Raw genomic sequence first — 72,089 nt, forward strand, 5'->3', positions numbered from 1 at the left:
GTAATAATGCATATTTTAATGAAACTCCATTCCTTCGGGCTCTTTGGGGAAAGGGAGAATTGCGTGTTTTCTTCAAATTGTCACGAGTATTTTAATCATTTTTTTTTTTTTTTTTGTATTCCGAGGCGGGGGATTTTTACTTTACTCTACTTGTTATACATATTTTTTGAATCAATATACATAAATATACATTGAAAATTTCAGTTTGTTCTACTATTTGCAATGCATAGTTCAATTAAATTCTTTTTTTCTTCGGGGAGAGGGGATATTTCTTCTTGCTGCGCGTAATTTTAAGTAATTGCTCTTTGGGGGGGGGGGGGGGGACAAGGATATACATATTAGCTTTTTTCTAGGATCAATGGGAATTTTGTCAATTTCTTCAAGCTAGTTTTTATTCCTATTCGGAATAGAGCTCAATTGGAGTTTAACTTAAATTACGTGTGTGTTCTCGCAGAAGAAAAACTTTTAAACTAAAATATCCCAATCAAACTCGCATTAGAATAAGGACAATGTAACCTAACATCCCCCCTCCCATTCGAAAAAAAAAAAAATAATTTCAATGCAAACAAGCATCACAATCGAGAAAACTGAAAATTTCTCCTTCCCCAAACAAAAAATTACTTATACCATTAAAAAAAAAAAAATCCCGCCCAAAGAAAATAATTATAATCAAATTCTTAGAAAACTTTAAACAGGATTCAAAAAAAAATATCGTGATTTCAAATTTTTCTGCAAAGGGGGGGGGGGGTTAAATCATATACAGTAAATGCATATTGCATCGAAAGACAAAAAATCGCGCAAAATTTATAGAAATACAGCAAGTTTCCGAAAGCGGGGGATGGGGGCAATGTCTTTCCAGACCCTCTCAAATGGCGGAGCTGTTCCCCTCCACCCAAAGAAAAAGAAATAACAATAAGAAGAGTGTATAACTCTAGAAAACACACTTGTATTCCACATAAGTCTATGTTTTGTCGAATTTTAACCCGATTCACATGTAAAAACTATCGATATTCGTCAAATGATGTCTACAGGTGGCTTATATGTAACTTGAAACCACTAAAAAAATTATTTAAGCATTTAATTGGCAAGAAACCATCAATTAAACATCGCTCTAACCCTATCCGTACGAAGATCCTATGTTGTTTCTTCCTTAGCAACGGCATGATTGGAAATTTCCCCGAGTTTCTGGCAACCCCTGACGTCACCACTAAACGTGTCTATAGAGGATAGCGCGAACTTCAGCGTTGCTTGGACTTGTCTCATGTTGGATCGTGTGATAAGCGCTTTAGCAAAACATAGCCTTTGCGGAGTCAGTTCCCAAACACCACATTCAGAAATACTGAAGGAGAAAACATGTCAGCATTTCTGTCCTCAAGTTAAGCATATGACTCATGCATAAATTTTGAGGTTATTTATCACTTTTTTAAAATACCCAGACTTAACAAATAGGAGTGTATTGGAGTTTTAAACAACTATTAATTAATAATAAGCAGATATAAAAAATTAGCATAATCTATAATGAAACCAATTTAGCAATTCAATGAAAAATAATTAATGTGATAATCTCCTTGAGGTAAGAACCTAAGAACCTGGGCCTCTTCCGAAACAGAATCTTTGCTACACCACAGGATTTAAGAAAGGAGGATGGGAGTGTTTCCCCAAGCGTTTTTTGAATTGTAGTTCTAAACATATAGTTTTAAACGTTAAACGACTATTGGTGATGTTAGGAGAAGGTGATGCGAAGTGATTTCGCTCGAAATTTTTTTGTAAATTGAGGTCTTAAAAGTGCTATTGTAGGCCATTTGTGGTAAACGAGGTTCAGTGTCTCTCTCTCTCGACAACTTTCTGAAATTGAATAAAAAAAAGACGTTTCAGACGATCTTCGCTGATGTCATAGGGTCCTCCTGCAGTAAGTTTTTAAAAACGCAACTTAGATTACATTTCATCACCATAAGATAAAAGAAAATGGTTAGGTTCTGCCATTCCTCCGTCCCTCTCTCCTAAGCTACTTCCCTAAATCATTTTATTTATTAAAAGAAAAAAAGGTAGGAGATCCTCCTCCAGATTTTCTCTTTAAAAAACATTTTAGCTGTTTTAGTTTTTCACGACGAAATTTTCAATTTTAACTCTAATGTTTTTAATTGTTTAAAGTACAAAATTATGCAATCTTAAAACAATCTGTTAACATTTTGAACTTACAGACTAAGATAATTTAAAGCTTTTATATTTTAAATTGAGGTAGGGTTAAATGTTTAACGTTTTGAATACAGGTGGTATTTTTTAGTGATACCTAATAAGATAACTTTTTTTGCTTTATTTAAATATCAGGAATCCTGAATCTCTTGATAACTTTCATTGTACGTAAATTTTTTATAACTCATTTTTTAAACACTCATTAGAGTTACTGGTGTGACTTTTCTATACAAGAGTTTAAATCTTTTCCTCTATTTGAAACATATTTTCTTTATTTTTGTACGGGTGTGTCCTAGGAAGCTATCATGTTTATTTTTTAATTGAAACTTGTTATGTAACTCCATAACGCTTTGGCTATTCATTTTCTCTATTGGTTAAAAAAATATTTGAAACGTATTTCAGCTGTCTTTGGTTTGGTAAATGGTAATTTTAATAATGGACATGTTCGAATGTTCCTAAATAATATTTTAAGATTGCATTTTCTTCTGAAATTTTACAGCAAAAAAAAAAAAAAAAACATTCATTTGTCCCCCCCCCCTCCTTCTTTTCTTTTTTGAAACTTTTCACACCAATTTTTTCATCCCAGCAACATACTTAGAACTCTTAGGTTTCAATATTTAACGGAAGATATATATATATATATATATATATATATATACTTATATAAATGGGGAAAGGTTAAAATAATGCTTTGAAAATATTAGTTAAAATAATCATACGTTTTCTGCTGCATTTCAATAAGCGTTTTTTTTTTCCTCAAATTCAAGTAAAATGCTGTTTTAGATTTTTCCTTACTTGCCACAATGACAATTATTGTTCATCCAAATGCGAATGAAGTTCAAAACTTTAACTAGTCTTTTTTTTTTTTTTTTTTTTGGAATTCATAATGAATAAAATAACTATGCAGAGTAGTCACTCAAGTCTTCTGCCAGACTCGGGAGTCGGACAAACTCAATGCACTTGTATCTCTTCTTCGAGGCTCCAATGCCAATAACCTTCATTTTCCTTCTTCAAGCAGAAAGTTCACACAGCAGGGGTCGGACAGACCGTCCTAAGCCCCTGAGCACACAACAACAGTTGATCCAACTCTTCTCTAATTTTCCCTCGAGCTCCTAGTTCCAGATTCCAGAGAAAGGTTTTTAACAGAAAAGACCCCTGAAGATCTGACGTTTCTAATGTCACCCCTACACGCGATTACGCCACGCCGTCTCCACGACGGCATTTCTAAGTGTTACAATTGGCGGACAAATGTCTTGCTTTAGTCACACAATAAACTTGTGTGGTCGACAAATCGGCATAACCCCTGCGAGTAGAATACTATTTTAGTTTTTATCCGTTAGCCTAGAAAAAGGGGAAATGGTGCTAAATGTGTATTCAGAAGTTTGTTTCAAAATCAAACACTTAAAATACATACCAATGGGACTTTATGTTGTAATAAAACCTTTCTCTCTATTTTAATTTTTTTTTTATCATTTCGGCACCCTTGTATTTCTCCACTTTGCTGTGAATTTTTTATTGATGATTCAATTTTATAAATGTGTCCACTGTGCACTGTCCAAAGCTATCATGTTTATTAATGTAGTTGTGTTTTTAAACTGAGACTTTCCGTGGGTTTCTATAGTTTCTATTTTGAAAAAAAATATTTGAATCTTACATCTCGGCTGCTCACAGGTAATCTTAATGTGTGATACAGCTTCCCAGGTATTTCTAAATAATATTTTAAGATTGAATAATCTTTTTAAAATTTACACCATAAACACTCATTAGAACTCATGATTTGCATTGTAAGTTTGTTAAAATGAGAAAATGTAAAAATACACTTCCATTTAACTTTTATCAAAGATATAGTGAACTTTGAATTCTCTCTAAAAGTAAAAATTGCTGATTGTAGCTGAAATTGCCGACTGAGTACAGGAAGGCGGCGCCCATTGGGAGGTCCCAGTGGCCTCCATAAAAGTCCTTATTCGGCCAAATTTTAAGACATTGTTGCATTTTTAAAAATTCCTGAATGTCCCTTCTCATGTGTGCAATGTGCATTGCATATCCGTATTTTATTATTCGGAAAATTGAGGATTTTCCCCAAGAATTTAAGTTTGGGGTGTCCCTGGATATATAGTGTCGGCAAAATAATACTTTGTTCAAGTAAATGTCGGTAAATTGAGAATACTGTGCAATTAGCAGTCGGCGAATTGATTATGTCTTTCAAGTGGGCTTTCAGATGAATAGTCGTCAGTACGCAAAATATACATGTGTTTTGGTTTTTCCTTTTTCAATAAAAGGTGAAAACGTGCACATGGTCAAGCTACATACTACTTTGCTAAAAGATTTAGAATACAGAATCAACTGAAAAAGAAAAAATGCCGACTCTAGCTGAATTTTCTGAGTGGACGCTTTTTGTCTCGGCAAAATGAGCATTCGCAAACTAAGCAATCGGCATAGTGTGAGCAATGTAAAACTGAATGTAAACGGAGACACCATTCATTATCTTCTCTTGCGCTAAGTATGAAAAGGTTAGATGTATAACTTTGTATGAATATGATAACTTTTTTTTTTAATTTCTGTCAATTTAAGCTTTGAAATTCCGAAACATTGAAAATGCCGACTTATGAACTGATTTTGCCGACTGGATGAAATCACTGGGAGGGTGAGACACCCCCTCACCCCCCCTATGGCGACGGTCCTGCAAGGCCACCGAGAACAAGCCGCCGAGAGCCAAAACGAGCCTCTTGTCAGTTAGGTCACCGGGCCCTGTCAAGGGGCTGTCAGAGTTTCCCACTAGGCTGACATGGACTCGCGTCCTCATTGTTTGAAGATGAACAATCTTGCATATATGTTTAAACTAGTGCAGTAACGCACATTCTTTCTGGAATGTTTTTGAATTAATTTATGTATTACTTCATTAAATGAGAGTGCGTAGTGCAGTTTTTAGTGAGAGAGAAATGTTTTAGCCCCTTATAATTTGCATCATATAATGTGGGAACAGTCGTGAATGTCTGCTCGATAAAAACTTTGGACTCGTGACTGGAGGTTCGCGGATTCGATAGCTGCCGTTGCTGGTCAAAGACCTTCGTGTACGCAATAGTGACGAGTGCGCGTTAAATTTACAGTGGTCACAAAGTTCTCCTAGTTCTCGTTCCAAATCAGTACCTCGTTCTGGGTGTGCTGGATCAGGTGCCGTGCGGCTCCTAGTCTTGAAGTCAAGAAACAGAGTCGTCTTCCATATCTAACCTCTAAGCCACGTTATAGTATAATAGTTAGCGGGTACGGGGGGGGGGCACACGGAAGGGCACTTTGGTGCATTGTAAGTAATTGTTTATAAACATTTATACAAAAGCAATTTATCTTATCATTTTGCGACGCGCGCGTGTATGTGCGTTTTCTCTCTGCATTACTAGTAGCACAAGTGTATACAAGTATGTATCATCTTTTTGCAGATTAATTTTTCATCTTGAATTGACAGACAATCATTCAGGGCAGTTATTTCCAAGTTTTTCAGGAAGGTGGCAAAAAGTGCAAACCCAATACAAACTACAAGGGAAAAACACAATAACACAGGTGTTCTCAAACTGGATGCTATAGGAAGAGGTGCGGGGGACCGCGAACTGTCCATGGTATTAATATATATGTATGGTAGGTGTGGCCAAATGCCACATGAATCAGTTCGGTCATCCCCCCCCCCTCCTAATTGAGCGGAGAAAAAGTCGCCAGATCGTGATTCATTGTAATCAGAAGTCTAACTGATGATATAGCGTTATTAACAAGCAGATTGCCACAGAATAATTTAGCGAAAGTTATTGGAAGATCAGTATGCCAAAAAAATAAATTAATAAAAAGAAAGACTAAGAACATTAATTTGAGATTGATGTCTTGAATTAAAATTATGTTTTTTGCAATCACAAATTTCAACAAGACCCAACTGGTAGGGTTTCTTGTTTTTTACAAATGGAATAGAATGGAAATGGCCAAGAACTTTGCACCCGACATATTGTGACTGCTGATTTTCTAGAATAAGTAATGTGGAGTATATGCATTAAAAAAAAACGGTGATTAGGAAATAGAAATTTCAGGGAAAGCAGAAAACTTTTCTTATTATCGATAATATATTTCTTTATTTTTCCAAAAATATTATCAATTTCTCAGCGCAAAAGGCCCCCTATGCTTGAATAACTTTTCTTTGTGTCATGGAATTTTTAAAGGTTTTTTTTTTTTTAAATGCATATTTATTTACTTTATGGTACAGTCGATCCTCGTTTTACGCGGATTTATTTTACGCGGTTTAAGATTTGACATCTTTATTTTATTTTACGCGGATGAGTTTCGGTTTTACGCTGATGGGACAATGCAAACAGATACCCCCCCCCCTTTTAAAATTAAAACTCCTAAAGATTTCAGATTTCATGTAATCAATTTTGAATTTTGGAGTGCTAATAATCGAGCTTGGGCTACTGGAGACATTTTATATGGAATTGGTTCCAGAGCTCCTTCCAGAAGTAAAGTTATTAAACTCACACAGTTCAGAACTCACTGGAAGAAAAGCTTTTAGGAGTGACAAAGAAGGACAAGAGCAACGAGGATACCGGCATCGATGACACAGAACCAAGAACGTTAACATTGAAAATTTTCAGTCATTCCTTTACAATAGAAATAATCTTTCTGATTTGTTACTGAAGGAAGATTCTATCATGGAAATAATCATGGTGCGTCAATGCTATGCAAAGAACTGCAGAGTAAAATTCTTGACTGCTAAAAGTCTATCATAGTTAGATCCTTTTCATTAACACCAAATTAATTTGTTTTCTTTATGCATGTTGTGCACAGAAATTGATTAAGTACACATTAAACTTGTTATACAACATTAGTCATCACTAGAATGAAGTTTTTTTTTTTTTAAATCTACGGAACCTAACCCCAATTTTAACATATATTAAGTCTTAATTTACGCGGTTTTGATTTACGCAGCCTTTCCGAGGAACGTAACCCCCGCGTAAAACGAGGATCTACAGTATTTGATAAAATTATCTTCAATTGTTTACATGGGCCAGGGGGAGGGACAGTTGTGCACAAGCCTGGGGTACATATGAACAGGATAAATAAATGAAATACAAGCAGGTCCGGATCTACGTACTCGCAGACTACGCGGTGAAGGGGGCCCATAGCCCAAGAAACTGAGAAAAAAAATTACAAAACACAAAATAAATTTTTAAAAACTTTACTCAAGTTTTAACATTAACAGTTTAAGAATACATTTTTGTAATGTTTTTAGTAAAAATGTGAGGAAAATTAAAACTCAACAAATATTACTAAAGCACATAAGCAGGGGGGGGGGGGGCTGTAAAGTTATGGGAGACTTGCTTTCGTGCTGACGTAACTTACAAATGAAATGAGTTTTCAAAAATCAGTATAAAACCCACACAGCTACCCAGAAACGTAAAACACGTAAACAACTTTAAAACAATAATAATAATAAATAAATAAAACATGCAAACAAATGAATTCAAAATTGAGCCGTTAGGGGCCCTGCGGATTTTTTGCGGGGAGAAAACATCATATTTCAAGGAAAAAACTCCTTAAAATCAAACCTTCACTATGTATCTAACAATTACGTATTGAATGGTTTTTAACCTATACTGTGTCAGTTTCAATTGCACAGCAATGGCACTGTCAAATTTTTAAGTCTCGTAGCCAAACCCAAATCTACGTACCCGAAAAACCTCACGGTGCGGGGTGGGGGGGGGGGGGAGGCTCGCCTTTTAGGGGTCCCAAGGCCAAGGAAGCAAAATAAATTTTGAATATATGTACTAAAGTTTTAACAGTTGAAAATATTTTTTCAGTGAAATATTTTGCCCTATGTTCACATGACCCCCCCCCCCTCTTTCCGCTTCAAATTTGTAAAAATTTTCAATATTGTAAAATAGGTTTCATGAAAAAGAAAATTTGGAGGCAGGGCCGGATACGTGGGGAGGGACATGGGGGCCATGAACGCCCCTCCCCCACCTAAACCGTCGACAATATTACCATCCGTCGATTGTATGTGGTCATAATTTAATAACTGCATACGAAATGGATGGATGCAGAATATCATGCAAATGTAATATTACACAAATTACACATTACGTTCAAATAGTACTTTATGAATAAAGTGCAAGTATTTTTCATAATCTTTTGGATTTATTAATTATTTTTTCAAGTAAATATTTTAAAAAATTGGTTCCTTTTATTGCTTCTGATATTAATTAAGAAAGTTTGTACCATGCTAAGCTCCTTATTCCTCCCCGATTTGGTACTTTCAGAAATTTTTCGTACTTACAGCTCCATACTTTTCAGCCCCCCCCCCCCCTTTACATTCTAGTCTGTGTCCGCCCTTGTTTGCGGGAACGCATCCTTTTTCGAGGTAAATGTGAAATTTTTGTTTGAACAAAAAAAGCTCAGATTAAATTACTTACAGTCAAGTGCCCATACTTGGGACAGTACCCCAACTTGGCACTTGGGACATTTTGTCGAAATTAGTTTAGTGGGCTGGTACACCTGTTAGCATTTTATCAGTAAGAAATAAATGGTGTTACAGAATAAATGAATAGTTATCTTTTGAGGCTATGAGAGCTAAACTCTAATGTTTTAGCTTTATGGGTTGGTTTAATGATTTTGAAAATTTAAAAAAAAAAAAAAATCCATTTTTAAGGATGGAAATAACTTTGGTTACCTACGCTAACTTAGCAGCATTAGTTTTAATTTGTTTCACCTTTCATCTCGGCTAATGTACCTGAGCCTTATTTGGGTAAATTCATTTCCACTTAACTAATTCGGTTTAACTAATTTATTCATAAATTTAAGAAATTACAAATACGCTCCAAACTTGGGACACTGTTCCAGGTACTAAGGCATAAAGTGTCTATAAGAAATATTGTGAAAATAAAGTATATAATTGCATTAAAAAAAGCATAGATACAAAATTTTAAAAAACGAAGATTTTTCTGATGACAATAAATGGGTCATACAGTAACAGGACAGAAAAGTATCATTGTTTAAAAAAAAATGGAATTAATTAATGAGCAAAAGACGTTTTTCCAAAATATTGCTTATGTTAGTTCTACTAATGAAAATGAGTCTCAAAGTATTGATTACACTAATTTATTTGTTGTGAACTTTACGTGTTATGAAGTAATGAAAATGAATATGAAAAGATGGGAAATGAGGAACATGGAGAGCTAAAAATCAGCTGCATTAAGTATTAATTGGATTCACAATTGCTTTTATGCTTCCAGATATAGAGGAAACAGGAAAACGTTTATTCAGAAGCATTAAGATGACTAGGGAGGCTTGCAATATTTTCAGGGGTAAGTATATATTCTAAAATCTTTGAGCGTCTACAAGATTTTATTATTTCTATCTAATTATTTTTTTTCTTTATTGAGTTGTAAAAATAATTTCTGAAAAGTGATAGTTGGGGCCCCAAACGATTATCTTTTGCTGCATACATTAAAGAAAGATCAAAATATTAAGTGTCCCAAGTTAGGAAGTGGGTTCCCTAACTTGGGACAATGAAAATTTTTTTGCTGTATTTTTAAAGGAAACTATCAACAAATCAATGCCTTGTCCTTAAGGGAAGTACTAAGGCACATTCTAAAAAAATAATACTTCTTTCAAATGGAAAACAAATGATTAATGTGCTACTAAAGGTAAAATTTCAAAACTGTCCCAAGTATGGGCAATTGACTGTATGCCTTCATTTTGTCAAAACTAGTTTGTTTATTTTGAAAGAGGTGATTTTTCATAAATTTACGATGTATTTGCATTATTTTTACAATAATAAAGCACATTTCGGGGAACCGAACCGATACAATATATATAAAATACAGCTTATGTTCAGATCTTTAAATTATTAGTTGAAAATACAATGTAATAAAATTTGGAAGTATAAAGTATGTGTTAAGCTTGCAAAAAAATCTTTCTTAAGCCGTTCTCTTTTTTACAATTTACACCTATTTCATTTCTTGTCTCTTGAGAACGTTCCCACGTGTCTGTTGAAAGACGGGGTGTCGGCAACTATGAGCAGTGGCGGATACACCCGACGGGCAATGGGCCGGTCATGTTTCGGGCCGATCCGTTGCCCTGTCTACAAACAGTAAAATGTAAATAACGCTGCGTAAATTCTCTAACTTCAATCCCTCTTCATGCATGGGCTCAAGCCCGCGGATGGAGGGTGCAAGGCCGTCGCTAAGGGTGCCGTGGGGGTGCTACACCAGCCCAGTTTTTCAGAAATAGGGCCGCCAATTTCATTTTAGTAATGCAATAAAAAACAAGGGCAAGTATTTAAAGTTAAAATACTTTTGTCCATTTTTCAAATTCATCTATGAATTGCAAGTCTCATTTACTTTACTTATGAATGGCAATTCACAATTGTTATGAATTGTAGTTCATAAAAATTGTGATAAAAGTGAAGAAAAGTATTTTTTCAACAAAGCTGTAACAGAAAATGCAGTCTTAAAACACAATTTGGAGCATCCAAAATTCTGTATTATAAAGATTATTAAAGTAAAGACCTCCTAAACGTGCGTTTCTAACATTGTTTTTGCGAAAAATAAAATATTCAGTTTCTCTCACTCAATATCCCTCGAAGGGTTTAAACCCACGGTTAAAGACCCTTGAATTTAAAAAATGATTATGTAAAAAACTATGACTCTCAAGGGCCGCCGATACACCGACATTTTCTACCATTTATCTCTCTTATTTTTTTAAAATGAAAAATATCATCCTGAAAATCATAGTTATGTATATAGAAAAATACACAGGCCCCAGAAATATGGTTTAACTAGAAGAAAAATTAAAATGTAGCGAGAGAGATAAAATATTGAAATTAATAGTCACACCAGTAGTTCTAAGTGTTTGAACGTAAAAATCGTGTATAAATTAAAAATTGAAACAAAACTTTATCAAGAGGTGAAGAAGGAATGATATTTAAAATAAAATAGAGTGAAAAAAAAGACCAAAGATCGTTAAGGTTATTTAAGGTCACCAAAGCACCAGATCAGTTCAAGAAAAGTTTTTTTTTACCTGGGGCCGCAGATAGCTTGCATTTCAAGCAAATAAAAATACTAGGCTGGAAATGGAAAATTTTATTGTGGAAAATCTAAATGTAAATGATTTTGAAAGAGAACACTGTTGGAGGGTGTTTCATATTTTTTATCAATAAAATAAATAAAAGAAGATTGGGACGTAGCCCCCCCCCTCCCCCTTCGTCATCATCAGTAAAGCACGTCAGAAATCTCGTTTTTAATGCTTCAATTTCGAAAAAATTCCAAGGAGAGCCTCGCCATAGCTCCTCCTCTTAAAATTATCAAAGATCGGTAAAAGTTTCGTTTTTGGAACTTAACTTTTGAATAACTGTCGATGTCCTAGTTTTTATCAAAAAAAAAAAAAAAAAAAAAAAGCTTACACAATTACCTTTTTAACCGACTTCAAAAAGGAGGCGGTTATCAGTTCATACCGTATGTATGTTTTTTTTTTTGTTTGTCCACTCATAGCGTCTCACCTAGTGAACCGATTTTGATGATTCTTTTTTTAATGGATAGAGGATGGCTCAACTTAGGTCCCATTACTTTGTTTGACCATATTTGTTCTTTAGAAAAAACGTTATGGGCAAAAAACAGTAAATTTCCCTATTAAATGATTAAAATGATATTGTAGCAAAGTTCGCACTTGTCATCCGTGGATAACGGTGGCTCAGTGGTAGAATTCTCGTCTCCCACACGAGCAACCTGGGTTCAAATCCCGACCAGGACAAAGTGAATTTTACTAAAATTTCGTTTCTACTGTTTTCCGTATTTTCTCGAATGTTCTATTAATTTCTGTATCTTTTCAAGTTCGGAACGTTCCAGCACTTTTTCAAGTTGTATATAAGGAGATGTAACGTTCATTCGTGGTTCTGAATTAAGATCTCGAGTTGAGACTAACGAGTATTCGCTTCATTTGGCTTTCACATTGTCTTCGCTATCTTCACCTACGCGACAATATGAAACTCATTGTTATAAAAGTTTGGTGCCATGTAACTGTAACATTAATAGTAATTGTAATGATAATTTTGAATAAAGGCTTTTCTAAAGCAATATAGTGATATAGAGCCGCACTTCTTACTAGGTAACTTCTTACTTTTACTGAAATATCTACATTTACACTAAAAAGAATGAAATAAAAAAATTTTGAAAAAAAAAAATAGAACCGACTTCAAAATTGCTCTAAAAAGTGAAAAATAATTTTATTCTTTAAACACCATCGATAATACTTTTAAACATAATTTTTGAAGTTGGCGCAAAAACAAAAAGTAAAATCCATTGTAACCATGCTTCGTTCATATTTTTATCAAAAAATCATCCAAACTTAGGAACGAAACATTTATATCGTTACTCAAATATGCTGTCGTCAATGCGTAATGCATGTGGTAGTGAAGAAACTGGACGTGGTTAAATTTATACTTGTAGTTGAGTTATGGCTGTGAATGGTTTTATCGATCGTTTTTGCGCCAACTTCAAAAATTATGTTGAAAAGTATTATCGATGGTGTTTAAAGAATAAAATTATTTTTCACTTTTTAGAGCAATTTTGAAGTCGGTTCTATTTTTTTTCAAATTTTTTTTTTAAGATTTCAATTTCAAAAAACAAAAAAAAATCTTGGAGGATATTGCTGGAATCTCTCCTTTCCCACCCAAAATTGTTTAAAACTGCGTTTTCAGAGCTAATATTTTGAAATTTTCCCGAACCCCATCTTCCTAACATAATTGAAGGTAATATATAAATGCAAGTTCAGTTTCATTTCAAAAAAATTGCCGGAAGAGAAGAGGGCCTTCGAGCCTCCGAAGAGAAGAGGGCCTTCGAGCCTCCGCTTTCCCTAACATCACCAGAGATCATTTAAAATTGCGTTTTTAGGATTACAGTTTGAAAAATTTTCGGGGGACAGACCCCAGGATCTCATATTTCTGGCTCAATGTTAAACTTACAATTAAGTTTCTAATGCTAATATTTAATAACTCCCATATGCAAGAAAATCAATTTACTCCCTATCTCTCTCTGTATTGATACATGTGTTTGAAAAAATTAAGGGTCGCACCCCCCCCCCCCCTCACATCCCTGATAACCTCCCTATTCTAACTGAAGTAATGTTAGAAGGTATCATTACGAAAATAATCAATACAGCACCAGGCAACTTAAAAATACGTAAATAGATTATTACCATCACTTTTTTTTTCAAAGGTTTAGCTTATCTTGTATCAATTGTTCACCATTAAAACACAGAAAAGAATCCCATCTGTTAAATTTTGTTTAAAAGAAAGTATTTAATTTTTTTGATTAGTTTTCTCATATTTAATTGATATTGTTTCCCAATCATTTTTGCAAAAAATAGTATCTATAGAAGCTATGGGGCCGCGACATCCCTTTATGCCAGGGCCAATTTCTTTAACCAATCCGCCACTGACTATGAGGACAAAAGCTTTCTTCTGAAACTCTCCACACGTGTGGATGATCTGCCCCTACCCCCTGCATTCTTTGCGTTTGTGGTATAAAACGAATACGGGGTCACTCAAGGTCACTGTCCGGTCTTAGATGTTGAAGAATGAGAGAGATGACTTCCAGTGCTGTGATGGCTGAATTAGAATAATTTTTGAGAGTTTTTTTTTTTTTTTTTTTTCAATTTTGGTCCTTATTTTCTGCTTTTTAGCATTTGAATTGATAAGCAACAAGATGCTGTAGAAATTTGAATTTTTAGTGAAAATGAAAAATAAAATTCAAATCAAGGACCTTCGATTTTTTTCATTTTTTTTTCCTAAAAAAGGAAAGAGCGCGGTTTTATTTAAAACAAAAAAGTATTAGTTTTTCGTATGGAGTATGGAGTCGTTTTTCAATGGTTTCAAGACGAACTTAAATGTAATTTGGTGAAATCAAACCAATTTATACAAAAATGTTTGATTAAAGGGTTGAATAAGGGGGAAATTATGAAAACAAGGTTTTCTTTAAAACGCTTAACATATAATTTTAAAAATGCAGTAAAAAGTTACGTTAGTACACTAGCGCAGCCAGAGTTTACCTTCGGGGAAGGTCATATCAAGTCTTTACACAAAGTACTAGGATTGAGATTTGAGAATATATCTGAAAATTTTTAGTTCTGCATGGTCACAGAACCTATCCTTTCTTAACCCCTTCTTTACCCTAAAATGAATGTGACTCTACGACTTCTATTCCGACTCAGCATCCGTGACTGTATGCAGAATTGTAGAATACATTAGTACATAGCAAAAATATAATAACCAAACAAATCAATTAATTCACAATGTTAATTGCATTACCTAATCTCCTTAACAATTAAGAGCGGCTCGTTGTCGTAAGGGGGAAGGAGTAAGAGGGGCAGATTTTCAAAAGAAAAGGGGCAATGCCACTTGCAACAGATACTGAAATAGGAAAAAAAATGTTTAAACTTTTCCACAGGTCAGAAAAAATATCCTTCAAATTAGTGTTAGAAATGAGAATTTAAATTTAGGCGTCATGTTGGATGCCTAAGTGGGCGCTGTTTTCAATGAGTCAATTACATATCACATCCAAACATAAAATTTGTTATTAAACACGCTGCCGATAGGACATTTGTATAATAATCAAATGGAAATGATTTTCAAAGACAAAATTGATTTGCATTTGAAAATTACTTTTACAAATTCATCAATTGAGTCAATCACGGGTCTTTTTATCTTAATCACAATAAGACAAGAAATAAAAGCTTCAACGTGATCGAAAATGCTCTGCCCTGGTACCTATAGTTAGAAATCTCTAGGCATCAAATCAAAGTTTTTGATCTAAAAATGAGACTAACAACCGCTTATTTCAAAAACTGCTTCAAATTGATTTCATCAACGAACTTTAAGACATTGATCAGACATACATTTTCTTAGGATAAAAATGTCTAATTTACAAAATATCTTTAAAGCTAGGGCACAGAATGCAGTTTAAATTTCCACTATAGGTGCCGTTTTAAAAGAGTTTGCACCAACCAATAATAATAATTTAATAATTAAATAAATAAATGCAATAATAATAAATAAATAAATAAATAAAGTCCAGCTATAATTTTATTCATAACTCTTATGTAAATTTTTATTCACCCCTATATGTCTACTCTCTCTTTCATTTAGTAGAAGTGACCCTTTCCTGATCATTAACGTTTCTAAAGTAAAAATTGGTCACCAAATTTTTATTTTAAAAAATGAAATTTTAAGGAAATATGAACTAACAAAATTCTCACCACCATGTCTTTTTTCAGAAAGAGTTGAACTCATTCACTTATACCAAAGTTTAACTTTTTTTTCCCTTATATAAGAATTTTTATTTATAGAGCTTTACCCATCAAAAATGCAAACAAGAATAATAGAAAAATATCAAAATGTATTTTTCAAACAAAATATTTCTAAACAATATAACGTGCAGCCATACGCGGCTCATACGGGGGAGAAAGGGGCGACTGCCCCGTTACTTTTTTCAACAACAAAGGGCCCTTGCTCCTCCACTTTTAAATTAAAAATTATCGATCGATCAATTAATGCTAGCATTGGTGAATTCACGCGTTGAAATAAAGAATTGCCTTATAAGTACGCGTCAGTGGCGCAGAGCGGAAAGGGGGGGGGGGGAGCACCCACCAGTGTTTTACACGCATGCATTGTTTTGAGTTTTTATCAAAAAAAAAAAAAAAAAAAAAAAAACAAGAAAGAAATTCTGGCTGCGCTAGTGGTGTGCGTTTTATATTTTTCTCACGGTTATTATTTTCACAAAAATTGCCAACTTCTCCCAATAGAACTTTGAATTGGGAGGAGGAAGTCTACTGTGGCCATCTGTTCGATTTTTAAAAGATCATTTTAGTGAATAATTGCGTTGAAACTGGCCGTCTATGCATCCAGCATTTGTTTGAATTTAACACCTTGAGTTCAAATTATGTTTTACGCAATCACGAATTGCGATAGCACCCTACTCGTTGTGTTTCTTTTTCTACAAATAGAATGAAACGGGAAAAAAAATTTGCACCCTTCTTCTTATGATTGGTGATTTTCTAGAATAGGGCATACGAGGCATATCCATAAAAAAAGAAATAGTGATTAGGATGCGGGGAAAAAAGATAGAGATTTTATGGCGATATCGACGAGTACACTTATCATAATGATTATTTACAGGGTATACCGTGTGTATTTTTATTTCTTATCAATCATAAATGATGGGAATAAGTCATTTGGAAATTTTGTATTTAGATGAAATTTAACTGTTTAAAGTTCATCTATGTGCTTTTCCCTAAAACGAAAAAACGAAATTTTACACAAAGAATCCTTTTTTTTAATGTAAAGTCTGCTTGAGTTAAGCCCCCCAAAAAATATGAATAAAATCAAATCGCAGGTGATTTGAATCTCTAACAACGAAAATTGCGCTCCCTAAATAGATAATAAAAACAACCGGTTTCAAGGTAATCTGAAAAATCAGAGCAACATCAACTTTGGTCAAGTCAGTATAATAAGCAATTTCTGATTTTTCAAAACAGTTGTGAGTTTTTTTTTTTTTTTTTGATGTTTTGTTTCAATGGATCTTGAAAATTATATGAAGGGTAAATTTTTCTCCCCAATAAATCTTTGCTGCTCTGGCAGAAATTTGACTCTGCCTTTATAGCCGAGTGGGATCTCAAAGTGTGTAACATCATCGTCAGTTCATTTCATCTCTGTCCCAACATTAAAAGTTTTACATGTTTTTGGAAAGCATAAAGATCCTAAAGTTATATTTGCTCAAATATAGTTGGTGATGTAAATCATATCGATAATGAAATACAATTTTTCGAAATAAACATACGCCTCTGTGTTGAATTTTAGATGTAGATTTTTTGAAACGAAATTGAATCTTTTACATTACATTTGAAATTAAAATAAAATTTAAAAAAAAATGAATAAATAAATAAAATAAAATCTTGAAAGAAAAAAAAAGCGTGAAATGAAAGCATATGTCAAGTTTTTTAGAGATTTTATTCAGAAAGCCCAGGACAAAGCTATGACAATAAATCAGGTGAAAATAAATACTCATAAAAAATAAATTAATAACTGTTAAAACTGATTACTCTGGAGCGTGAGTCCTGAAACTTCGTGCGCCCTCCCGCATCTCGGGTGTTGCGGGGGCGCTATTTACGCCACTGGAGAGTTATAAGTTTTATGCGGGATGAGGAAAGGAAGTAAACGACCAAACTGACTAGTGGCCGGGTCCGGGCTCCTAGGCAGAGTTGAAATTGCTCCTCACCCCCTCAAAATAATAGGAGCAAAATTTCCTGGATTTAAAAAACGCAAAAATATCCCCCCCCCCCAAAAAAAACAGAGAAAACCTAATTCGGCTATTTTTGTTGACGATTCCGCGAATTTGGAGACAAAATTGTCGCATTAATATTTTTTCTTTTTAAAAATTCTTTGTGTTTAATTTTTTTTTTGTTATGCCTAATTTTCTTTTTCGTTAGATGTTATTGTAAGATATGCACGCACGGTCGTATTTTATCATTTTCTGAAATAGGAACATGATTCGGTAAAATGAGGTTTGGCGAGCGAAGCGAACAGGAGGCGGCGCTCCCTAGTAGTTTCATAACACTTGTTCTCTTTTATCCTTTGAAGTTTAAAACATTCCATTCTTTGACAGCGCAGATGAATTATTGTAAAATGGTTTAAACATGAGTTAGACCTATAAGGGAAAGTATAATAACAGAAAATGGGGGAATAAACATTAATCGAGATTTGTCTAAGCCTGGTTTATTCGAGACAGCATTTTTACTTTCAGAAGAAATTAACTTCCTTTGAGTTGTTTCATTATTCCTTATCTTTTGCTCAAAAAGACATTAAAAAAAAAAAAAAAAAAAAAAAAAAAAAAAACGAGTACATTCCAAATAATTTTTGGAATTTTTTTCAAAATCAGGCATTAGTGCTGTTTTGATTAAAACCTGTGTTTTAAGATCGAATATCTAATCAAGCTATTTTATGCCTATGAAGCTGAATCCAAGCTCTGAACTTCAATAGTTTGTGCGTTCCGGGCCTAATTACCGCATAGGCCAAGTAGGCCTGCTCATCTTCTTACGGGGTCCGAAATTCTTGAAAAAGTAATGCGTAGCATTTAAGAATCATGTATTTTTAAGAAAATAATAAAAAATTAGTGATATATTAATTGAAAAAAAGAAACTGTTTTGATACTTTGTTAGTATTTCTCTTAGTTTGTAATTCTGTAAGAGAAAGACTTAAATATGGTTCCTAGTTTTTTTTTTCTTAAAGTAAACTGACTAATTAAGCTCAGAAGACTGAAAAAAAGAATTATTTGGCAAGTAATCATTTTTTTTTAATGTTTGAGTGGGAGTGGGGGGGGGGGGAGCAATATCCTCTTCTCTATTTAATTGAGTTATAAAAGTTTTAACTTATAAAATGAATAATTAATATAAAAAAGCAGTGGGCAAACTGACTGCACAGGGCCCCGCTAGGGCCAGTACCGATACTGCGGTAGAGTTAAACAATATTTTGGTTTAACTTAAAGTGATAGTAAAGAGACAGAGAGTTTCTCTAAATTATTGTTTGTCGGTTTTCTTTTTGTTAGTCGGACCCAATGTGCGTTTACCATTTTACCATAGCTGTCATCTTTATTTATAATAGCAACATTAACTTGTTATTGAACAATTGCGAATTGTTTCTATTTCTATCATCACTTGACCAAAGTTGATGTTGTTCGGATTTTCCAGATTACCATGTTAACTGTTGTTTTTATATTTATTTAGAGAGCGAAATTTTAATTGTCGTGTTTACAAATCGTCTACGATTTGATTTTATCAATATTTTTTTCGGTGCTTAACTCAACAGACAAAAAATAGAAAAGGGGAAGGGGAAAGGGGTGTAAAATTAGGTTTTTCAAAAAAAAAAAAAACACCATATAGATGAATTTAAAATGCAGAACTTCATATAAACCTAATTATACATTCCCATCATTTAATACTGATAAAGGTACATAACGTTATACGCGGAAAATCAAATCTGCAAAATTATACACATTTCTCCAGGGCCCGACTAAATAATGTGAGGCCCAAGGCCCACAATGCTTTGGAGATCCCCCTCTCTATTCTGTTACATTAAGTCAATGCAAAATAATGTTTAGCGATATTTTAGAGGTATGTTTTCAATAAATAAATCATTAATTTTCATTATTTTCACAAAAATGCATGATTTTTGAATGCTATGTATAAGTTTTTAAAAAATCGGGGCCCCTGAGGAAGCTGGGGCCCCAGGCCCAGGCCTAGTTGGCATGTGCGGTAATCAGGCCCTGCATTTCTCTCATTTAAAACACTTTACATATAATTTTTAAAAATGTCCTTCGATGCTTTTTTTTTTTTTTTTTTTGCGCTCGCCGTTGGGTAGGAGAGGGGCATAAAAGTAATACAATGAATCAAATCCACAAAATATTATATAGTTCTTTCATTAAAAATGCTATGGGTTAAAAAAAAATTGATATCCTTTCATTTGCACGGTTGGAGCGTAAGCCCCCCCCCCCTCCGCGCAATATAATACCATCATAACGCAACATAATAACATCAAATCCTCAAAAAAAAAAAAAAAAGAGAAAGAAAAAAAAAACGCACACACAATTCTATCATTTAAAATGTTCTGCGCGTATAATTAAAAAAAAAAATCCATATCCTTTTTTTTTTTTTGCCCGCGCTCAAAGGCAAATAATAATAATATTAATAAAATAAATCCGCAAAACGGTGGGGGGAGGGGGCAGGGGAATACGTAATTCCATCACAATACGCAAAAAATCAAGTGGTAATTACGAATACGGTGATCGCCGCTTATATGAATCACGTTTCATCTAAACAGTCGGCTAATTCAATAAAGTTGGATTTTATTCTGTTTTTGACGATTTGATTCATTAAAAGGGCTGTGATTTGATTAACCACTAAGCGTACACTGTATCTCAAATTTCATTCATGAGAAGCGAGGAATGAAAAAAATCCATTGCTTCAAAGCGATTTAATAAATTTACTGGTCATTTTCCGATTAGTAAACTTTGTCATCTGTAAAATAGCACAACTTATTCAATAATGCCTTTAAATAACTTAATATATAATATACGGTCCCCTCATTTTCCTTTTAAACGCTTGATTAGTCACGGGATGAGAAGGAGAATACTTGCGCAGCGCAATGCCACAGCCGCTGTCACAGACTATTCCTGGATGTACTTCCGGTCTTCTGTGGCAGTAGCTGTTTTTGTTGTTTAGCGTCACGGGCTTTCCGTGGCAATAGCCAAAGCGAAAACAAATATCAAAGCAAGTGTACTAAATTAAAATTTGAAGGGGTAAGAAAAGAACTGAAATTTATGGGGGGGGGGGGGGGGGAATGCTACCTCAATTTTTAAAAGCTGGAAAATAAAAATAACATGGAATAAGATCAACTAAAGAAAAACACATTCCAAATACTCAACTCACAATAGGAAGAAATAGCGTTGTAAATAATACAAAATCAGCCAAAAACTACAGAATCATAACATTTTATATTTTGTAACTTTGCTTGTAATGTTACATACTTAAATTGTAGTTCATTATGATGTTTCAATATGCTGAATCCAATTTATCAATGGCGATGTTTCTTTCCCAAAGTTGCCATGCCGTGATGCCGTTTGCCGCCATACAAATACAAAATGGAAGTAGCGACAAGTCATCATGATCACGTGACATCCGGTTCCGGAATTGGTCTTGTTATACAGAAGTTATACAGATTCACGTCGAATTTGGTCAAAAAACGTTTTTCGATGTTTGCAATTTTTTCTATTTACTACTGATTTCTATACAAATAAGAATATAGCTATATTTTCGTATAGTAAAATGACACATTGATTTCTTAATGACACATTGATTGATTAAATGACACATTGATGAAAATAAGCAGTAAAAACTTCGAGGTATTTCTTTTAAAGATTGTTTCGATATCTGCAGCTTCAGAGTTTTTTTTTTTTTTTTTAATAATCTGCCAATGAAAATATGCCAAAGAAAAAGTATATTTATTTTCCTCATTTGATTTAAAACAGCTTAAATATGAAATTTTAAAAAATGTCGAAAAAAAAACATATTTTGGCACAGATCTATGTTTAGAAAACCATTTGGGGATTTTTTTATAGATTGACGTCGAAGTATGTCGGTGTCACAATATTTTCTTTCGACATTAAACGACTTTTTTTGACGTTCGCGAAATTTTTCTACTTTTCTCGTAAATTGCATATTTATAAGAAAGTTACGAAATAAACGCTTTTAATTATGGCTAACTATTTTTAAAAAATCGAAACAAGAAGTAAAAACCACTTTTTATATAAAGCCAGTGAAAAAAATATACTTCGACATAGTTCTATATTTTAAAAACTGTATCCGTTATGAATCGGCATTCAAAACGTCGACCTGTGTCGGTCCTATGTCGTTCTATATTTTTGTGCTGCTAGGGAATAGCTTAAGAAGATCAATAACAATCGCATACAAATAAACTATAGCAGAAACAACAACAGTGTATGTAAAAGCTAAGAACGGATTGGTCATTATTGCAAATGAATTGCATACATACTCGAGCAAATACAAATGTGACGACCAGCAACAGGCTCTGGGCCCAGCTAGACTGGTCCTAGTCAATTTACAATCCCCAGTGAAGATCAATGGCCCTCTTAAAACTATCTACTCCCTTGCTCATTACCACCTCTTCCGGTAAACTGTTCCAAGGTTCCACTACCCTGCTATAATAATAATTTTTCCTAATATCCATGTTAGCCTGGGATTTAAATAGCTTAAAACAATGACCCCTTGCCCTGTTTTCAGTGCTAAACTTCAGTCCCGTAACATCTTTCATTTTAATAAATTTAAAGAACTGAATCATGTCCCCTCGGTCTCTTCTTTGCTCAAGACTGTACATTTTTAACCTTCTAAGCCTGGAATCATAGTCTAAGTGAGATAGTCCATTTATTAGCCTTGTAGCTCGCCTTTGAACCCTTTCCAATACATTAATGTCTTTCTTAAGATAAGGAGACCAAAACTGAACAGCATACTCCAAATGAGGTCTTACCAAACTTCTATATAAGGGCAGAAGAACTTCTTTAGATTTGTTTGAAATAGATCTATTGATAAACCCAAGCATCTTATTGGCCTTGTTACTAGCAATGCTGCACTGTTGGCTTAACTTTAAATCCTGACTTATTAAGACCCCCAGATCAGTAACTTTGTCTGCCTGACTAATGACTGAACCTTGCAAATAATAACTTGTGCACTTATTTCCATGCCCTAAATGTAGCACTTGACATTTCCCGACATTAACAGCCATACCCCATTTATGAGCCCTCTCCGTAATATGATCTAGCGGCCGGATTCAAGTGAAACCAAAGAGTTCTATAATAGGGTAGAGACTGAATCTGGCAACAGTTCCATGTTCCAGTAAGGGGAAAAATTAGAGTGGCAGAATACAGAACATTGTATTGAGTTCGAGTCGACTAAATGATTTCAATTCTGCTTTTCGCCTTTGTTTATGTTTTTAAAATGGTGAAATCTTGTTCATCATATGGTTGTACAAACAGAGCAGCCGCACTCAATCAAAGTTTAAAAATTTTTAGATGAGTAATTAAAAAAAAAACTTTATTCATGCTTGTGAGTGCGTTTACAAAAATGAATAATTTTGCATTTGATAAAAATATATTTCAAACTATTATCGAACTCTATAATAACAGATGGCTTGTGAAATATGTACAATTAACTTTTTATTGGTGATGTGATTTAGTAAATCTGTCCAAAGTTTACTCAAAATTAACGTAGTATTCTAGTTGGATACAATATACAGAAGTAATAAATAGTGCAAATAAATTTGTTTCATGTTATTAAAATTAGTGGATCATCTTTCAAAATTTGTTTTGTTAAAAATAAATGTGACATTGTAAATAAAAAATGATGCATAAAAGTTTTATTTATTTTTTCTTATGAAGCAGGGTTGAGTGATTTAAATCAGTTGATTTAAAAATAATTCATTGATTCACAAAAATCATGATTTTTAAAGATAAAATTTTTAAAAGTTCAAAAGGCTGAGTTTGATTTACATGAAGTTCAGAATATTTTTATTAGAAAAACAATGAACAAACAAATATTAATTATAAGTAATCTTACTAAAAGAAACAAAAAAAATTCATATTGTTATTAAATTAATTTAATTGAAACTGAAGAAAAAAAAATCATAGTAGCAATTAACATTAAAAGAGAAAGAACTTGCGAAGCATATATATATATGAAACAAGATTACCTTTCAATGAAATTAAAAATAATAAATTAAATTGGTTATGTACCTATTAAGACTTAAGCTTAGAGTGGTCAAAAAAAAAAAAATCTTTTTTTAGCTAGAGTCCAAGTATTATGCTGTAAAAGTTTTAGTTTCTTACTCAAATTTTAAGAGAGCGCTCAATTTAACATTAGTCGTATCATGGAAATTGTCACAAATTTAAAAATATTAAATTTCCTTAGCTGTGTTTTTGTAAATATTTTTTTTTCTTGCAATGTATATGCATATTATTGTCGTATATTATAATATGTAGCATTGTTTTTTCAGTTCAATGTAATTTTTAACGCCTATCGCCATATTTACGATGTTTGGGGGAGGGAGTTGAGCACCGTCTTTCAGTTGAAATAAGAAGTCAAAATTCTTCCGGTATATTACTATCAACAAGTGTAAAAATATTGAGGGGTGTCCTGTTATCTAGGAGAAACGTTTTTTTTTACATGTATTTTTGAACCACCCTAGTTAAACTATTTAATTATTCCCCAAAAAAATAAACATAAAATCCTTCTCAACTTGCAGTAAGTCAAAACAGTGAAAAAAAAAAAATATACATGCGTTTTATAAGATGAAAATTCTAAAAAACAGTCTTCTTTTCAGTCCTTGATGAGTTTTATTAAAATATTTAAAATACAAGAAGCATATGGTTTCCTTTTTTTCTTCGTGCATTTTATTTCAGGTGTTATTTTTCACACAAAAAAAAAAAAAAAAAAAGGAAAATAATTCAATGTTCTACGTTATTTTTATTCTTTCTCAGTTTATGTAATTCCATATTATTTCCTTTTTTTCTTATAAAAAAGAAAGGTGTTATTCATTTTCATTGTTAAAAAATGTCTGGGAAATACACCCAAATGGATATGGGATTTTATATTGTAGCAAGATTTTATCAAGCTCTGATGTGTAATTATTTTTTACTGATTTCTGCATAGCTCAAACTTAGATTTTATGAATTTTTAACCATATATAGGAAAAGAATTATCTAATTTAACATCTAACTTGGGCATTTTAACTTGTTAATATTAAATACTATATTTAAATATATTTAAATTTCAAAACTTCTATTTAAATAAAAAAAATCCGAGTTTTTACATATATATTTTTAAAAATCCTGATTTTTATCAACCCTATTATAAAGTAAGACCCAACAATTTAAACACTGTTTTATAATCTGTTTATTAAAATATGTAGAGTTTTTCGTTGTTCTAGAGTACTGATTAAAATTTTCCCGATTTATCTGTTGAAAATCACTGTATTCTGTCAGTGCATTATGTTTTTATACATCATTCATTAAAACTTTTTATATAGTTTAATCTCAAATTATTTGACAAAAATTCCCAGCGGATTCCATCGTTATTTCCATTTGAAATTGCATTTGTGGAAAAATATCAGCAATTTGACGCAGTAAAAAACATTTATTGCCGCTAGAATTTCATTACGTTTCATAACGAAACTACACTTCTTGCCACTCTAATCTCTCTCAAACCGGTCTCCGTGCTTGGTCATGGCGGTCAATGGAAGCAGCATACGAGTCGTTCCTCTACCCTATTATAGAACTCTTTGAGTGAAACACTACACAATCGCAAAAAAGACAATCGCAATCGACGAGATTTGCAATCGCTGTTGGCAGTCGAATTCAAGTGAAACAATTTGGACAATCGCAAGTGAGAAGTCGGGGTAGGAGCTACTGGTCGATGATAATCGCATGTACTTGGAGCGATTAACTGATGTCAACCAATGAGAGAATTAGGTTTGAGCTCCCTGGGTTTGAGATGGTTTAAATCGTGATGCAATATTTGTTTTGATGTTGAATTCATGTTTGCTCGCGTTTGCCGTGCTATTTCTTTTTTTAACATTCAGTTCTACAGTTGGAAAAGATACAAACTGGATAAAAAATGTTGCCGTTTAAGAAATGCTCTATATGTTCCACATGCACATTGTATTTGTTTTGAATAACACGCATGATGTTTAAAGGAAAATTACGATTTGATAATCATCCGATGAGAATGAATCTAATGAGGATCAAAGATTTTCAAATAATTTTCTCACAACGACAATTGAAAAATACTTAGAGAATTTTGAATTTAAAGTGCCTATTGTAATATCTGTTTGGTTTGAACATGTTTTTTTTCCCTACGTTGAATACATTTGCACAAGTAATAAGTAAAAATATGTTTACTTATGAAACAAAATGAGAGTTTTTGTTAATAGTTTGGGTTATGTACAAGTTTAAATTCAAAAGTTGGAGCCAATTTCTAGAATAGTTACAAATAATCACATTGATAAGATACATCTAGTTTTGAAATGCTGATACACATTGTGCAGAGATAAGTTCTTTTTACTTCAACTAAACACATTTTTACTGTATTTTACTTATTTTAGTTCATCTAGATCATAATAGGTCTCTTTGATTTCGTTTAAACAGGTGTGATTGCAGTATATCTTCTTTGTTATTAAGGGAAGTCAGTTGTTTTTTCATCAGTAAAATGTAAACTAATTTCTTGTTACCCTGAAATAAGTGCAGCTTCAAAAAAGGAATTTTATTCAAATACAAAATTATAAAACTAATTACATCTACATGTACTGTAATACGAACAATGAAAGAACACAGTATGACCAGGGCCGGGCCCGAATCTATCAATTTTGAGGCCCCCTGCCAAAAATCAGCACGGCGGCTAACTGCCTACAAAATTTCTATGTCACTAAGGGCCGGGGGGCACTTTCAGTGGCATGCCCCCCCTCCCCACACACACTGCAGGGTCTGCGAGTATGTAGATCCGGGCCTGACCAAGGCCGCACAGAGGGTAGGAAAGCAGGGGCAGGGCCGTCCGAAGAGACTGACCATGTTATCTTCCCTTTTATTAAAAAAGATAGGAATGTGTTAGTATTTTAAATTAAATCTGTACTAATAATAAAGCTGAAAGTCTCTCTGTCTGGATCTCTGTGACTCGCATAGCACCTAGACCATTTGGCCAATTTTCATGAAATTTAGCAAAGTTTGTAGCATGAGGGTGTGCATCTCGAAGCGATTTTTAAAAAATTCAATTTTGTTCTTTTTCTATTCCAATTTTCAGAAAATTTCTCCGAACAAATTATCACAATGTGGAATAGTAAATTACGAAATCAACACAACGCGGAACTGTAACATGGGCAAGCGAATTGGCGAGAAATTCACCATACATTATTTAAATATAAAGGCGAACCAAATGACTTTTAATTTTCTACTATGGGCAAAGCCGTGTGGGTACCACTAGTACTGAATAAAAGTAAAAAGAATACATTTTAATGCAGCTAAAGCTCAGTTTAGAGCTCGCTGTCATGTCTTCACTCCCGCCCGGCGGGGGATGCCCTGCTCATCCTTCTCTTTGGACAGCCATGTGCAAGGCAAAAACTTTGAAGCTGGCTCACAAGGGGCCTGCTAGCCCTGGAAATGGACACAAAGGGGTGTTTTTGGGCATTGTAGCATAACGAGAAATTTTTTATGTGGAGATGAAGGTTTACTTAAAGCCGGGGTTGCAGTGTCAGGCCAATTTTAGGTTAAGAGATTCAAGGTGGAAGCTTTGAAATTCTAGGAATTTGGAATCTTTTTCCCTCTAGACTATGGTTGTTTCAGGGATACGGAGTAATAGTGGGAATTGGTTTGCTTTTGGGGTAAAAGCAGGGCAGCTGAGAGCCAAGGCGAACCTGTTAGTTCGGTCCCCAGCCCCCACTCTCCTCATAAAACTCTGAGCTGTGACCCTAGTTTTCGACTAGGCTGCAATGGTCCCTCGTTGGCCCTGCGTAAACAAGTCTGAGATTTAAAAATTCAAATGCATTGCTGTAATACAATTTTCCCATCACTGCCGCACGTAAAGGCATACATTGGCCTTAAAACCAGCCATGTACTTCATGTAGTATTACAGAGCTACATGCTGTATAACCTGCCACAAGTCGAACCGCACCATGCTGCGGACACTCACTGGTGAGATAAATTTACTTTGTCTACCAGTTTGTTGGCGTTCTCAGCTCCAATGAGTTGATATCTGCCTCCAGCTCGGTTGTTCACTCTATTCCAGACTGATGAGTTCTAATAAGAACCAAACTGCAGTCTTTGGATGTGATAAACGGACTGTCTGGTACAATTGCAGGTTATCCTCCCGTACATCAAGTGCCGGATCCAGGGCGAAGGAAGCATGTTGTAATATAACTAGATGCAAAACTCAGCTGCAGCCACCGACTGTGCAAATTTTGAAGTAAATGGGCAAAAACATAGCCATCGAGGATACAATGCTGTTTCCATCCCATCAGAGGCTACGGCAGAAGTTGTTTCTGCACATCTTGTCAGGGTCCAGACTATGGATTTGGGAGGGGAACTTTTCTAGCAAGTATGTTTATGGGGGTGGGGGAGTTATATGAAATTACTCATTAAAAAATAACCATAAATATTGAGTTTTACAACGTATCTACTGCTTCTTAATGCCTCTTATGAAAAAAATGTATTCATTACAAATTCTGAAAGTACAATTCTTAATTAGTTTAAAAAGTTTGTTCATTTTTCTATTTGTATGTGCTTAAAGGAAATAACATTTGCACCAGTGGTTCAACCACAAAAGTTTTATAGAGGGTGCACTTTTAAAATTTTCACCATCTGATAGGGCGGTTGTTGAAAAAAAATGTTGAAATTTTAGTCTTAAGGACGCAGTTTTAGACGGCCTCTGGTGATGTTACGAAAAAGAAAGGTTCAGGGGCCGCCTGCGGAAATTAAAGTTTTAAAAACGCAATTATAGGCAATATTTATTGACGGTAGGGTCAGAGATGGGATTTTTTTGGGGGGGGGGGGGGCTGCCTCCGTTTTTTTGTAAAATAGATTTAAATCGAAAATCCCTCCGCTAAATTTTCTGAAATTGAATTTCCAAAAACGCAGTTACAGACTAACTTTGACAATACTTCGAGCAGTACGGTTCTGGGGCTTTTCCCAAAAAATGTTTCGAAATTGAAGTCCTAGAAAACGAAGTTTTTGAGCGTTATTCGGTGATAAAGGATTTAAACGCTTTCCCCATTAAATTTTTCAAAACCTTAATTTTTTAATGTTCAGATTTTCTACAGGAGCATTCGGACCCTTGTCCGGAAATTTTTCGTTATCGACATCTTAAAAAATTGACTGTAGACCATATTTGGTAACGTCAGGGGTTTGGCAATTTTTCAAAATTGAAGCTCCAAAAAAGCAATTTTAAACGATTCTCGATGTTATTAGAATGCGAGGTGTTAGGTAGTTCTCCCCTTTAAAATTTTCAAAATTGAAGTCCTGAAAACAAGATTTGAGACGCGCTTTAAAGGTATTGGCGGAGGAAGCGGACTTCCGACATTATGAAGACTTTCTTATTTTTAGACCGACTAAAAAAGGCGACTGTTTCCAAGGTACGTTCTATTTTTCTCTTTAATTATAGGAAATGTTTTACAAAAGCATTCTACTCGGCCTTCTGGGGGATCACGGATCCTGTCGCCCTGTGTTCCCCCCCCCTCCAGCCTCCACCTCTAATAGCGCCACTGAATTGCAGCAGCTTTAAATATAATGATCAATCCTTTACCAAATAAATGCAAAAAGCAGTTTAAACAGGTTTGTCTTTATTTATTTATTTATTTTTATGCAGGGAAGAGGGGAACATTCCCCAGTTCTCCTCTTTAGATCCGCTTTTGCAATTCTCTCCTATCTTTTTCTTGCGCCTTTCTTCAAGCTAAAGTTCTATATAACTGGAGAACTTCGCTGTAATACGTTGTGAAAATTTTTAAGTACCTACACATGAGAATTTAGAGGAAGGGGAACGTTCCCCCAGTTCCCTTCCAGGGATCCGCCTCTGCTATTGTTCGATCGAATTTTCTGGAGCTTTTCCTCGAGTTTAAGTTCTATAAAACAGAAGATTTTTTCTACACTCTATTGTGAAAATTTTTAGGTATATATGGGGGTTTTGAGGGGAGGAGAAGGTTCCCCCAGTTCCCTCCATGGATCCGTTTACGTTGTTGCCTCATTGCTTTTCCTGGTACCTTAGTTCACGTTCTAAAGTGTATGTGTGTTTGGGGGGGGGGGACATTCCAGCAGTTCCTCTTTTTAGATCCGCTTTTGAAATTCTCTCCTTACTTTTTCAGGCGCCTTTCTTATAGTTCAAGTTTTGAAAAACGGAATTATTTTCCCGTACTCTCTTTTGAAAATTTTTAGGTACACTTGGCATTTTGGAGGGGGAACGTTCCCCCAGTTCCCTCCCGTGGATCCGCGCCTGCATCTTGTTCGAGCACTTGTCTATTTACTAAAAGGTCTAAATTACCTACGGAACCATTTCTTGTAGTGTATCTGGTTAATACAGTCGAATTTGCTTATAACGAGCCCTGTTTTAACGAGAACTTGGTTTTAGCGATGGAATCAAAAAGCTTTGGCTGGTACAATGTTAAGCCTATAAGAGCGCAACTCACCTTATCGAGCAAACCCCGTTTCAAGTGAGCAATATTTTTGTCAGTCATAAAATTTCTGTCAATTTCCACTGCAGAAAACATTATTCTATTTCTCGAAAAATTTCATTAACATTTTGAATTTAAAAAAAAAAAAGACATAAATCCTGAGAAAAAGTGACACAGCCTTTTAAAAAAAAATTTGTGGAGTTTAGGAGGATTTAGAAATTATATTTGTTGAAGCGAATGTTAAATCATTTCCGAGATATACTTCCAAGGATGTTGTAGCTCTAAACCTTAAGCCTTGGACATACTGTCAGACCGGCTTAATCGAATATCGTCGGTTCCAAGAAATATTATTCGATTAAGCGGGGAAATTTTATTTATCTTCTTAAATTTACAACTTGTGTTAAAACATAATAATAAAAAAACAAGTTTTTAAGGGAAATAATTACTGTTATTTCTTAAGTTTTAGAAATAAGCTAAATAAACAACAAAATAATTTCTTATATAAACAAGTATATTACAAGCACGTATGAAAATAATAAAAAGTAGCTTACAACTTCAGAAATGAAATCTGTATTTTTGGCACTTTTGTTTTCAGAACAACATTGTTTTTTGAAAAATTCCATAATAGGCGATTGCTCGCTCAAGATCTTTTGGGAACACTTTCTGACACTCTTTTCCCTCTCCTTGTCTACCGTATCTTACATTAAATATTTGTCAATTTATCATCGTCTAAATTGTGTACAATATTTATTTGCGTTATTTAATCAGGTTATCGACTGCGCTATTTTTCTTAATGTAAAGATAGTTGGCAATAAATATTACTTTATAGTTTAACCCGATGCTTGCTTGCGACCGGCTCAACCAGTTAACCAATCACGTGCTTTAATCAACCAATCAACAGCTTAAAATGGTAACCGAAAGATGATAGAACGTTGCGGTTAGTAACCCGTTACTCACCGGTCGACCGGTGAGGTTCGTCGAATGCAAACAATAAGTGTTCTTACTTAATTTTTTTCTAATTAATTCAAAATGTTTCTCATCAAAGTTGTTGGTGAAAGCTGATTAATATTTTTCGATTATCCGGGGAAATTATTCGATTAAGCGGGGATCTTTGGTATTGCATCTATGGGGAAATATTCGGTTCCAGGAGGTTTTATTTGTATAAACGGGTTATTCGTTTATCCGTTACCCGATTAAGCGGGGCTTACAGTATTCAATAGTTTCTAAAGTGCAGAAAAAAAGTCGAACTATTTTAGGCCGCAGATGCCATTGGCGATGTTCTTCATATCACAAAATCCTTGAAAAAATAACAAGAAAGATAGAAATAAGACAGTTGAAAGAAAATAGCTAACTTTGGTGTTATATTGAAATATAAAAATAACTCAGTATGTATAAATTTTCATGATTTTTTCCACAAACCCTTTTTTTTACGAGCACTCTGGTATATATAACAAGCAAATGCTGCAGTCTCTTTGTGCTTGTTTTTAGTGAGTTGGACTGTACTACATATATGGGAGCAAGCCCTTGCTACAGGCGGCAACTTCTGAAAGGCGGCAAAATTCACTATAATTATATTCTTCAAATTTGTTCAAACTTGATATAAAACCTTGAAGGTAGATGGGTAAGGACTAGTGATGGGCATAATCGAATCACTTGAGAACTCTTATTGTCACGAATTCTTGGTTATTGATTGACTCAGCTGGAGTTCTCGATTTCAAAAGATCTGGATTATCAATCGCTCAAGTTCTCGATTTGGAAAGATATTGATTATCAAAAGTTCTCGATAATGCCCATCACTAGTGAGGGCATCAGTTTCAACATTTGACACAGACATATAAAAATAACAGAAAAATTAAACATCTGGCACTGCTCGCTTTTCACTATCACCCCCTCTCAAACCAGTATTAAACGACTGCATTCGAAATTTGCCCCCCTTGTCTGACTACGTTTTGCATATGCACCTTTGTGAAGTACTGCCATTATTTTTTTCCTCATTGGAAAAAACAACAACAGGATTTGGATCGTCATTTATTTTTTCATTTATTTACAGTGAAATGTTTCTGCCAATTACTTTTTTTAAAATCATGGATATGCAGTACATATATGTTACTGCAAAACACCAAAATTAAAGAATGTCGACTTTTACTGACGATTCACCAGAAATATTAAGTATATCACCGATGCCTTTGGTATGTATATGTTGATATGCACTGACTAGTGTCGACATTTACCAGATTTCAGACTTTCACAGTTTACCTTTTAATGGGAGTACAATGCATGTCATAGTAGGAACTTATGCCGGGGCCATGTAGCTAAGTTTGATGCATTTTGTTATTGTACCATAATGCGCAAGTAAATGCAATTTTAGCAAATAATTGAAAAATACTAGCCTAGAATTGAGATTTTATATTAGTAAGATAGTGAACGTTAAACAAATTTACTCACTTTCAACAATCCCTTTTCTTTTTCTTTCTCAACTAGTATAGTACTAACTAGTAAAATTACAACAATGAAGAGAATTTAATTATAATTTCTCATCACAGTCGTAATTCAACTTGTATTGTTGTTCAGCCGGAAAAAAATTCGGTTGATTTCTTCAAAACGACGAAGTAGTATAATGACTATGCAGAATAGTATGCCATCAAGTATTAAGTCATAATTAAAATAAGTACTGCATTTGTGGATGAAAATAATGTTAAATTGAAGAAGTATCGCATATTTTAAGTAAATAAAACCAATTTTACTTCCAATGTAAAATGAAGGCTACTGCAAAAATGCTACGGTAAACAAAAAACGAATCTTGCATTGAGTTGCCAATTTAGAATTGAAAATTTTCAACAATAACATTCCATTAATTCTAAAATCAACTTTGCATTCAAAACAGACGCCATTGATGTTTTTCTGCACTTGCGAGGGATTTTCTAGGTCGCGTTCGACGAACCTCACCGGTCGACCGGTAAGTAACCGATTACTAACCGCGTCGTTCTATGATCAACCGGTTACCGCAGCGGTTACCATTCTAAGCAGTTGATTGGTCGATTGGAGCACGTGCTCATTAGCTGTCACGTGATTAACTAACCGGTCGCTCTCGGTCGTGCTCGTCGAACGCACTCCTAGACTTACAAGAGCTCGAGAGCAATTGCAAATTTTGCGAGGGAATCGGGACTGAAGACAATCGCAATGTTACATTTGAATTCAAATTGGGGATATAGCGATCGCATCGGTGCATTGCGATCGGCCGCGTTTCACTTGAATCCCTGTGATTCAAGTGAAACACTACACAATCGCAAAAAAGACAATCGCAATCGACGAGATTTGCAATCGCTATTGGCAGTCGAATTCAAGTGAAACAATTTGGACAATCGCAAGTGAGAAGTCGGGGTAGGAGCTACTGGTCGATGATAATCGCATGTACTTGGAGCGATTAACTGATGTCAACCAATGAGAGAATTAGGTTTGAGCTCCCTGGGTTTGAGATGGTTAAAATCGTGATGCAATAATTGTTTTGATGTTGAATTCATGTTCGCTCGCGTAATGGATATATTCCGTGCTATTTTTTTTTCAACTTTCAGTTCTACAGTTGGAAAAGAAAGCAAACTGGATAAAAAATGTTGCCGTTTAAGAAATGCTCTATATGTTCCACATGCACATTGTATTTGTTTTGAATAACACGCATGATGTTTAAAGGAAAATTACGATTTGATAATCATCCGATGAGAATGAATCTAATGAGGATCAAAGATTTTCAAATAATTTTCTCACAACGACAATTGAATAATACTTAGAGAATTTTGAATTTAAACTGCCTATTGTAATATCTGTTTGATTTGAACATGTTTTTTTTTTCCGTACGTTGAATACATTTGCACAAGTAATAAGTAAAAATATGTTTACTTATGAAGCAAAATGAGAGTTTTTGTTAATAGTTTGGGTTATGTACAAGTTTAAATTCAAAAGTTGGAGCCAATTTCTAGAATAGTTACAAATAATCACATTGATAAGATACATCTAGTTTTGAAATGCTGATACACATTGTGCAGAGATAAGTTCTTTTTACTTCAACTAAACACATTTTTACTGTATTTTACTTATTTTAGTTCATCTAAATCATAATAGGTCTCTTTGATTTCGTTTAAACAGGTGTGATTGCAGTATATCTTCTTTGTTATTAAGGGAAGTCAGTTGTTTTTTCATCAGTAAAATGTAAACTAATTTCTTGTTACCCTGAAATAAGTTGAAAAAGAAATTTTATTCAAATACAAAATTATAAAACTAATTACATCTACATGTACTGTAATACGAACAATGAAAGAACACAGTACGACCAGGACCGAGCCCGAATCTATCAATTTTGAGGCTCCCTGCCAAAAATCAGCACGGCGGCTAACTGCCTACTAAATTTCCATGTCACTAAGGGCCGGGTGGCACTTTCAGTGGCATGCCCCCCTCCCCACACACACTGCAGGGTCTGCGAGTATGTAGATCCGGGCCTGACCAAGGCCGCACAGAGGGTAGGAAAGCAGGGGCAGGGCCGTCCGAAGAGACTGACCATGTTATCTTTCCTTTTATTAAAAAAGATAGGAATGTGTTAGTATTTTAAATTAAATCTGTACTAATAATAAAGCTGAAAGTCTCTCTGTCTGGATCTCTGTGACTCGCATAGCACCTAGACCATTTGGCCAATTTTCATGAAATTTAGCAAAGTTTGTAGCATGAGGGTGTGCACCTCGAAGCGATTTTTAAAAAATTCAATTTTGTTCTTTTTCTATTCCAATTTTCAGAAAATTTCTCCGAACAAATTATCACAATGTGGAATAGTGAGTTACGAAATCATCATAACGCGGAACTGTAACATGGGCAAGCGAATTGGCGAGAAATTCACCATACATTATTTAAATATAAAGGCGAACCAAATGACCTTTTAATTTTTCTACTATAGGCAAAGCCGTGTGAGTACCACTAGTACTGAATAAAAGTAAAAAGAATACATTTTAATGCAGCTAAAGCTCAGTTTAGAGCTCGCTGTCATGTCTTCACTCCCGCCCGGCGGGGGATGCCCTGCTCATCCTTCTCTTTGGACAGCCATGTGCCAGGCAAAAACTTTGAAGCTGGCTCACAAGGAGCCTGCTAGCCCTGGAAATGGACACAAAGGGGTGTTTTTGGGCATTGTAGCATAACGAGAAATTTTTTATGTGGAGATGAAGGTTTACTTAAAACCGGGGTTGCAGTGTCAGGCCAATTTTAGGTTAAGAGATACAAGTTGGAAGCTTTGAAATTCTAGGAATTTGGAATCTTTTTCCCTCTAGACTATAGCTGTTTCAGGGATACGGAGTAATAGTGGGAATTGGTTTGCTTTTGGGGTAAAAGCAGGGCAGCTGAGAGCCAAGGCGAACCTGTTGTTAATTTGGTCCACAGCCCCCACTCTCCTCATAAAACTCTGAGCTGTGACCCCTAGTTTTCGACTAGGCTGCAATGGTCTCTCGTTGGCCCTGCGTAAACAAGTCTGAGATTTAAAAATTCAAATGCATTGCTGTAATACAATTTTCCCATCACTGCCGCACGTAAAGGCATACATTGGCCTTAAAACCAGCCATGTACTTCATGTAGTATTACAGAGCTACATGCTGTATAACCCGCCACAAGTCGAACCGCACCATGCTGCGGACACTCACTGGTGAGATAAATTTACTTTGTCTACCAGTTTGTTGGCGTTCTCAGCTCCAATGAGTTGATATCTGCCTCCAGCTCAGTTGTTCACACTATTCCAGACTGATGAGTTCTAATAAGAACCAAACTGCAGTCTTTGGATTTGATAAACGGACTGTCTGGTACAATTGCAGGTTATCCTCCCGTACATCAAGTGCCGGATCCAGGGCGAAGGAAGCATGTTGTAATATAACTAGATGCAAAACTCAGCTGCAGCCACCGACTGTGCAAATTTTGAAGTAAATGGGCAAAAACATAGCCATCGAGGATACAATGCTGTTCCCATCCTATCAGAGGCTACGGCAAAAGTTGTTTCTGCGCATCTTGTCAGGGGCGGATCCAGACTATGGATTTGGGAGGGGAACTTTTCTAGCAAGTATGTTTATGGGGGTGGGGGAGTTATATGAAATTACTCATTAAAAATAACCATAAATATTGAGTTTTACAACATATCTACTGCTTCTTAATGCCTCTTATGAAAAAAATGTATTCATTACAAATTCTAAAAGTACAATTCTTAAATAATTAGTTTAAAAAGCTTGTTCATTTTTCTATTTGTATGTGTTTAAAGGAAATAACATTTGCACCAGTGGTTCAACCACAAAAGTTTTATAGAGGGTGCACTTTTAAAATTTTCACCATCTGATAGGGCGGTTGTTGAAAAGAAATGATGAAATTTTAGTCTTAAGGACGCAGTTTTAGACGGCCTTTGGTGATGTTACGAAAAAGAAAGGTTCGGGGGCCGCCTGCGGAAATTAAAGTTTTAAAAACGCAATTATAGGCGATATTTATTGACAGTAGGGTCAGAGATGGGATTTTTTTGGGGGGCTGCCTCCGTTTTTTTGTAAAATAGATTTAAATCGAAAATCCCTCCGCTAAATTTTCTGAAATTGAATTTCCAAAAACGCAGTTACAGACTAACTTTGACAATACTTCGAGCAGTACGGTTCTCGGGCTTTTCCCAAAAAATGTTTCGAAATTGTAGTCCTAGAAAACGAAGTTTTTGAGCGATATTCGGTGATAAAGGATTTAAACGCTTTCCCCATTAAATTTTTCAAAACCTTAATTTTTTAATGTTCAGATTTTCTACAGGAGCATTCGGACCCTTGTCCGGAAATTTTTCGTTATCGACATCTTAAAAAAATGACTGTAGACCATATTTGGTAATGTCAGGGGTTTGGCAATTTTTCAAAATTGAAGCTCCAAAAAAGCAATTTTAAGCGATTCTCGATGTTATTAGAATGCGAGGTGTTAGGTAGTTCTCCCCTTTAAAATTTTCAAAATTGAAGTCCTGAAAACAAGATTTGAGACGCGCTTTAAAGGTATTGGCGAAGGAAGCGGACTTCCGACATTATGAAGACTTTCTTATTTTTAGACCGACTAAAAAAGGCGACTGTTTCCAAGGTACGTTCTATTTTTCTCTTTAATTATAGGAAATGTTTTACAAAAGCATTCTACTCGGCCTTCTGGGGGATCACGGATCCTGTCGCCCTGTGTCCCCCCCCCTCCAGCCTCCACCTCTAATAGCGCCACTGAATTGCAGCAGCTTTAAATATAATGATCAATCCTTCACCAAATAAATGCAAAAAACAGTTTAAACAGGTTTGTCTTTATTTATTTATTTTTTTTTATGCAGGGAAGAGGGGAACATTCCCCAGTTCTCCTCTTTAGATCCGCTTTTGCAATTCATTCCTATCTTTTTCTTGCGCCTTTCTTCAAGCTAAAGTTCTATATAACTGGAGAACTTCGCTGTAATACGTTGTGAAAATTTATAAGTACCTACACATGAGAATTTAGAGGAAGGGGAACGTTCCCCCAGTTCCCTTCCAGGGATCCGCCTCTGCTATTGTTTGATCGAATTTTCTGGAGCTTTTCCTCGAGTTTAAGTTCCATAAAACAGAATATTTTTTCTACACTCTATTGTGAATATTTTTAGGTATATATGGGGGTTTTGAGGGGAGGAGAAGGTTCCCCCAGTTCCCTCCATGGATCCGTTTCTGTTGTTGCCTAATTGCTTTTCCTGGTGCCTTAGTTCACGTTCTAAAGTGTGTGTGTGTAGGGGGGGGGGGACATTCCAGCAGTTCCTCTTTTTAGGTCCGCTTTTGAAATTCTCTCCTTACTTTTTCTGGCGCCTTTCTTATAGTTCAAGTTTTGAAAAACAGAATTATTTTCCCGTACTCTCTTTTGAAAATTTTTAGGTACACTTGGGATTTTGGAGGAGGAACGTTCCCCCCGTTCCCCTCCCGTGGATCCGCTCCTGCATCTTGTTCGAGCACTTGTCTATTTACTAAAAGGTCTAAATTACCTACGGAACCATTTCTTGTAGTGTATCTGGTTACTACAGTCGAATTTGCCTATAACGAGCCCTGTTTTAACGAGAACTTGGATTTAGCGAGGGAATCAAAAAGCTTTGGCTGGTACAATGTTAAGCCTAGAAGAGCGTAACTCACCTTATCGAGCAAACCCCGCTTCAAGCGAGCAATATTTTTGTCAGTCATAAAATTTCTGTCAATTTCCACTGCAGAAAACATTATTCTATTTCTCGAAAAATTTCATTAACATTTTTGAATTAAAAAAAAAAGACATAAATCCTGAGAAAAAGTGACATAGCCTTTTTTAAAAAATTTGTGGAGTTTAGGAGGATTTAGAAATTATATTTGTTGAAGCGAATGTTAATTCATTTCTGAGATATACTTCCAAGGATATTGTAGCTCTAAGCCTTAAGCCTTGGACATACTGTCAGACCGGCTTAATCGAATATCGTCGGTTCCAAGAAATATTATTTGATTAAGCGGGGAAATTTTATTTATGTTTCTAAATTTACAACTTGTCTTAAAACATAATAATAAAAAAACAAGTTTTTAAGGGAAATAATTAGTGTTATTTCTTAAGTTTTAGAAATAAGCTAAATAAACAACAAAATAATTTCTTATATAAACAAGTATATTACAAGCACGTATGAAAATTATAAAAAGTAGCTTACAACTTCAGTAATGAAATCTTTATTTTTGGCACTTTTTTTTTCAGAACAACATTGTTTTTTGAAAAATTCCATAATAGGCGATTGCTTGCTCAAGATCTTTTGGGAACACTTTCTGACACCTTTTCCCCCCTCCTTGTCTACCGTATCTTACATTAAATATTTGTCAATTTATCATCGTGTAAATTGTGTACAATATTTATTTGTGTTATTTAATCAGGTTATCGACTGCGCTATTTTTCTCAATGTAAAGATAGTTGGCAATAAATATTACTTTACAGTTTAACTCGATGCTTGCTTGCGACCGGCTCAACCAGTTAACCGATCACGTGCTTTAATCAACCAATCAACAGCTTTAAATGGTAACCGAAAGATGATAGAACGTTGCGGTTAGTAACCCGTTACTCACCGGTCGACCGGTGAGGTTCGTCGAATGCAAACAATAAGTGTTCTTACTTAATTTTTTTCTAATTAATTCAAAATGTTTCTCATCAAAATTGCTTGTGAAAGCTGATTAATATTTTTCGATTATCTGGGGAAATTATTCGATTAAGCGGGGATCTTTAGTATTGCATCTATGGGGAAATATTCGGTTCCAGGAGGTTTTATTCGTATAAACGGGTTATTCGTTTATCCGTTACCCGATTAAGCGGGGCTTACAGTATTCAATAGTTTCTAAAGTGCAGAAAAAATTCGAACTATTTTAAGCCGCAGATGCCATTGGCGATGTTCTTCATATCTCAAAATCCTTGAAAAAATAACAAGAAAGAGAGAAATAAGACAGTTCAAAGAAAATAGCTAACTTTGGTGTTATATTGAAATATAAAAATAACTCAGTATGTATAAAATTTCATGATTTTTTCCACAAACCCTTTTTTTACGAGCAATCTGGTATATATAACAAGCAAATGCTGCAGTCTCTTTGCACTTGTTTGTAGTGAGTTGGACTGTACTACATATATGGGAGCAAGCCCTTGCTACAGGCGGCAACTTCTGAAAGGCGGCAAAATTCACCTAATTATTTTCTTCAAATTTGTTCAAACTTGATATAAAACCTTGAAGGTAGACGGGTAAGGACTAGTGATGGGCATAATCGAATCACTCGAGAACTCTTATTGTCACGAATTCTTGGTTATTGATTGACTCAGCTGGAGTTCTCAATTTCAAAAGATCTGGATTATCAATCGCTCAAGTTCTCGATTTGGAAAGATATTGATTATCAAAAGGTCTTGATAATGCCCATCACTAGTGAGGGCATCAGTTTCAACATTTGCCACAGACATATAAAAATAACAGAAATTTGAACATCTGGCACTGCTCGCTTTTCACTATCGCCCCCTCCCAAACCAGTATTAAACGACTGAATTCGAAATTTGCCCCCCTTGTCTGACTACGTTTTGCATATGCACCTTTGTGAAGTACTGCCATTATTTTTTTCCTCATTGGAAAAAAAACAACGGGATTTGGATCGTCATTTATTTTTTCATTTATTTACAGCGAAATGTTTCTGCCAATTACTTTTTTTAAAATCATGGATATGCAGTACATATATGTTACTGCAAAACACCAAAATTAAAGAATGTCGACTTTTACTGACGATTCACCAGAAATATTAAGTATATCACCGATGCCTTTGGTATGTATATGTTGATATGCACTGACTAGTGTCGACATTTACCAGATTTCTGACTTTCACAATTTACCTTTAAATGGAAGTACAATGCATGTCATAGTAGGAACTTATGCCGGGGCCATGTAGCTAAGTTTGATGCATTTTGTTATTGTACCATAATGCGCAAGTAAATGCAATTTTAGCAAATAATTGAAAAATACTAGCCTAGAATTGAGATTTTATATTAGTAAGATAGTGAACGTTAAACAAATTTACTCACTTTGAACAATCTCTTTTCTTTTTCTTTCTCAACTAGTATAGTACTAACTAGTAAAATTACAACAATGAAGAGAATTTAATTATAATTTCTCATCACAGTCGTAATTCAACTTGTATTGTTGTTCAGCCGGAAAAAAATTCCGTTGATTTCTTCAAAACAACGAAGTAGTATAATGACTATGCAGAATATTATGCCATCAAGTATTAAGTCATAATTAAAATAAGTACTGCATTTGTGGATGAAAACAATGTTAAATTGAAGAAGTATCGCATATTTTAAGTAAATAAAACCAATTTTACTTCCAATGTAAAATGAAGGCTATTGTAAAAGTGCTACGGTAAACAAAAAACGAGTCTTGCATTGAGTTGCCAATTTAGAATTGAAAATTTTGAACAATAACATTCCATTAATTCTAAAATCAACTTTGCATTCAAAACAGACGCCATTGATGTTTTTCTGCACTTGCGAGGGATTTTCCAGACTTACAAGAGCTCGAGAGCAATTGCAAATTTTGCGAGGGAATCGGGACTGAAGACAATCGCAATGTTACACTTGAATTGAAATTGGGGATTTAGCGATCGCACCGGTGCATTGCGATCGGCCGTGTTTCACTTGAATCCCTGTGTAAAGCAACAAAATTAGCTCAAGCTATGCTCGGGAGTATATGGCTGTATCTGGAGTATCCAAGCTGAAGAAAAAGTGAAAGAAAAATTAGAACTAAATCAGAAGACAGTAAAAAGAAGAAAATCAAATGTTATCACATCACTTTGTAGTAAAAAGCAATAAATATAAGGAAATATTGTCAAACTCGCATATAACAAGTGCAAAAAGATCGCGATAATTGCTCGAGTACTCCTAAAAAATTAGTTTGTGAAAAAAATCATAAAAATTCATATTTGCATTTTTTCTTCTTTTTAGTCTCTGTGCAGTTCCAAAAAAGTTGGTATATTTGCATTTTGTTTAAATGTCTCTTTCTTGTGTCATTGTTTTTCAGGAATTCAAAAATACTATAAATTTTAAATGCTTATTTACACTCCACAAATTAAAAAAAAAAGTTCTGTTACCACTTGTTTTTGGGGTTTATGACTTTTTGCTAAATTTTGATTGACTTTGGAATGCTAAACAAATTCACCAAAAAAGGATAAGTTGAGCTGGAAGCCAATAGAAATTTTTTGAATCACAAAAATATTGCTCATTCAAACTAGGCCTCATACTCTAATGTAACATCAGTCCTGAAATTGTATAAAAGTTTGCATTGCTTAAACAAAAACAAACCCAAGTTTATAAGAAGTCATATTCTCTTCATTTATGATATCTTATAATTAATCCCTTAAATATTTAAAACTAGTTGAATTTAATTATTGAAAACTTATTTAAAATGTGTAACATCAGTCACAGTAACGTCAGTCACATTTCTCTTTTTATTAATAAACCTCAGAGAAATTGCACAAATGGCATTCATTGACTGCTGCAGAAAGACAAAAATGTAATATCAGTCACAAAATCTTTGTTATCATCAGTCACGGGTGTTAAATAATTTTTATTCTCTTAGTTTTTTTTTTTCAACAAAACAAAGTGTTTTCATCAAGTCTGAAATCTCTATTTTAAGGGGAAGAAATTTGTTTAGATTTTACGTTATTAGTTTGAAAAGAATTTCAAATTATATACAAGTCACTTTTCTTAATGTCTCTTCTGCGTAACATCAGTCACGTTTTTTTATTCCCATTAATTTCATACAATATTTTTTTCTCAAGTCTGAAGACAAGTGTGGGGGCAGTGATGTACCATATTATGATATTTTAGAATCAAAAGAGATTAGATCAATTTCAGAAGAAACAATTTAATTTCAAGACAGTGTTATATTTATAAGTTAAAAATAGTCAAAGTGTAATATCAGTCACCGTGGACTGACCCTGATAATTCTTCAAGTTAAATCTAGCCCTTATAAAAAGAAAAGAAAATGAAAATATGACAAAATAACATAAAGTATATGTTCGATAAATACATCATCTTGTTCTTTACTTCATAATTTCAGGCTTTACTATCTTGATTTAAAAAAAAAATATTTTAAGGAAACAGTTTACACTGAAAGTTTTTTGTAAATGTCTTAAAATTTTTATTTTACTACTTCTAGTCCTATAATATTCATGTTCAAAATTAGTCTTTGTAAAAGTATATAGGCTATTTTGGTAAATTTCAATAAAAAGGGATAATCCTTTTCTGTTTTTTGATTTCTTAACAAATTGCTTTTGGTCACCTTTTAGTTACCTCTGTTTTCAAATTTATCACTTTCTCACATTTCAAAGGTCATCAGCACTCCTCTCCCTGCATATCTTACTGTTGCTATGAAGCAACAATATGTAGATTTGTGTTATATAATTCTGTTTTCTATTAAAGTGTGAATTATTTAATTTTTACTCTTACACTTCAACTATGAAAGATCATTAATTTTTTTAAAAAGGAGTTTAGTATCATTTTTTCATTTTTTTGTAGCCTCACATCCACAATGGCAGGTGGTATGAATCCAAATGCTGCACAATCACCAAGAGGAGGTGATGGAGATGCTCCGCCTCCTGGCCTGGATACTGGAAATATGAATGTATTGTATGAAGCGTAAGTTAGAAAAAATATTTGTATTTTTTACAATTATTCATTAAAAACCTCCAGTTGTCTTCACTCATTTTGTGTCGATTTTTTTTTAAACACTAGAATGCCGAGAAGCGTTATTTCGACACCTCGGTATTTTTAAAGTTAGGCAAAATTTAAAATTCGCACGGGATCCATCCGAATTTTCGTGATTCTTATTTAATATATAAGGAAAACTCACGCACAAAGTTATGAGAAATTAGCTTTTTAAAAATTGATTTTAGGGTGAATTTACATAGAACGCCGGTGCGGTGTCATTTCGACACTTCAATCATTTTATCTCCAATATACTGAACTTAATTTTTTTTTAACAGCAGTTCTATAATAAGCGTCAGAGTACTGAAGATCACCAATGCTTGTAATTAAATTTTAATTTTTCACACCTGCTTATCACATGATAGTTTCTGATGCCATATGAGTGCTCATGTGTTACGATTTATCAATTGCACCAGGCGTTTCTTTTTTGCTGAGATAGTTGATGAGCTTGCATACATGTTGGCAGCTTTTTGGATTAATTATGATGCTTTTTTTTTGAGCATTTTATATTATTATAGTTTAAAAATTTTAAAATGTCTTGCAAAAAAGGGCGAAATGCGCAGAGAAAAGATCAGTAATTCGCAGGAAAAAAAGAAAAGCAATGAACATGAATTTCAAAATAACAGCCTACCAAAGAGTAAAAAATGTGTTGGAAATGCGGCGACCAAAATGTTTTTCCTGTAAAAGAGGTAAAAGAGTAGTATATATGGAAAGTGCACCAAACATATAAATTATCTCTGTGTTTAATCTGTGTTTTTCTGAAAAATATTCTGCATAATTATTTTTTTCCTATTGATATAATAATTCATCTATCAATGAACTTGATGTCATTTTATTATTTTATTGCCATTCATAAATTAAAAAGATATTAAAACGAAAATTGCATTTATATTGTTCGAATATCTCACTTAGTTTTGACTAGTGTCGAAATGACACCAGTCGGCATTCTAGGGTAAGTAAATGTTCCGGCGTTCTAGTGTTAAAGTTTTTGAATCATTAGGTTATATTTTCACTCTTGTTTAAAAACTTTTCTTTAAATTATTCATTCAATTTTCTTTTAACTATTATAAACCATTTTAATTCATTGGTCAATTATTTCAATCATTTTAATTTTCAGTGGGCAGTACTTAGCTGCTCAGTTGCAAGCTGCAAATCCAGACCTTGTAGAGTCAAAATACTTCTAGGAATAATCCCGGTCCAGATGGTAAGCTTATTTAACAACAAAATTCTATACAAACACAATGTTTATGAAATGTTAAATGTTCTGCCATATGCAATCGAAAAAGAGTATTATTATTTCTTAGTAACTCTATGCAGTTTACAATTTGCAAAACTTTATTTCACATTCTGAAACAAATTTCATTTGAATCACCCTTGTTGATAGAGAAAAGCCTTGAGGATGAGAAATGATCATCCTTTTTACCTTGAGGCAATAAAGATTGACTTTTGGCAAAAATTTAAAAACAGAATCAGATTTTAAATATTAAAATAAAGTCTGAATTTTTATAAATTTGGCCATGTATTTTCAAAGAGTTTTCCTTGGATAAATGTAAACATCTCAATAAATGTGTTTTAATACAAGTTTTTCTTTCAAAAATGTTATCAACTTCAATATTATTAACATAAATGTTTAGACAATTTGCTTGTTTAAAATGTTACAAGAAGGTAACACTTGTACAGTCCTAGGGGGAAGGATGTTCTTAATTATTCTCTCTCTCTCTCACACACACATACATAATATGAAACAAATCAAGTGTTATATCAACTAAAATATTTTTTAAGATCTTTCAAAAATTTTTTTTTGAACAAGTACCTTTAAATGAATCATGCTTAAATTTCTCTTACTGCTTAATTCACCGTATTTTCGGGAGAAAGTGCCATATCGAAATATATTCTCGAGGGGGAAAACTTTTAAAATATGCGCCGCACCTGGTATAAGCGCTGCACCAGCAATAATCGCCGATCCCAACATCAAACAACTAAAAAGCACGATTAGTAGTAAAGAAAGCTGGAATAAAATTCAAATATTTTTAATGAAATTGGGAGGAGACATTCGTTAGTTTCCCATAGCGAGGAACGCAGACCCTTCCTCTCAATTCCTCGCCAATGTCAAACTCTCTAGCCCAAGTACCACACAAATATCGATCGACGTAGGAACGACATACTTCGACCTTCATATATCAAACAAGAACGGATAAGGTTCTTCAAACATATCAAACTATGTCGTAGTAAATTTTTTCGCAGACTTGATTCAAAAAGTCATTTTTACTTTTTTGTTTTCATTTTAGTTAATTTTCAAGATTTAATGAAGCATTGTAACTTAAAAAATAAACCCAAAAATCATATATCCGAGCTTTCACTACCTCTGATTGCACTTCTCTGATCCTCTATCCCCCTTCAAATTTTTGAAAATTGAAGATGTAGACATGCCATTGGAGATAAACTTCGAAAAATTTGCGAGAAGGGGCAGTGGAGCAACTGGAAAATGGTTTAAGGGCAACTCTTAAAGATTTCCTCATTTTAAAATTTTAGACTTATGAACGTAGTTTTAGACGGTCTCTGGTGATATTGTGGGGAGAATACTTTCTGGGGGCCTCCTATGAAAATTTTTAGAAGGGTCAATCCATACAGGTTCAACGGATGTGTGCGCTCGACCATTTTTAATTTTTTTGAAACTCATATTCCTAAAAGCTGCTTATGAAAGATGTTTAAAATACTTTTATTTTTTCTTTAAACTGGACCTTAGGTTTTTTTTTAGAGGCCATCAAAAGTAGTTTTTGTAGTTAAAAATGGGACTTTTAGACCTTTGCATTTTGGTCAAAATCTATTTGAATTAACATTTATGGCAGTTAATTTTATGCTCTCATGTTAAAGTTCATAAGATGACAGTCTTACATGCTGAGTTATGTGGCTGTAACTTAATAATTAAAATAATGACAACAGGTCAATGTTCAAGGTCAAATGTAAAAATTTTACGCATTTCAAAGGGGGATTACTCGTGTAGGGGACGAAAACACAAAATAAAATATGGCAAAAACTAATCACTAGAACCATGCTAATAAGAATATGTAACTGTTGTTGTGTGTTTGTTTACCCTTTATAGATTACAGCCCCTCAAAAATCTTAAAAATGACATTTTTAGACCCCCTGTAAACCAAAAGGGGATGGAATTAAAATTTTTTGGCCAATTGAATATTCCATTCTAGTACAATGCATGTTATACATATTGCTTTGTGTGTTTGGTTTCTAAAAAAGATTCAAGTCTTTGAAATTGAGTAATTTTGCTAGTTAGTTCACACACTAAAACTGAAATAAAAAGTTAAAATTTCATTGCACCTTCTTAAATTACGTATATTGTGCTCTATATAATATTATACTGAAAAAACATATTGTAAGTATAAAAATAATTATTTTAATTTGATCACTTGGAAATATTTGGACATGAATGAGTAATTCATACTTGATTGACAGCTTAAGTAGTTAATTTATAGACTGTACTGATAATCTACACACTCAAATTTTCAATTCGTACAAACATATGCTCTGTACATTAACTTATTTAACTTGCCTTAAACATATGCAAAAACATTATATATGCAAAATTTTAATTTAAAAAAGTGCGTTTTATATTTCTTGTTTGAGTGAAGTTTTGAGAAAATGAACTCACCTAGTATTCCTATAGTTTTGTAATGGGTGACTCAAGTAGGGGAGAGTGGTAATGAGTAGACCAATTTTTGGTTTTTAATTTTTGTAATTTTTTACAATTCCTTTTTTAAGCTCAGAATTGGTTCTTTTGTTACTTTATTTGGTTGTATAAAAAAGTCACACAAGTTGGATTAGAAAATGCCTGTAATGAATGATAACAGAAAATAAAAATATAGAAATTTGGCCCATTCATCCCTACCCATAGGGCTGAATGGGCCACTAAATGAATTCAATGAAAACCTGTGCAATTGATCTCTTAAATAGATAAAAATACAAGTAAAAATATTCATTAATTTCATTACAATTACTTTTAAATTTTATACATTTTTTAGTAACTAAAAATTTAATTGCTTTTGGCAAAACTCAATAAAGAATTATTGTAAAATTTTTTAAATAGACAAGCAATTTTAAAAAAAGTATTATTTAGATATACACCAGCCTACAATAGCAAACAATACAACTGGAAAGTTCATCTTAATCATTTATAGAATTTCACTTATGTTTCTAATAAATATCTAATATTTCTTAGGGTTAAAATGTGCAAATTTTAGAAATTATTATGAACTTATTCCAATAAGACAGTAATCTAAATCTAAGACAGCTAGTTATGTCTAATATTAAACAGAAAATTAGAAAAAACGAAGAAAAACCATATTTTGGTGGCCCATTCATAACTATGCTATAGTGGCCCATTCAGCCCCATCTGTACTTCTGGAATATATTCAAGTTTCTTTAATACATGAAATTGCAAATAACATCAAAATGCATCTTAAAATTAGTTTACAGATGTTAAAAGACTTGCTAACACACATACTTGCAGTGGAATAACAGATACTTATAGCTAGTATTTATTTTTCTGAAAAGGGAAAAAATTACTTTTGAATCAGATTCTTGATCATCCTACTCTCATGGAAAAATGGCTTCTCTCAAACAATTGAAAATTGGATGAGTTTAGTAGAACAAATAGCTCCATCTATTACTGGCAGCTGAAATAATTTTATGCAAATACTTTTTCATATTTTGTTTGTGGCCCATCCATCCCCATGGCCCATTCATTATCACTCTCCCCTATATGGCGTTTTGGAATGCTGTACCAAGGCACATTCATAATTTGATACTTTTAAACTGTACCAGGACCAAGACAATGATAGGGGTTATAAATTTAGTGATCAACACAAGCTATGTAATAACTTTGACAATAATGGGGATTTTCTTTTGATAGTCTTTTTAGTAACACCATTCTTCATACCTATTGCTAGTGGAGAATAACTTAACTGTGATACTATTTAAATAGATTGGCATAAAGCAGTGATTAGATGTTGTATTGGGAATTTTATTTGCAGAGTTACAAATCTATCTTGCAGCATTTTTTCTGCTAGTTTAATATACTGAGTGCTTACAAGGATACATGCAATGTTTAGTAGCAAAAATAATGAAGGTATACATTTCTGTAGGAATTAAAATGTGGTTTCTAGTAGTTGTTTGCAAGTTAGTCTTAGGATCAATTCTTTTTACGGTTCCTCTGATTCCGTTACCATTGTCCATTACCATATGATACTGCATAGAAATGCCATTCAGCTCTTAAGTTGACATCTGTTTCGTGATTACATAAATTAACAAAATTCTTTCTATTTTTGAAATGTATTTGAGTAAAGTATTTCAGTATGCCACATTGTGTCACCACCATAACTATAGTACTACTGTGTGGGTTCATTTTCGTAAAACTGCACTCAAGCAAGAAATGAAAAACGCCCTTTTTTGTTTCTTTCAACTTTGTAAATGTTTTTGCATGTGTTTAGGCAAGTTAATGTACAGACAGTATGTTTGTATGTATTGAAAATTTGTGTGTGTAGATTATCAGTATAGTTTATACATTAACTACTTAAGCTGTCAATCAAGTATGAACTACTCATTCATGTTCAAATATTTCTAAGTTATCAAATTAAAATAATTAATTCTTACAATGTGTTTTTTCAGTATAATATATTATATAGAGCTCAATATACATAATTTAAGAAGGTGCAATGAAATTTTCACTTTTTATTTCTGTTTTAGTATGAATTAATAAGCAAAATTACTCAATTTCAAAGACCTGTATCCTTTTTACAATATATATATAAATTTAGTACTTGAATGTAGTATTCAATTGGTTAAGAAATTTTATTTTTAATTCCATCCCCTTTTGGTTAACGGGTTTAAATGTGTCATTTTTGTCATTTTTCCGATTTTTGACGGGCTGTAATCTATAAAGGGTAAACAAACAGCAACAGTTACATATTCTTATTAGTGTGATTCCAGTGATTAGTTTTTGCCAAATTTCATTTTGTGTTTCCGTCCCCTATGTGAGTAATTCCCCCTTTGAAATGAGTAAGATTTTTACATTTGACCTTGAACTTTAACTTGTGGCCATTATTTTAATTATTAAGTTACAGCCACCTAACTCAGCGTGTAAGACTATCATCTTATGCACTTTAACATGAAAGCGTAAAATTAACTGCCATAAATGTAATTCTAATAGATTTTGGCCAAAATGCAAAGGTCTAAAAGTCCCGTTTTTGACTACGAAAACCACTTTTGATATCTCCTAAAAAACCAAAGGTCTGTTTAGGAAAAAAAAAGTGGTTTTAAACATCTTTCAAATACAGCTTTTAGGGATATGAGTTTCAAAAAAATTAAAAATTGTCGAGCGAACCCATCTGTCGAACCTGTATGGATTGACACAGAAATTAAAGTCCTAGAAAAGCTGTTACATGCAGATATGAAACTTTGTGCAAAAGTGTTTCGAAATTGAAGTCTTAAAAATGCTACTGTAGACCATATTTGGTAACATTAAGAGCTCAGCAATTTTTGATGAGATGCTTTGTAGTTCTCTCCTGAATATTTTGCAAAATTGAAGCGCTGAAAACAACATTCGAGACTCTCTTTAATGGTTTTGGCGACCTGAAAGAATTTCTGAATCGTAGCATTTTAAAGACTTTCTTAGTTTTAGACCGACTAAGAAAGAGAGGGGAAAAAAAGGGAGGATGGGGAGAATGAAAGAAAGGGGTGTGAGATGTGATTAACTGATAAAAAGTCTACAATTATTGAAAATATTTATTTTAAGGTTTTTTCTAATGCTTAGTTGTGAATTTAAAGTGACATATGTAAACCTTCGTTCTTAAGGATGAAAAATCAAAAAATAATGTACGTTACTGTAGCAATATAAACAGTCAGTATGATTTATTTCCTTTAATTAAACGACTATTTCCCTTATCGTCAAGCATAAGTACAGAATGTTTTATTCGTTACAATTTTAGTGAAATGTCCATTTTTCAATGTTTTAATAGTTTAAACAAACACTTCTATCGAAATTTTTTTCTCGAAAACCAATTGCTCCTCCCCCCCTTTTTAAAAAAAATAACAGCAATGAAATGTGAAAAAAAGCTTATAGTAACAGTTCATAAAATATTGCAGGATAACTAACCTCATTTATTTGTAGAAGCCATCTTAAAACGTCTCTTTCTTCATACTTTTGTGCAAGCTTTTTTCTTCTGAACTGAAAGACATAGCAGAAGACATAGCGGAATTAAAAAAAAAAAAAACTTGCGCTATAGGATATAGCTAAAAACGGACTGATTCATTTCCCATTGCCTTCCAGTAAGGGCCCCTCTCCATTATAATTTGCGTTGGAGTTTAAGGACAAAAAGATCGAGCCAACAAGAAGGAACGAGTTGAAAGCTTTCATAGGCATCAATCTTCAAGGGAAAGTGGCAATGAATTTCTTTGACAAGTTGTTGTCTGCCTGGGTAATTTGCGCTTTCACAAGAGCTGAACGAAAATTCAAAGTTCTTCCGTGGTCTATTGATTTGTGCAATCAGTTTAGTAGTAGTGTCCAGCCCGAAGGTAGGAGTTGTGTTACAGAGTACGAGTGGCTTGAAGCAGAACTGGGAGTGATTTATCTCGCAGATAACGGGGCAGTAAAACTGTCTTTTGGCCATTGTCTACTTAGACGCCTCCATTCCTGGAGCTCACATTACATAAGGGCCACACTGTTCACAATAGCAGACCGAAGAATCCATTCTAGTGAGCTCAAAAGTTTGTTTTCCATTTAAAGAACTATCAAATGTTCCCGCAAGTAACCGGCAGTCTTGGTTTTTCGGAGACTCGGGATAGCAGATTTTAGGTGGGAATAATTGCCTCCTCTCTCCTTACAGAAATATAATGTACTTTTGTACATGTCTGCTATTATATTTTGTTCATTTATATTTTAAAAATATATTTTCTGAGTATACTGAGTATTTTTCCTAGGCCTTTGCCAACCCCTTGAAAAGTCTGAAATGTTGCTCTTGCTTTATGCCCTCAAAATTACTGTTATCATAGGATGCCTTCCCAAAACCCCTTCCTGGTTGTGTGCCTGGGTAGAGTGTTAGCGATTTTGTCACCGTAGGTCAGGAAGCTAACAAAAGAGGTTGATTTTGCAAAGCAATTTAAATTTTTGTTATGTGATTAGGGCTTCTATTTTTCAAGGATACCGTGCTTTTGTCTCCTTTGCTCTAGTGATAAGCAGGCGTAAAACTTGGAAACACACATTAAGACTGAAAATAAATATAACATTATTTCTATGAAGTATTGCTACATCGATAACAAAAACTTAGTGCCCCTCGCCTGGATATGCCAACACTGTCACACGCACACAAAGACTAAAAATTTTAAAAATATAACTAATTTCCACATGAAGTATTACATCGATAACAAAAATTTCGTGCCCCTTCCCTGACTATGCCACTGCTGTTACACACACTACAAGTACAAAAAAAATCTTATTTTCACATGAAGTATTACTGTATCGAGAATGAACATTTCGTGCCCCCCTCCTGATTATGCACGCTGCTGTAACACACACACAGACTTTTTTAAAAAAGTTATTTTTATATGGAATATTACAACATCTATAATGAAAATTGGTGGGGCCCTGGTGCACCCCCAAATTTTCATCCCTCGGCCCCCTGCGTGGTGATGCAACTGCTTTTGATCAATTCCACTTCAAGTGTTACATCCGGGACGGACCGCCTGCCCCACGCTCCGTAGTGACATCACTGACTAATGCCGAATGATTTGTTTTCTAAAATGTCTTTCTATCCCTTAGGCCAATAAGTAAATATGTATATATTTACATATATTTAAACTCCATAGAACACAAATTATTTTTATGGTGAAAACCAAAATAAGTTATTGAAATTTTATTTTACCATCTAGGTTAAATTTGGGGCTGACAGAATTAGTTGAAAATTAAGATTGATTGTTATGAGTTTTTCTCTATATATTTTTTCCAACTCAGTAAACCTTTTCTTACAGTTCTCATCTGTTACATAAGATTCATTTTTGTATCTTTGTATCTTGCTATGATTACAAATGTGAGTTGGGGGTTGACAGCTTAACAGACTTAACCTAAAGGTTAAAAGTTTTTTGGTTGTGTTGCAACAGTCAAAAAAAAAAAAAAAAAAAGTAAGTGAATGTTAACTGCACAATGTTCAGCCCCATTGGTGTGCGCAGGGCTTCAGAAATGGGAGTACCACTGTACCAGGAGGTTGAAATTGGGCTTGGAAAGGCTCTTGTACTTGCTCGCTTAAGGGAAAAATTTTCAAATATTGTGAGTAAAAAAGCATTTTTAAAATGTATGAGATAATTAATGAACCTAAAAATGTAAAATTTTAGTGACTTTTGTATTAACTTTCATTTCTTAGTGCAAATGGCGGTACCACAGTACCCCTGGTGACCCCCGTGTGCACGCCTATGTTCAACCCTAAAAGACATTCATGGGTGCATCACTATATCTTTACATTTATTTAAGCAAAGTTTCTGTCATACAATTGTGTTACTACACTTCCCACTAAAAGTATTTACTTTACAAAACTAATTTTTGAGCAAAATATGCTCACCATAATGTATACCCCAATTTCGGAACCCTGAAATCCGAAACATTTTCCCTCAAATATTTAAAAAATAATTTTTAAACAAAAACAAAAAAAAAAAAAAAAAAATGTCCCCCCTCCCCTTTTTTATACCAGTTTTAAAAGTTAAAAATTACTAATATTCGGCAATTACTTGCTGAAAACACAATGCTTTCAGTTCAGCTTTTTTTTATTTAAGTTTTTCTGATGTCACGTGTTATGCATAAATAAGCATTTTGCTGTAATTGTGCAGCAATCTTTTAACACCCACTTTCGGTTAACAATAATTCCTTTTTTCCCTTCATACATATGCCATACAAAGTCTATTGAACAAAAAAAATTTTGAAAAAAAAAATAGAACCGACTTCAAAATTGCTCTAAAAAGTGAAAAATAATTTTATTCTTTAAACACCATCGATAATGCTTTTAAACATAATTTTTGAAGTTGGCGCAAAAACAAAACGTAAAATCCAGTGTAACCATGCTTCGTTCATATTTTTTTTCAGAAAAGCATCCAAAGTTACGAACGAAACATTTATATCGGTATTCAAATATGCTGTCATCAATGCATAATGTATGTGATAGTGAAAAAACTGGTCCTGGTTAAATATACAGTTGTATTTGAGTTATGGCTGTGAATGATTTTATCTATCGTTTTTGCGCCAACTTCAAAAATTATGTTTAAAAGCATTATCGATGGTGTTTAAAGAATAAAATTATTTTTCACTTTTTAGAGCAATTTTGAAGTCGGTTCTATTTTTTTTTTCAAAATTTTTTTATTTCATTCTTTTTAGTGTAAATGTAGGTATTTCAGAAATAATAAGAAGTTACCATCACGAAACTTCACATTTTTTTCTTAAAAATGCTCCATACTAAAAAAAAACTATTGACACGCGTTAAACTTTAAGCGATTGGCACTAAAAACTTATCTTTGTTCCTCTCTGGAAATCATGCGTAGTTAATTTAATTATAACCATTTAAGTATTACGTTTTTCCGAACTAATTTACATTCCACAGCATCTAAGTTGCTCATGATGCAATCCTGTATTTTCTTACATAGCCCCGATCATCTGTTATCGGCATAGATGATAACGATAAAAATACTACAGAGTAGTTGAGTCAAACCTAATGGTAGCATTGTGAAGGCTAAGCAGATCCTAATCACTGCATCACCTCGCTTCCAGGTTAGGTTTACCCCTACTATGGAGCAATAGCACTGAAGAAAGGAAGATTTTGATAATTCACATAGGGTTACTATAAATCAGCAGGGTTACTAAAATAAAATTATTTACGCCAAAAATGAGACGACAGCGCCAGATTCCCCATTATCGAAATATCCCTTGAAGAAGGGAATTTAATGCTTGCTTCAGAGAAGCCTTCATTCAAAATTATCATTACAATTACTATTAATGTTACTGTTATATGGCACCAAACTTTTATAACAGTGAGTTTCCTATTGTCGCGTAGATGAAGATAGCGAAGACAATGTGAAAACCAAATGAAGCGAATACTCTTTAGTCTCAACTCGAGAACTTTATTCAGAACCACGAATGAACGTTACATCTCCTTATATACAACTTGAGAAAGTGCTGGAACTTTCCAGACTTAGAAAGATACAAAAATTAATAGAAGATTCGAGAAAATACGGGAAACAGTAGAAACGAAATTTTAGTAAAATTCACTTTGTCCTAGTCGGGATTTGAACCCGGGTCGCTCGTGGGGGAGGCGAGAATTCTACCACTGAACCACCGCTATCCACGGACGAAAAGTGCGAACTTCGCTACAAAATCATTTAATAGGGAAATTGCATAAAATTTACTGTTTTTTTGCCCATAACTTTTTTTCTAATGAACAAATATGGTCAAACAAAGTAATGGGACCTAAGTTGAGCCATCCCCTATCCATTAAAAAAAGAATCATTAAAATCGCTTCACTAGGTGAGACGCTATGAGTGGACAAACAAAAAAAAAAAAACATACATACGGTATGAATTGATAACCGCCTCCTTTTTGAAGTCGGTTAAAAAGTACAAAATTATTTTTTATTTATTGTATCAATTGGCACATTGCATAACAATAAAAAGCAACATCTGCGGACTATACGCCACTGTAAATTATCTCCGAGTTTTGTTTTAGCATAATGAAGTATACTTTCATTCAAACTGCTCAAAAAATAAAAGAAATTTAGTGCAAACAAAACCAAAAACCAGGAAAAAGGGTCAAATACCGCACAACAGGAAAGTTTTCATTATTTTTTCAGCCATAAGCCAAAATCTGGAAAGGTCCCATTGCTGGGCATTCTGGATTTGTGATCCTGCATATCATATTACTACACTTCGATCACTGGACATGACTATCTGCAGGCTCATTTACATAAAATCAATCTGGCTGATTCACCTCTTTCTGTCCTTTGTAACATCTCACTAAGAAGCATCTCTTTAGTTGCCCCTCTCTTTTTGACATTCGTTCCAATAATGACTTTTGAGCCCTCAGGCCCTCTGGAGCCTTTTTAATTCTGTACTGGACTGCAAGAGGCCTCATGTCTGAAAAGACAATGGAGGGTCTAGTTAAAAAAAAACTTTTCAAGACATTTGTTTCAGTGACAACCCTAATGCTGGTTTTCCTCTGTCAGTTATAATGCATATGTATTATTCTGAGTAAAACACATCTAAACCAAAAAAACGGTAGATAGGGACGGCATAAAAAAAATTGAAATTTCATGAATACCTATAAAAAATAGTTTACGCAAATTATTTTTGCAAATATAATTTTTTTTTTAATGCAGTGGATAGAGACCCCATAAAAAAAAGTCTCATGTAAAAAATAACCCAAAAACTTCTGAAATAACTAGAAATTCCTTCTTTAAAAGAAGTCGAAATAAACAGAGTGAATATAATTTTGTCGAATCGTCAGGCAAAATTTCCTGAAAAAGGAAATTTTTTGGAGGTCACAGTGATTTCCCATCAGGGTGCCCCTGTGGTCACTTGAAGATACTACTTTGCACTCGTTTTAGAAAAATTGTTGTCAGTTGAGTCCCAATCTGATTGAAATTTTCATATACCGCACAAAAAAAAATTCTCCCCAAAAAAAGGTTTGAGCCGATGATTTTTTGCTTTCTCTAAAGCATAAAATGTTTCAAAAGTATATCATATAATGGTCAAGTATTTCATTTCTGACATGCAAGTCATTCATGTTGGTTTGCATGAAATAATAAATTTTACTCTCCTTCAAGTTTAGAATGTATGATACATTTTATTTATAAAATATCAATTTTTTTTGAGTCTTTTGTTTAAATAATATATACGTATAGATACAAAATATTTTAATAAATATGTATGTAATTTCTTTTTAGGTTCCTCCACAGAGTAATGACACGAATAGCCCAATATCTTCATATTAATAAAATTGTTATCATACATGGTATTAATAAGTTGATCTATGCAAGAAACTCCGAACTTCTTAAAATTGTTCAACATTTTAACTAATTTCTATAATTGTTGAATTAAAATATATATTTTTAAAATTTAAATATGGGTATAGCATATGCAGTTAAATATATTTCCAACAAAAAAAAAAGTTTTTTTTTCTTTCCTACTGTTGTCTTTTTTAGATTTGTTTGACAGTGATGGAAATATTGTTTCACTTTTTATTATTTTTAAACCCTGTTGCCAGGCCATAGCTGGACGTTTACACACCAAAAATTGTAATTTTTTTACATTTTGAAAGCCAAGTAACAGACTTGACTATATTTTTTAATCTGAGATGTTTTTAGATGGAGAAAAAAAAGTGTCAATCGGCACAGCAAGTAGTTAACGGATTGAATTTTAAAACAATGTAATTCATGACTGTTGATTGTAATTCCAATTTTAAAAAATCTGAAGATCATGGAAAGGTATCGGAGAAAAAAAATACTACAACACAGCAAATTTAAATGCCCAAGAGTACATTAAAAAATAAAATTTGCTATGCAAAAATTCATAATTGAATCAAAACAATAGTAATCCCTCAAATGAGCTGAGATAATATATATATATACACATAGAGAGAGAGACATAACTGTCTCTTCTGTTCCATCACTGGTTTAAAATGTCAAAGCAATGTTAGGAAATACCTCTTAAGATTTATAATATTTTTCTTTCCTGTCCAAGCATATTTGTATTTTAAATAATTTCATGTAAAATTTGTAGGAAAGAATGATTCTTTTCAAACAAATCTGGTTTGTCAACCTGTAAATGTTTTTCTATAGACATTTCAATAAACATTTTATATTGTATCTGTTTTACTTGTGTGTATGTATGCATGCTTTTACCAAATCAGGGCATGAATATTTAACTAAATTAAAATAAATGGTAGACAAAGATGTTTAAAAAGACAAAAAATGCGTATTTTAAAAGTACCAGATGTCTGAAATAAAAATATTTACATTAGTCTAAATTAGTGATTTAAATGGAGGAAAAAAACTCCTTTCATAGGGCTTTAAGAGTTTATCCAAATAATAGGAGAAAAATATGTTAACATTTGACAGACATTTTACTATTCATTGCTCATACCATTGCTACCATTCAATACCCCCAATTTTTCAGAAGTAATTCTAAAAATGTCTTCTCTAGTTTCGAAATATGATTGACTAATTATATTCCCATTTCGGAGGGCTTATCTCCTAAATTTCTAATAAGTGATTAAGGTAACAACAATCCAGTTTTGATATTCAATGCGACTGTTCAAAGTAGCTTTCAGGACTATATTGTCAGCAGATTTTTTTAGGGTCCATGCCAAGATTTATTTTTGTAAGCTACTGTAGCACGTTACATGCTCTCACTTGTCCACTGGCTATATTTTACTAATTTTTGCATTTATCTAGAACAGCAAAAGTATTTGAAACTGTATTATTTTGTTTAAAATTTTTAATCAATTTTATTAAAAAAAAATGAATTGAAATTATAAAGTGAGAGAGTCTTAATGAATTACTGAGAAACTTTCTTTTTCAATATTATCATATTTATTTCAAAGCATTTGAGCTTTTCAAAGTGAAGTGGTTGTTTGGTGAGCAAAAAACTTCCCGCCAAACAAGATAAACAATTTAAAGGATTTGATCCATATTTCTGAGGAGTTGAAGGTGGGAGGAGGTTCTAATGGAAGAAGGTGTGATGAGAAGAGGGAGGATGATAGTTTGGCAGATACTTGGTGGGCAAACTAGATATCATAACTTTTTAAGGCTGAGGGTTTTTGGGTTTAGGATGTGTGAAGGGCTTCCTTTTTACGCGGAAAAGTTAAGGGTTTTCTTGGCGGGGAAATTTTTACAACAGGGTTGTTTTTGATGAGATATCACATCTTTTTGCATTGATATTATGTACACATAACTATTTACAAAACATTACAGTTTGTAACTTTAAGCAGATGGGAAATTAAAGCAAAGGTTTCCTATTATACTGTTTGTATTAAACACGTTGTGGGGGGGGGGGGGGACGTGACCTCATAAATGTGTTAAACACATATGAGTCGGGCGTGACCTTATGTCAGTCTTCAAAGGGGAGTGCAGAGCCTGAAAGTTTGAGAACTCCTGTTCTACACCACTAACTAAAATGATATCGCATCTGCGAAAGTAGAAATTTGATAAATGGAAAAGACCAGGGTTAAACCAGATTTTTTTTTGGGGGGGGGGGGGGGGGTGAAAACTTTCAAAACATGAGAATTTGGACTCTCCCCCTTTCCTCCTTGGTTCAAAATGGTTTCTGTATCAACTTTTTTTTTACCATAAAGACTGAACAAAACAGCTAATAGAATTCATGGCCGATAAAGATAGCGACTTATTGATCGATATTATTGACACTTGACTAGCCTTTTTTTTGTTCATTAGAATGAAACTTCAACATACGGACCATAAAATTAAGATTGTAGTTTTTGAAGTAACTTCATCTCAAAACAATGTAAGTAAAAGTCCGTTTACGTAAAAGATTAGCAATCAAAGTCGCATCTAAAACAAAATTTATCATAAACTACGGTACTTTGTTGTGAACGAACTAGAGTTAGATGAATTATGTAAGCTCGTCCGTATTTTCAAAGTTTTTCGGTGGGAGAAAGGCATAAGATTTGAATTCAATGCATTTTATAAAAAAAAGCATCAAAATATATAATTGCATTATTTTTTTAGAAAACCTGAGAGGTCAATTGCCCCCCCCCCCCCATGATTGCCCAAATGACGGGTCTGTATGTAGGCATATTGAAATTGTGAAATGGGGGGTGTCTTGAAGATAATATTACAGCTTTCAACAAGAATATTAGTAAACGATGAATAAACTGAAATGGAATTTGTAGCTACGTAATGCAATTTTGAAAAAAGTCAGCATCATTTTAAACAAGCAATAAATATTGATTTCCTAGAATAGAAAACCGAAGAAATTAAGTTTTTCGTTATAGAAGCAGTAATAAGAAGTGGTACCAACATTTGAAATAATTAACCTCAATAAAATACAGGCTTCTTGAACCTTTGGTGAAGCAAATAGTTTAGCATATTGAGCAACAGAAAGAAAAACCACAGGTTTAACTCATTGAAATAACTTGAGCTAACGGAACTATTGTAGTATCGTATGTTAATACCTTACAATTAGAATGTTTATTGCCGAATGAATACTAATTGAAATCAAATCATTTGTTTTATCAACGTATGATAGTTTGATAAGAAAAATGGTAAATCGCCATTTGGTAATGACATGTTGAGTATTAGAACTAATTTTTCTAAACGCAACTATGGACTGAATTTACAGCACCTGTTTTTGAGAATTCTAAATTAAAATCAGCATTAGAAGAAATAAAAATGACGAAATGACTATATTTGTTGAAAAAAGATAAGGCAGAAAATTTAAACATTATTTTAGAAGAAATAACATTTGTTAGAAAAGGAATTTTTACTCAACACTGCTAAGTTGTCGCTGCATTTCATTTTTTAATCATCAAATAATTTATTTTAATTATTATTTGATGAACTGAACTGTTATTGGATGATAGTTGGGAGTAGGTAAATGAATGTGTGGGAATGCATCAAATCTGATTTTGAGTTATACATATACTATTTATAAGTAGTTTTATGTCTTTGTGGTCAACTACCGGAGACTGGCCGACTACTGGAGCACTAACCCTGCTTTAAATTCTCTATTTGAAATGTGTCAGAAGATCTATGCATGGCCACACTTGATTCGCTTAATCTTCAGCGTTAGGGGAAATTAGTGATTTTCAAACTTTATTTACTTCGGTCTATGATGTCCCTGGGGGTTGAAATTTTGTAGATGACCTCAAGGGACCCCCAAGAATATATACACAAAAATTCATTATCACAGCCCACCGGGGGCTGTTACAGGGGGGAAGGGATATGTATGCAACTGTACTCGACGTCAAATCGTAGATATCACAAATTTGCCACTGCGACTGCGCATGAACGCAAACTTAGCTCATTTCAAAACTCTTGCTTAAATTAATAGCAAAAATTTTGTCTGTTAACAAATTACTGAAAAAAACGGATATCCACACACATATTTCATATATTTTCAATTCATAATGTGTTATGTTTGTGAAAAAGGCATTAATTTAGAAAATAAGCAAACCAATAAATAAGTGCTATTTTTCGCTTTCAATTATAAAGTTAAGATGTATCATTATCAAATTGTCGTGAATCGCTCGGAAAGCGAGCGTCCGGCTGGCGAAACGGCTAGAGCGCTGGACTGGGAATCCGAAGATTGTGAGTTCGGGCCTCAGGTGTGTACTTAATCTACGTGACATTTGGTGGAAGCGCCGGGTAACATCAATTCAGTCTGGAAATAGAAAATATTCGACGTATAATAATAAACAAAAGCAAGTTCAAGAACAATTTGTGAGGACGACAGACCTCTGGCGTACTACCGATAATCCCAGGTTAACATACATACCGATCGACATAGAAAAATTTGCAGCAAAAATATAGATCTACATTTTTCCCCGACGTCGATCTTCCGGAAAACGTAACACTTTTTGAAAATAGATCTATATTAGTCCTGAATGTAGATCTAGATTTTTTTCTTACGTCGATCTGTTTAAGAAAAACGCTTTTTCCCGACATAGATCTTTATTAATCTTGAATATAGATCTGGATTTTTTCCTAACGTCGATCTGTGAAAAAAATAGCTTCCTTTTCGACATAGATCTCTATTAGTCCTGAATACAGATCTAGAATTTTCCCCGACGTCGATCTTCCGGAAAACGTAACACTATTTGAAATTAGATCTATATTAGTCCTGAATGTAGATCTAGATTCTTTTCTTACGTCGATCTGTATCAGAAAACCGCTTTTTCCCACATAGATCTATATCAAACTTGGAATATAGATCTAAATTTTTTTCCTAACGTCGATCTGTAAAAAATAAGTTTTTCCCGACATATATCTACATTAGTCCTGAATATAGATCTAGATTTTTTTCCCCAACGTCATCTGTGTAAAAAAATTGCTTTTTTCTGACATAGATCTATATTAGTCCTGAATATAAATCCAGATTGTTTCCTTACGTCGATCTTCCGAAAAATGTAACACTTTTTGAGTATAGATCTTTTTCCTGCGTCGATCTGTGTAAAAAAAAAAAATAAATAAAAAAACCCGCTTTTTCCGACATATCTAGACTTCCTTCCTTCCTTGACACCAAACGTACTTGGCATGGTAAACACGCCATTGTCCCCTTGGCTGTTAACTTTGAAGGATAAATTACAACAATCTCTGCTTTAGAAATTGCATACGTTAATTACCTTTTGAGCAAATATTTTTGCGCATTTCCCATTGGTCCACTCTCTTTAGTTTGAATTAAACCAATAGCTGTGACATGCGGGAAGTTAATTGGGTTTGCCCCCATGCCTTTTTCAAAACTAAATACATCATTTACAGATCCTACAGAATAACAAGTTTAAAACAATTTTTCATTGGCCCCTTTTCAATAATTCTTAAAAATAAAATATCTTCCAAAATAAAGGTAATTTCGAATCAAATCCGACATGATTCTACAGATTTTCTGAAGTTTTTACATAATACTACTTCATCTCTATGGAATATTTCGTTTTCTCACAGCCTGTAATGGAAACGTGCAGGCCAAGCATAAGCTACGCGTTAATAAGTCATGTGGATTAATCGAATATTTGCAGGAAAATTTGATATGGAAACTAAAAAACAAAAAGCAAATAATTTTTAAAAATATTTATTAACATCACACAAAAAGTACATACATTTATACAACATTGAACATTATTATTTTCTTAAATTTAGAAAAGCTAGATTATAATATAGTGTTATTTCTGTAATTCAAAAGAAATGAAAAATTTACTCCATGTAGAAGGTCAAAATCTGAAACACAGCAAGCTTTTTTTTCGGAAACCATGTGTTCACACATACACACAATTACACTTTACTCTTGCATTCAAATTTTAAAGGCTTTTAAATAACATTTTACCTTAATTTTAAAAAAGCTCAAAAATTCAGCAACTTATTCCCTAATTTTCAGATTTTAAAAAAATTCTGGAAAGGAAAGGGATTGAAATCTCAATCACAGCAGTAACTTTCAATCAAGCATAGTCTTTCAGTGTCAGTATGCTGAAATATTAATTTTATTTTAAATATCTTATTAAAAATATTTTTTCACAATAAGCTATTTGTTTAATTGAAAAATAATCAAAATCAAAACAATTGTCTGCTTATTTCAAATTTGATGGCTCCCACTAAAAATAAAAGTAATGAAAATATGCTATTCTTAGTTGGTACAAGAGGAAAAAAAACAGCAGGAGGAATAAGGATTTGCACCTCAAACACAGTAAGCAATTATCTAAGGGCCATGCATGCCTTAGATTAGCTAAGGATGCTGCCCAGGTTAAATTTTGCTGTTTACTTGTTGTAATGCTTTCCATACATTTATTTTTCAAATGATAAATGAAACAATTAAATATATAATCCTTTTAAATTTAATTCTTATGAAAAATAGATAACTACGAACAGCTTATTAATCAGTAATTAAACAATTAAAATTTTTTCTAAAAAAAGCCATTCTAAGCATAAAGAAAAATAAGATAAAATAATTTCTGTATTAAAAAAAATTGAGTCACTAGCAAGACAAAAGGTTGAAATCTCAAACACAGTAAACAACTATTGAGAAGTAAACATTCAATGTTGGCATGTTTAAACGCATTTTATAATTCTTTATTTAATTTAAAAGTTATTACTCAAACATTTTACTTTGAGATAAAAACAATAGAAAAATCAAACAAGAAGTGCTCATTCCTCAAATTTAGCACTACCCAGAAAATATGCAACTACAAAAAATGTATTAATAGGTGAAATTTCAAATAAATAAAATCTTTCTCAGTAAATATATGAATCTTCATATTTCAAAATAAATGAAATGCACTGGCAGGCTGCAAAAGGATCTCAACACAACAATCGAGTTTATGCAAAGGACATGTTTCAATGTTGGCATTCTTTAATTGTTTAAATTTATATCATCTAAAAAATAAAATACTTAATTTCCATGTTAAAACAAATAAAAAATTGCTTAACCTTCCAGTTTGGTACTGAAATAAGTAAGTGCCAATAATTAATCATTACATGAAGCTCAAGTTCACAAAAGAAATAAGCAATTATTTTGTAAGAGCTATTCCATCTTAGTACACAATAAAACAACTTCCTAAAAAATAATTGAAATATATTTTAAAGACACAAATGTAACTGAAATTTCAAATACAGTGAGCAATTTTCCATCAAGCAATGGCAACTTCAGTATTTGCATGGTCAAGTATCTTTTATACTTATGATCCTATCTTGAACTTGTTAATAAACATAGTATTTTAATTTAAAAACAAAAGGAGAAAGTAAACAACTATTCTAACAGAAAAAATATACAAGTACTAAAAAGTAACAAATGTTAAAAAAATTTATATAAAAAAACCATCTCCAAGTGGTGAAGTATCTCTTCCACTTGAAAACTATTTAAGTATTTTCAAGATGCAACGGGATGGAAATGGGAAAGAAATTTCCTGTGAATCACATGTTTCAATGTATGGAGAGTTTTCATTTTTTAGTTTATTTCATTTTTAAAAGATTTTCAATAAGTATTTCATTTTAAGTTTTGAACAAATTCAAAATTAAGCATTTAAAAGATCATTCCTTTCACATTTTGTACTTCTCCAAAAATATACAATTAACAAAAATGAATTTAAAAATTATATAAAATATTAAAATTAAAAAGATTAACCTAGGCTAGCATATGATAAAATAACTCCATACTCCAAAATTGCAGAAAGCAAAAGAATCGAAATTGTTAGCATAACATCGCTGAAGTAAGCATATCAATGTTGGAGGGTGGAAATCCCCCCCCCAATCCCAGGGAATAATCGCACAGGCCAACTAGGCCTGGTCCCCCCACTTCCTAAGGGGCTACAAATTACTTAAAATATTGTGCATGGCATTACAACAATACGAAGAACACCTTTTAAAAATAGTTTTAAAATAATGACTTGCTAAATTAGAAAAAAACTTTCTTAAAGGAGAATCTTTATTCGTTGTCAGTAGCGAATTTACCATGTCACAATTAAGAGAGGCCCCAAAGGAGATTCATACAAGCATATGATAAATGTTTTACATAATTCTGGGATCGACAAAGGAGCTTTCAAAAAATACATTCCGAAGTGTCTCCAAACCTGTAATTTAACTACTGCATTCCGCTTACAAACAAAGTACTTTTTCTAAGTATGATGAAAAGAGAATGTGGACTATTGAACAAACTGATACATTCCACTCACCAAGCTTGCTCTTTTTGAGGCTCATTTCTGATAGCTAGAAGCGATCTGATAGGTAATTTGCACATTTTCTGAACAAACTTCTGAATATTGTTTGAAAAAGACACTAAAAATAAGAATTTTGCAGAGCAAAAAAAAAAAAAAAAAGATTTAAGACTTCAACATGAAAATAGATACTTTAAAGACTATTTCCTAGGCCTGAGTAAGCAATTATTCGAAGAGCTTTTTTTTTCTTTCAATGTTGGTATGTTTAAATTTCCTAACTCTTGTATTCACAATCTTTTTTATTACATTTTTTATTTTAAGTCAAAAACAAATGATAAATAAAACAAAAACTGAACCCTTTCAAATTTTATAATTTCCATGAAAAATATGCAAATTACTAATACTATATATTAACTATTAAAACAAGAAAAGTTAAAAAAAAAAAAAAAAAAAAACAAATTTTAAAAGAACAAATTGAAACAAAACATCAAATTATGCTTTAAAAACTATATCAATACCAGTTTGTAATAAATGAATCTTCGACAATTCGTGTTTAATAATAGAACAAATTGCAGTTCGCTCATTAGATCAGCAAAAACATCGACATCCCAAACATTTGAAACATGTTGAAATACCTTAACTGTTTAAGATTCATAAAAAATCTTCTGCGTGTTTTTTTTTAAATACATAAGAGGAACAAATATTTTGTTGATTGCTATGGACAAAAAACTAAAATAAAGATAAGAAATGAATAAACTATTGAAATAAAGAATGAAATAAACATACTTAACTCAGCTAGCTATACAGGATGTCTCAATTAACTGTTTCGGTACTCTAAAGAGGGTTCAGATGCACCATGGTGACTCGAAATCATATAGAAATGAGTCATTCCATGTCAAGTGACCTAGGGGTCCCCACTCGACCATCTCCGATTTGGATGACATTTTATACAGGAGTAGAGATGTGTTTGAAACTAATCTACGCAAACTTTCAGCTTCCTAGATGTAAATCCTGAAGATATAGGATCTCTGAAAAATGTGATCCAGGATGGTAATAGGGAAGTTTTCGATTTTTCAATTTTATTTTTATATGATAGAGTAACATGTATGAACATCATAGGTGAAAAAATTTTTGCGATACGATAAGTAGTTTTTTTAAATTAATTTTTAAAGTTCAAGCGCCTGTGACGTCAGATGGCATAGGAAGTGACGGCATGCGCCTTCCGGTAGGGGAGAAGCCGAAAATCACGCATTCGACTTCAAAGACGAAACGTAAAAGGCTTATCTCCTCGCATTTAACTCCTCTCGTTTCTGGAACATTAAACCTCTCATCCTCTCGGAAATATTCGAATATCCTCATTGATGTTACATGAGGAAGATTATTTAGATTGTGCTTTAACTAATCCGGTCTCCATTGTGTGTTCAAAAGGATTATTGAGTTTTTAAAAAATAAAAATATCAGCGCGCTCAAAATGTTCCTAGCGAAAACAAGGGATCTTCGGCGGAAGGCTGCCCATTCGCGCCCTGTGACGTAGGCTAGTGACATTTCAGAAGCGCGCACTTTTGCGCGTGGATTTTTAAAAATTCATTAAAAATCAACCACGGTGTTTTAAAACTCGGCGATGGTGAATTTTTTAGTTTTGAGAGTCAATTAACAATATCCAATAGCCAAAATATGAACATTTAATAGGTTGCAACTTCCCTATTAGGCACAATAAGTGAATCCGCCAAGTTTACAAGAAATTCTATTACACTGGAAGCATGAAATTTTAGGCGCTTAAAGTATATTTGACCAAAAGTATATTCAAGTACTTTTGTGAATTTGAGCTCGTTAGATTTTGTGTAGCATGCGCGTGAACTTTTCCCGAAATTTAGGTTGTCGTAAAATCTGAACAAAAATAATTCAAAAGCTGGTACTGAGTGATTCCATTGTAAAAGTGCTTGTTTTTAATAGGTTATAGCTACAGAGCTTAAATATCTATTTTCTAAAAGATATGATTCAAAGTGGCTATCAAAACCGTTCAAGTGAAAAATAGCCCATTTTCAAAGCGCTGTAGTTCAAGTTTGTCACCTCGCATCTTTTCGTCTATACCATTAGAAAGAACACATTTTTTTTCCTTTCAAATTAAGTTTTTTCTTCGATGGTGTTCTTTCGAATAAGGATAAAAAACGAGCTTGAATTTATATCCGTCGTAACGAATTGCCATGTTCAATCTCAGATTACAGGACATTTTATTACACTGGAAGCCAGAAAATTTTAGGAGCTTTAAGTACTTTGGGTTGTCAACACGTTCTAGCATTTTTGTGAATTTGAGTTCATTAACTTTTGTGTAGCACGTATGCAAAATCTTGACAAAACGCAGCAGAGAAACTTTTTCCTGGATTTTAGAATGTCGTCAATTCTAAACAAAAATTATTCAAATGCTTGAACTTTGCAATTCTATTATCAATATGCATGTTTTTAATGGGTTATAGTTGCAGAGCATAAATATTGATTTTCTAAGAGAGATTGCCATCCAAAGCGGCTATCAAAATAGTTCACATGAAGAATAGCCTGTTTTTAATGCCCTGTAGCTCAAGTTTGTCACCTTGCATCTTCTTTTCGTTGATACCATGAGATAAAACATATTTTTTTCTTTTTGATGGTGTTCTTTCTAATAAGTGGGAAAAAATGAGCCTGAAATGCTATTTGTCGTTAGCGAGAAAATCTCGTTCTACAATAAAAAAAAAAAGAACTGTGAATGCTGTGACAACCGAATTATAGGGATTTTGCAACTGTAACAAGTCAGAAATAGTTTTTTTTATTAATCATTTAAAAACTTCTTTTGTAAATTAAATACGTTAGAATCAGAAAAAGATTTTGTTCAAGAAGCTGATACAATAGACAGAACAAGATAATTTTCTTTTTTTAATCATATTTCATTTGCAAAGTATCTTTTTAAATGATTAATAAAAAATTATTTCTGACTTATAACAGTTGCCAAATCCGGTTGTCACGGCATTCACCATTCTTTATTTATTGTAGAACGAGATTTTCTCGCTAACGACAAATAGTATTTCAGGCTCATTTTTTTCCACTTATCTGAAAGAACACCATTGAAAAGAAAAAGTATTTTTATAGGAAAAAATATATTCTATCTCATGGTACCATCGAAAAGAAGATGTAAGATGACAAACTTGAGCTACAGGGCATTAAAAACAGGTTATTCTTCATGTGAACTATTTTGATAGCCACTTTGGATGCCAATATCTCTTAGAAAGTCAATATTTACGCTCTGCAACTATAACCCATTAAAAACGTGCTTATTGACAATAGAATTACAAAATTCGAGCATTTGAACCCTTTTTGTTCAGAATTTATGACATTCTAAAATCCAGGAAAAAGTTTCTCTGCTGCGTTTTGTCAAGACTTAGCATACGTGCTACACAAAAATGAATGAACTCAAATTCACAAAAATACTAGAAGGTGTTGACAACCAAAAGTACTTAAAGCTTCTAAAATTTTAGGCTTCCAGTGTTATAAAATATCCCATAATCTGAGATTGAACATGGCAGTTCATTAAGACAGATATAATTTCAAGCTCGTTTTTTTATCCTTATTTGAAAGAACACCATTGTTTAGATTTTATGACATCCTAAAATCCAGGCAAAAAATTTCCCATCGCGCTTTTTCACAAGTTCATGCTCATGCTACACAAAATCTAACGAGCTCAAATTCACAAAAATACTTGAATATACTAACGGTCAAACATACTTTAAGCGCCTAAAATTTCAGGCTTTCAGTGTAATAAAATTTCCTGTAAACTTGGAAATTTGGCACAAAAAGCTAATCCGCCATCTTGGATCATATTTTTCGGAGATCCTAAACTCTCAGGATTTGGATCCATACCTGCCAACTTCGGAGAAAAAAAATCCGGAAGATTTTTTTATTTTTATCCACAAGATTTTAACGCAAAATAAAATCAAACAGGACACCTACCCTCTTTACATTTAACAATATATTAGTTATGAATTTCATATCAATTGAAATTACTTTCGTTTAGTAAATATTACTTTTATTGCTTTCTTTAAAAGTTTGGAAATAACATTTGTTACTCATCTTAAAAAAAGAACGAAGCAAAAACAGCTCGAATTGAGAGAATGAGAAGATAATTGGCGCCGAAATTGTGCCCCTAGTTGCCCGCCGCGACGCTTGCTTTGATTGGATCCCGATGAAGTCATGCGCTGTATCAGTCAGTGACGTCATAATCGTGCCTCGCTTCTTCTCGTACCATTCTCTTACGGCAACCTTTCCTTGGCTACTTGGCCTAAAACGCGGTGCCGCGTTCCACAAAAGTATCGTTAGCGCCAAAATCGGCGAGATAATTATTTTTCCTACAAAACGTAAAAAATCCGGAAGATTTTGCTCATAACCGGAAAAACGGAAAAGGACATAAAAATCCGTAAAACTTCCGGGAAATCCGGAAGGGTTGGCAGGTATGGAGAAGCTGAAAATTTGCATAGGTTAGTATCAAAGGCATCTCTATGCCTCTATAAAATTTCATCCAAAACGGAGATGGTCTAGTGGGAACGATTTGAAAAATTAGTCCAGTTGAAATGGAATGACTCAAATATGGAGTCGGAAATGCTCTCTCAACCCAAGGTTTGAAATATGACTGGAGTATTCCAAACTGCTTGGAATTCCAACAGAGATACCCACAGGAAGTTGACGCACGCATTAACGTTTCCAGCTCATTGAGGGGTCATTCCATGTCAATTCAACCAAAAAAATGGCATTTTGACTCCCACCAACACGGATTTTGATAAAACTTGGTGAGTTTAGTCCTTTAATGTAGAAAAGTATCCACATCAATTTTTTCTTCTCAATCTGCTTTAGTTTTCATTTTACAGCCAGTCAAAATTTTGAATTTTTTGTATTTTCCAAACTATGACGATTCTGCGCGTTGATTGAAAATAATTTGTATTTCATTTATTTTTCAGCCAATTTTTATGAAAATTTACAGTAATATTAATGAAAGTATGAGGATTTCAGAAAAAAATATTAAAAAATTCTAAGTAATATTTTAAAAGTAGAAAAAAATTATTTTTGTAATTTTTTTTTCTAAAAGTATGAAATACGTTAAATTATCAACCATATATAAATCAATATCAACCAAAGGGAATATGATAATCAAAAAAGTTATTTTTTCCTGATGATGTTAAATGTGTGTTCTGCCATTAAAAAAAATAAAATTAATGGCTTTTTCAGTTCTTTATATTTTTAGCTTAAAAATATATCTGCTTCATTTTTTTTTCAATTTTTTTTCCACACTATTATCAAAAAATGAATGTATTCAAAAATATAAATATCTGAATAATTTGCACATGAAATACTCTTTATTTTTATTTTAATCACAAAAATGCGATTTTTTTACAAAATTCATTGTACACTAGTGCAACCAGAAATACCTTCTGCAGGGAGTTTTTGGACCACAAATCCCTACTGGAAGGGTTTTCTGGATCAGTAATACCTTCTGGAGGGGTTTTTTGATCAACAATACTTTCTGAAGGGGATTTCTTGATCAAAAGTATCTTCTGAAAGGGGATTTTTTCATCAAAACAGTCCTTTCATATGCATAAACTATTGTACTATTAGAAGACACATGTATGTTAAAACCAATGCCTTGGGGGCTCCCCCCCCCCCTTCGCTGCGCCCCTGCCATAGTAGCCTATTTAAAAGTGCTCTCTTCTCATATTTCTTCCAGCCTGTGAAATGTTCTGCTACTTCAAAAGTAAAACACAAATTCTTCTTCATCTACACGTTTCCCAACCAGTGGTTTGCAAACCCCTAGGGGTTCGTGAGAGCTGAGGGGTAGAACGGGGGCTCTAAAAAATACTATTGTAATGGCGGAAGTTTATAATTCATGTGCTGTTCACTCATCATTTATTCATTTGTCTCTTGCAAGGCCAAGTTCCATAGAGTGCTGAAGAAGTTAAACTTATGGGTACAGGGTATATGAAGTTGAAAGCATATAAATACTATAGTTTTCTCAGAAGCTTTTGATCGGAAAATTCGATTAAACTGAGTGAAAACAGTACAAAGAGCATATGCGAACGCCTGCTTCACAATTAAAGTGGGACAAGGAGTTGCTGTGTTTATTAGCAACAATTTCCTATGACCTTTTAGTGATGAAAAAGAGAAGAAATGATTGGCAACCCAAAAATACATCAGGGATGGGGGAAAATATTTTTACTTAAGATCAATTTTCTGGGTGAAACTTGCTACAGTGTGAATTACACAGTTAAAAAAAAAAAATCAAATGAATAAACTATGCAACTTGCTTTGCAGTGTATGTAAAAAAGGAGTTCATGAAATTTGTTGAAATAGTGGGCATACAAATATGTTTGTTGATAAAAAATACCCTTTTTTTTAAATATCTGGTAATTAAAGCAGTTCTATTATTTTTCAAAAATAAAACAAAATTCTTAAGCACTCAAACTCGAAATTGCAGTCAAATGATAATTATGCGCCGTATATTTTTACCAAACAGCTAGACTCATAATCCTGTACAAGAAGTTATAAATTTCAAGACTGTTCTAGTTTAATTGCAAGAAAAAGGATCATATTGTTAAACTGAGAGTTTCTAAAAGGTATTTTCTGAAACTATTCCTTAATTGCCATCTGATTCAATGTTACAAATAAGTATACTGTTGAGTCAGAAAAAAACTTTTTCTTAAAATTTGATATTCTCTTTTGATCAAGGTTTCAAGGAGCAAAAGGATTTTCCCACACACAGAGAAGCAAATTAAATGCTGAACATAAAGACTGAAATTGACAGATATTCGAGTCAAACTTTGAGATACTTTAATTCCACAACCACTGCAGTTAGTTGCATTTAGATGTTCTGTGTGCTTAGAGCTGCTTATGTTTACCTAAATGGAAGATAAATGTAGTGTGGGAGAGTTGACATTAACTCACTGTCACAAATTTAGTCATGGAGCACACAAGTTATAAAAAATGTTAATGATTTGTCTGAAGATGAACAAATTTTCCTAAAGCTACGAACTGAATCAGAACAAGAATTCAAACTATTTGTCTGCATCACAAAATATTTCTGAAAAAGTTTGAACTTCTGCAAAAGGTAATAAAATATTAATTATCATACTTCATAAAGAAGTTGGAAAAACATTTAAGTGGAATCAATATTTCAGAGAAAAAGTAAATAAAAAAATATCTTGTAAATAATAGGAATAACAGGCTGATTTGATAGATGCTGAATGTTTAATAAAATAATACATTAAAAATTGTTTGTAGGTTCTTTATTCTAGCAAATAATACAGCTATGTAAACAAATTGGGTAATGAAAATTTTTCGAAAATATTTTGTTTTAAATATATACCTACACATACCTAAAAAGAAATGTAATAGCCATTAATTTTATTTCTTTAA

At 33.3% G+C, this 72,089-nt stretch overlaps 1 long non-coding RNA gene across 1 annotated transcript; it reads left to right on the top strand.

The window, feature by feature from the left end:
• The first annotated feature begins 9,452 nt into the window (after positions 1-9,452).
• On the top strand, positions 9,453-44,441 carry LOC129217588 (uncharacterized). The gene is made up of 3 exons (XR_008580236.1): positions 9,453-9,527; positions 43,058-43,177; positions 44,364-44,441. It is a non-coding gene; the product is annotated as an uncharacterized LOC129217588 (long non-coding RNA).
• Positions 44,442-72,089: the final 27,648 nt, after the last annotated feature.

Source organism: Uloborus diversus, chromosome 1 (genome assembly GCF_026930045.1).
Source record: "Uloborus diversus isolate 005 chromosome 1, Udiv.v.3.1, whole genome shotgun sequence".
Taxonomy (NCBI): domain Eukaryota; kingdom Metazoa; phylum Arthropoda; class Arachnida; order Araneae; family Uloboridae; genus Uloborus; species Uloborus diversus.